Raw genomic sequence first — 72,089 nt, 5'->3', positions numbered from 1 at the left:
TTTCAACATTAATAAATGTTCATTGAGTAGCAAATAAGCATATTATAATGATTTCTGAAGAATCATGTGACACTGAACACTTAGGAGCAATGATGCTGAAAACTCAGATTTACCATCTCGGGAATAAATTAGATTTGAATATACTTTAAATGCATTTGAATATATTCAAACAGAAAACGGTTCTTATATGTAATATTTCACAGTATTGCTTTTACTGCATTTCTATCATGACATTTTTTCGTCTTTTCTTTTACATTTGTAAAATTTATATTTTTACATTTATTTTTAATTATGTAATTTTGCTGTTTAGTAATAGTTTTAACAACAGCTCTTGACACCAAGCTTTCAGATAAATAATACAAAAATAAATAGAGGGAAAGATCTATACATTCTCCTACTGTAACAGTGCTACAAGACCCCCTAAAAAAGCAGCAATGGCAGGAGTGTTTGAAACTTGTCATTTTTACAGTTCTCTGTGACGCTGCTAAATAACATACTGTGGCTTTATTGAGATCGCTCTGACAGGGGAATATTGTTAGGAGGCATTGCACACTCTGTCTTGTTTAAGCTCCATTTGTTTCTCTCTTTCTCAGCTGTATCTCGGGGGAAGCTAATGAACATCCAGAGGATATGAAACCTAGTGTAATACTGCTGGGATTTTGTCCTTTGTACAAAATCAAAGCCACTACTGTTTGAGTGAGAGAAAACACATATGGCTTTCTTAAAGTTCATGTAAGAACCCCTCTCTGCTCAGCTGTGAATGAGTTGTTGTTCACAAACACTCATTTTCTCTCTCTGCTCTTATTTCTCGTTATCACTTTCTCTTCTGGAATTCCCCCCCCTTTTTTTAGGGCTGTCTTCTCTCAGGCTATATTAGTAGCATATCTGTTCAGACAGCTGAACAAACCAATATAAGGCCAACAGATCATATCATGGTGGGGGAGGCTAAAATTTAAATTTGATCCAGCTATGATCTGTCAATGATGCTCCTGTGCCTAAGGATGAAAAGTGTATGCAATTTAACACCCCTTATATTTCTAGATTCATTTCCACGCACAAATAATTTCAGGCATTGTTCATTTTCAATGAGAGTTGACATTTATGTCGACAGAAGCATCAAAGACAGCTGGCGACCTTTATGAAAATGAGCAGCAACTACCAATGATGCGCCGGTTGAATAACCATTGACGCTGTGAAGAGGTTTATTTTGTTATAGAGTGAAACAGAGTACACCCTCATTTTCAGGAGCCTTGGATCCAAAAGACTTATTTTCATTTTCATTTTTTTTCAATAGGGATTAAAAAAATCGCATTTGTTATAAGCCATGAACCAAACCAATCACAACTTTTATTTAAAGCAAAAAAGTATTTGAAAATTGAACAAAAAGACAAAGGTAAGATTGTGCACTGAAAAAAACTGGTTTGGGTCTTGAATAATTACAAAGAAACGTCAAGTAACACGATAAATTAAATATTACATTTTGAAGTAGAAAGACAGAAATGGGATTTACTTGTAAAACATATTCTTTATGTACAACTTTACAAATATTTTTTCACAGTGTTCGTAATGGCTTTAGTAAGAAAAAGAACTACAATCCCATGAAGCATTGTGAATGACATAAATTAAAAACTAAATCTATTGATTTGAAGATTTTTGTATTATATTTTTGTTTGTTTTTTGTATGTTTTTATATTCGCAGTGATTCATTTATTGCAGGCGCTAAAGTGTTCTTTTGGCACAACGTACTTGCAATTTGATGAGCTTTTTATGGGTAATGTAGCGTTTTATCATAAAACAATAAGTTGTTATTAGTGGTTTATAAATTATCTTTCAAAATGCATTGCCCAGTGGAGAAAATAAATAGGATTTTTATTTCTCAACCATTGGACTGTATAAATACTGGCTTACATTTTTTCTAAACTACTAACCAATACATACTGCCTGAATATCTTAAAGCTTCCACTAAGAAAACTGCAACAATATTACAATAATATTAATAATATATTTTTGACACAGCATGGCACCAGTTGTGTTTAAAAGACGTTACCTGAAGTCAGTTACCCTAATGAACAGTTTGCAATACAGCTTGTTCAAATATAGTGTTCCAGAGATCTGCGTAATCCCGTGGAAGAATAGGAAGATTCAACAGAACAGCGACTCACCAACCTCCAGAGATTTAATCAGTGTCAGTGTGAAAGGGGCTTGACTATTGTTTAAGTGGTTGGTGATGGAAAAACTGGTCATCATCTAAACTAAATCATTGATTTAGTTTTGTTTTTGCATCCTCAGCACTAGAAAAACCTGCTGACATGCAATTGGCCCTGTGCTTTATAGCTTTGTGTTTGCAATTAATTTGATTAATTAACCAGCATATCATGTAATTTATTAGTTTATAAGTCATTTATTTATTTTCGTGTTTAGAAGTGATGGAAACTTTTTTTTTATTAATCCAGTTAAAATTGCAGTTGCTGCCTGTATCAGGAAGGCACATCTGGTTACATTTTACTTTATCATTTTACTGGAACAGAGAACGGGCTGCAGATTGATGGACAGAAAAGTGTAAGCACCTGTCTGAGCTGATGACAGATCTGCATGTCGATAGCTGAGATTTAATTAAAGATTTGTAAAGAAGACAGGGGCTAATGTCCCCATAAAATATGGTCTACAGTAGATTAGAATCCCCTATGATTAAATCTTCAGGTGACCACCAACTGTATTGTGCTAAAGAAAAGTCTAAATTGTCAAAGTGCCTTCTTCAAATGTGCTATTTTGTCTAATTTTGGATCTGCACAATACAGGTAAAAGTACTAAACTGATTTTCATCTGTAAAACAGATGCAGTTTTTGATTTAACCAGAACACATGCAATATATAGAATTCTGTCACTGGGATGACAGTCAGTGCACATCTCGTTTTCTGACGGTTGTGCAAGTGAACATGAGAATCATCAACCATTAGATACAATGAGCTGATTGTGATTCTTGCATGAATATATTTGCTGTCTTTGGATGGCCCTCAGGCCATCCAAGACATACATTGCTTTGTTTCTTCATTGGAACAGATTTAGAGAAGTTTATCATTACGTCACTTGCTCAACAATTGATCCTCTGCAGTGAATGTGTGCCATCAGAATGAGAATGAGATTAAACTGATGTCGTGAAAATCTGATGTGTATAAGAAACAAATCCATCATAAAGGTGTTTTAACGTTAAACTGTTGCTTTTGACCAAAATACGAGTCTGTTGTGCATGACAGCACTTCCTTGGTTAAAATCCAAATACATTAAAATCCACCAACATATATGTTTAGGACTATTATTTGTAAATGGAACTTGATCTCTGCCTATTTCTCTCCTGAATCAGATGAGATGATTTTATTTTTATTTTTTTACTGGGGAAAGCACTGGATTAATTTTCACAAACATGCAGCTTTTCACTTCACAAGATGTTGATTGATGGATTTGTGGATTATGGTGATGTTTTTATCAGCTGTTTCGACTCTCATTCTGACAGCACCCATTCACTGCAGAGCATCCACTGGTGAATAAGTGATGTAATAATTAAAGGTCTACTACACCACAAAATGAAAATTTTGTCATTAATCACTTACTCCCATGTCCTTCCAAACCTGTTAAAGCTTCATTCGTCTTCGGAACACAATTTAAGATATTTTGGATGAAAACCAAAAAAGGCTTTTGACTGTCCCATTGACTGCCAAGTAAATTGCACTGTCAAGGCCCAGAAAAGTATGAAAGGCATCGTCAAAATAGTCCATCTGCCATCAATGCTTCAATCTGAACTTTATGATGCGATGAGAATACTTTTTGTATGCGAAGAAAATAAAATGTATGCAGTGTGCGTTTAGCTGAAATTCTCCAAAATGGCGCTACGGTGACGCAGATGAGACGAATTGTTGAATAAAGTCGTTATTTTTATTTTCTTTGCATACAGAAAGTATTCTCGTCGCTTCATAAAGTTCAGATTGAACCACTGATTATTATGGAGTATTTTGAAAATGCCTTTCATTCTTTTCTGGGCCTTGACAGTGGTGTTTACTTGGCAGTCAATAGGACAGTCACAAGCCTCTCGGTTTTCATCTAAAATATCTTAAATTGTGTTCCGAAGACGAATGAAGCTTTTATGGGTTTGGAACGACATGGGGGTAAGTGATTAATAACAAAAAAAATCCTTTTGGGGTGGAGTAACCCCTTAATTTCTCCAAAGATGTTCATATTACTTAGATTTTTTGAAGCCCATTATATCATTAGATGACATGGGACATTTGATATTGGAGTTGTAAATCCTTTCTGCTCTTCTTTTCCATTTTTCAGGTTCCATTAATCTAATTATTCAAGATGCATCATTAGAACCACTTAGCAACAGGTTTTTAGTGCTTGCATTTAAGTTTAGCACAAATCTTGAGTGAATATTAAACCCACATATCTCTTGGTGTTCATAGCTGAGGAGGTAAACAGACCACTCTAAAAGCTTTTCAAACAATCTGTGATTTCATTAAGTGTGTGGAAATAGTTAATCAAAAATAAATTGATTGCTAATGTTCAACAAGTTTGCCATGACATTCATTCTGGAGTGAGCCCTTAAATGTCTAATATTGAGAACTGTCTGTAAAATTGCTGTCTACAAGATGAGACAAGAAAAGCTGTGACAGATGCAAAAAAATCAATATAAAATTTGTGACTAAAATAAATGTTAAATAAAATTGTAAAATTATAGAATGGTTTGATTCTGTATTAAGCAAAGCAATGTAGAATCAAACATTATTATAGTATACTTATGCTTTTAATTAAATTGATCAAAAGTGACAATAAAGATATCCATAAAAACAACAACAACAAGAAAAAAAAAACATTTATTTAATATCAGTGCTATACTTTTTAACTTTCTGTTCATCAAAGAATCCTGAAGAAAAGTACCACCAGTTACCACCAAAAGAAGCAGCATAACTGTTCAACATTTATAATAATAAGAAATGTTTCTTGACCATCAAATCAGCATATTAGAATGATTTCTGAAGGATCATGTGACTCCTGATAGAGACTGAAGTAATGGCTGCTGAAAATTCAGCTTTGACATCACAGGAATAAATTATATTTTAAGATGCATTAAAAAAACAAAAATACAAAACAAACAAACAAAAAAACTGTTGTTTTAAATTGTAATAAAATTTCACAATATTACAGTTTTTACTGTATTTTGATCATATAACACAGCTTTGATATGCATATATTTCAAAAATATTAAAATAATCTTACCAACCCCAATTGTTTGATTGAATGAGTATATTAAATGATATCCTTTAAATTAAGTTTCATTACTATTTATATTTAGACCAGTCAAATGGGACTGTGAAACCTTGTTGATTTATGGCTTTACGCACTATAGTCTAAAAGACAGTCTGTCATGTGAAAGTGATGCAATAATGTCAGGGACTTTATATGATTGTCTCACAAAGCACACACGATCCAAGGTCACAGTCTCCAGCTATAACAACATCTCTCTTGGGGAACTTGTTCCATCCAGATTTAATGATTTCTACACTCCAATACCATAGCTCATATACCTCTTGTTTTTCACAATATCCCTAAATACCTAAACAACCCGATCCCATGTCACAGAGCTGTGCTAGAAAACTGCTTCTGACAAACCATCTCCTCCTCATAAAAAATACATCTAGTGTCACCTGCACATCCTGCTGCCAATCTGGTAATTCAGTGCTTATTTGATTTGGCTAGAGTTCTGGCCTGCAGGTCAGTGGAGCGTGGTTCATCCAATCACACACTGCGCAGTGTGAGGGAGTGTGTGTAAGTACGTGGGTGTGCATGTGGCGGTGGAAGGCTTGAGTTGACATATTAAGTTAACTAGATGGAGAAAATAAAAACACAAGACCTTCACGGATGGTCTGGGATCTGAGGGATGGTCTCTGTGACAGATGGCCAGGCAATATCTATTGGAATATCGAGCACAGGTCCCTGCCTAACAAAAGCTACTTCAGACCATTCTGGATGCATTGAAAAAAAAAAAAAAATTTTGACTGTGAGGCATGACCTCAATGTCTCAATGGTCTGTAATACTATACTGCTTTCTATATATATGCAGTAAACTCTGCTATATTTATATTATATTATATCATATTATATTATATTATGCATATTACAACGTTGTATATTATATTATATTATATTATATTATACATATTACACCTTTGTATATTATATTATATTATATTGTATTATATTATATTATATTATAATATATTATTGTTTTATTAATATTTTATTTCAGATTTACTTTTTAATCAGGTTTTGGTTAAATATGTCTTAACCTTTAATATTTATAAAATGTAATGTATTCCTATAATGGCAAAGCTGAATTCTCAGCAGTCATTACTAATTCTTACAGTCAATTCTCAGCTGTCATTTCATCTCATTACCAAACATGATAATGTAACATGATATTTTTTACAGAATTATTTGATTAATAGAAACTTTAAATGAACAGCATTTATTTGAAATATACACCTTTTGTAAAATGGCCTCTTTTGACCAGTTAAATGCATCCTTGCTGAATAAAAGCATTCATTGTTTTCGTTTTTTTAATGAAAAACTTAACCTTCCATAGTGCTGTAATACCATTAAAATAAATAAATAAAAATAAAAGTTGTTTATTGAAATAAACATTAACTGAAATAAAATATTTAAAAACATATTTTATTTCAGCAAATTTTCTTTTGAATTTAGTTATGTGCCACCCTCCCCCCAAAAAACAAAACATAAAAAAAACTAATATACTATTATATTATATTATATTATAAAACTAATATATTATCAAAATATTTATAAAAATATAACAGTATCTTAATGACCCTAAGATAACACTGACTTGAACAAAATAAGGGGGGAAGAAAATCACAATTATAAATTAATAAACATAAATCTGTTATCAAGGTACTTGACACACTACCTGCTACCTATTTTATGAGTGATACTGCATGCACTCTGGGTGAGTTACAAATTTAGAATCAATCAGAACTCAAATCTATCAGAACTTTTTTATCAGAAAATACAAATTTACAACAGCATCCTTCCTGTCTTTGCATTTTATATACTATAGGAACAGCAGCACCGTGACTCACCTCATGAAATCATGAAATGGCCTTGATTGACCTTGTTCATCTACTTCATCTGCTTGTGCAAATTTCACACTAAATGGTGCAAACTCCATAAAGTTGTAAAGTACCAAAATATTATATCAAAAGCCTGCACATGTCCTTCAAGGTCACCTGGGACCCAACAGTGTCGACTGACATGCCCAGATTATATGTTAGATATACACTGTCCTGGTTGTAGAAGGTGATTAGTCTTCCATGCTACTATAAAGGTCAAAACAGAGTGTCAACAAGCTGTCCAGCTTTATTGATCAGTCTCAAACTGATGAATGTGACTGGTTGCTGTTGGTTGCTCAAGGAAGTGTGTGTCATTTATAAACCGACTTCATTTGTGCAGTTCATGTGACAATACAACAGTATTTCATAATTCCAGCCCAATAGCTTCTCTCTGTTATAACAGTCTGTAAAGCCTGTTCACTGATCATGGATCAATACAGAGCCTCAGTAAGCTGCACTAATCACAGTGCCGTGGTAGGTATCAATCAAAACCTCTTACAGAGCTACTGATTTTCGTTATAGGGCTTGGGTTTGAAGACGTGGATGAGTGGATAGCTGGTTTACAGGCTGGTTTTAGAGGGGTTTTGACAACATCTTTAGCTGGTCAGGCTGGGAGACCAGCTGACCGACCAGCTAAAACCGGCTAAGACCAGCCAACCATCTAAAGCTGGTTTTAGCTTTTTTCTCAGCAAGGAAATCAGCCTAAACCAGTGGTTCCCAACCAAGTTCCTGGAGGCCCCCCAACACTGCATGTTTTCCTTGTCTCCTTAAATCAAACACACCTGATTCAGATCATCAGCTCGTAAGCAGAGACTCCAAGACCTGAAATGGGTGTGTCAGACAAAGGAGAGATGCAAAGTGTACAGTGTTGGTGGGGGGGGGGGGGGGGGGTGGGGGGGCTCCAGGAACGTGGTTAGGAACCATTGGAACCAAGTCTCCCAACCTGACCAGCTAAGAACAGCCTGACCAGATAAAGAAGAGGTCAAAAGCCCTCTAAAACTACTGTAGCCTGCAAACCAGCTATGACCAGGCTGGACGACCAGCTATAATTAACCAGCCAGCTTAAGCTGGTTTCAAATGTTTTCTCCAGCAGCGAAGGTGTGTGAGGTTGTGTTCTGTACAGCAGGTTGGAAACATGAAGTTCGGTTTAGCCAGTAGTAGGATAAAATAAATTCCAGCGTCAACTAAGTCTCCCAATAACCAAATTGTTGAGAATAATCCATGCTGTGCTAAACTAGCTGTTGTTCTATAGATGTAACATTACCAACAGAATATAATTTACTGTTATATATATCAATTGGTATTCTGTTGCACTTTTCTATGAAAGAAATCAGAATTTCTTTCCTAAAACATTGTTTTTGATAGCAAATTAAGGTACAACAGAGCATTTTCTTTTATTATATTTTATGACACTTTTTAGTTGAGGAAGTGTCTGATATGGCAAAACTATACATGATATGACTACGATTCACAAAATCCTTTTGTTCACTAAAAGTATCGCCTCCATAATTTGTTTGGAAGTCAGTTAGTGCTTCTTGAAGAAAAGTATCAGTAAGTCCCTGCAGGTTGTAGCTGTAATTCAAATATTGACTTGCTAGAAATCTCCTGATCCTCAGATCCTCTGTGGAAAAGGGATTTTCCTGTAATCCACCATCAATGATTTGGCTCAGAAATCTCCTCTCTGCTTTCAAGTGCCAATGAGTTCTGGAGCATATCAGCCGCAATTGGTCAAGCTTCAGCTGGTGGGGTTCACGTTGAATGTGGGAGTCCTCATTACACACAAAATGCTAACATTCTCCAGAAGCCCACTAATTGTCCATTCATTCGTGTAGATGCTTTGAGGTGAACCAACACAACCTGAACCTATAGAGGTATTAGCTGTACTGATCCAAGGGCAGAAATGGGATTACACACCACTTTCAAAACAGGTTCTGTCAGTTTTTCCCAAGGCAATGATGTGGAGAGTAAGAGACGGATCTGGAAGACATCAGATATGGCTTCTTGTTTAGATATCCCTCTCCCTCTAGACTTGGAAATGTCATGCTGAAGACTCCCACTGAGATCTCATCTGTAATTACAGCTGCCCTCTGCTATAAACTCCTCAAGACATCTCTATCACGCTTCTTGGTCTCTGCAGAGTACACTACCAACATACAGGAGCTAGAAAGTACTAATAATTTACTAAACAGGTAAAAGTCAAACTATCATAGTGGAGCTGTTAATGTAACATTCATTTAACTACAAAAAAAAAAAAAAAGAAAAAAAATCGATGCATTTAATCATACTATAGCTCAGACCCCTACCTTTATTCTATTAATTTGATTAATTAATAACCGTGTATCAATTAATTTGATTACATTTTTATAAACTGTCACCCTAATATCCTCACTGTCATTAAATGTATCATTATTGCTAATAGCATGTGGGAAAATCCATTTAAATCTCTAAGGTTACTGTATTATGGGTCTGTTAGGATCCTGTCTGATATTAATTTAGACATTGAAGGATGAAGGTCGCGATGGCCTTAGCTCTTCCTCTGATCACTGAGGTTGGGCTGAAGGGCAGGACACTTTAATCTAACTCTCAGCAGATGTGCAGCAACAGCAGCCCCTTCTCACTTCCCAATGCAGTCCTGGGGAAAAAAAAGTGAATATTTATTAATAGTTATTAATTTGAATTTGTGGCACGCGTGTCAGGTAGGTTAATGTAGCCAATAGTAAAAGACCTGGGGTCCAAATGTCTGGTAAGACTAATGAAAAAGTTAATTTTTCTGCTTTGTTTAATTTCAAATAATAATTAACAGCATAACAATGAACACAACCCGATGAGATTCTTCAGCATGATTTGACATGATCTAAAGAGCATTTTGAGTTTCATTGGAAGAATATCTGACCATCTGTACAAAGAGCCACATGATCAATGTCCAAAACCCCACTTTAATTTGATTAGTTCTTTGTGTAGAATATTAAATATTTTGGTCTTATTTGTTAACATCACACACACACACACACACACACACACACACACACACACACACAAAACTAACACAACTTATGATCTTAAACATGTATTGGTAAATGCTGACATTAACATTAACTAAGATTAATAAATGCTGTAGAAGTTTTGTTTATTGTTAGTTCATGTTAACTAATATAGTTAACTAGTGCCAGTAAATTAAACCTTAATGTCAAGTGTTACCAATTATTACATATTTATTTTATGCCCCGCCTTTATAATTATTATTATTATTACTGAAAATATATTTGAACATTTTCTGTTGTTTTTAGGAAGAAAGAGTTTATCTCATTACATCAGAAAACAATATGATGTTTTATTAACAAAGTTCGGCAGGAGTGCGTCAGATACTTAGCCTAATTAACACAGGAGGTTCGCACTCCAGTTATTCAACGCACGGATATACATACAGCTGACATACCTCTATTCATTTGACGGTTAATCAGCATTTGGTTTGCACCTTGGCTTTTACCATTACATCACAGACTCAGCTATTCCCGTCCAAACAACAAGACCTATACTGATGATTTTTCGGATCCTCTGGCCAATATGCCAGACCCATGATTGGTCTTCCTCCGCCAGACACAGCTGCCGAGCTCCAGGTAAACAAAGCGGATTTGCATTCTATTCTTCACCGCGCAAACCAGCCAACCTCACTCCTAAATCCAAGGCAGCCAATAGATCGAGAAAAGCTCCGAACTCGCCTCGCTCGCAGACCACTGATGTTGCCAAATCATTTTCAGGTAAAAACGCTAATGGCAGGTAATTCATTGCTAAAAGTTGTTAAAGGGTGTCACGATATCACTGGATGTTAACGTTTTATCTTACCATAACGCAAAGCGCTAGAACACACCCTGGAATTACTCAAACTTTCTGCATTTGTCACCAGCATTTTTACCCGTATTTAATCTACACATTGCATTTCGATAAATGGATAGATAAAATGGATAAGATTAATTTGTTTTATGGATAAGATCAAGAGAGGAAGAGGAAGTTTCGCTGTTGGTCACAGTGGACCAACAGATTAACAATCATAGGTACAAAAAATAAAATAATAATAATAATAAAAAAATGTAAGGCGCATCATAAATAAACAATTATTTAACAAGTGCAACTTAATACATACGTGAAGCGCGTACTGCTAGGCACCTCTACCTCTCAAGTGTCTAACGTTACCAGCCGATTGTGCGCTTGGCTGGCTAGCTGGTTCAATACTTTTTCTTGCCTTTGTGTGGTTAAAAGAAAAACGCATGCCTTTTATCACTTACCACTATTTCAAGGTTGCCAAAAAAAAAAAAAGGCTGGTACGTTCGTTGCTTGAAAAACAAGTTGCTAGGGTAGCCCGAGAAGTGGCTAATCTAGCAGCAAAATGGCTAAATCGGCAACACTGCAGGCTACCTGGACATTCCAAAACATCCCGTTAAAAGTCACAAACCATTTTCCCGTGGCCTACAGCTACAGCAGCAGAAGCAAGCATGAGGCTGCCTCCGCTTGCAACACAGGCCCACACATCCCAGTCTTTTTTCTCCCGCTACTAATAACCCTCTTTTTTCTTTTTCAGTGGCCTCCAGCTCCCGTAGCAGACACTAGCGCGAGGCTACCTCCGCTAGCAGAGCAGGCTTCTCAAATTATTCAGGATTCCCTTCCTGTGGCCTACAGCTACGGCAGGCGAAGCAAGGGTGAGGCTGCTTCCGCTCGCAACAGACCCACACGTCTTTCTTTTACTCCCTTTTCTCTTTTGCTTCCATCTCTTTTGCTTTTGAGGCTGCCTCTGATGGAAATTTGGACCCCTGATCCTCTCCCTCTCAGCTCTCTACTTCATTTAAAGTCACAATATCCTCTTTTACAGCAACATCACCTCCCGTCCCAACAAACGCTGCTGCCTCGGAGCCACCGCTAGTGGCTTACAACATCCGAGCACGGATCCCGGCAGGTACGGTCATAGACCCCTCATCCAAGGCCATCACTAACGAGCAATTGGGTAACAGATGCATTGCAGGCCACAATAGGCAATAATAACCGTTTCGAATGAAATATCAAAAGTAAATATCTTATGGTTTCATTGAACAAACTTAATAAAATGTATCAAACAATATAACATGCATACGCATTACATCAAAGCCTAAAGAAGACTCAAATAGCCCGATAATCGTCTACTTGTCACTGTGCGATCAAATCCCCATTCGGCTAAACAACACTTAATCTTTAATATTTGGCATATTTCTCATTTCTCATATTTCTTTATGATAGAAAGGCTGCAACAATCGTAAATCATTGAACGTGCACATAACAAGTTGCCATTTTTCTGAGTTTTTCATTACATTCAGCCATTTCACCGTTACAATCTGTTCAGCTTTTCCCCTATAGGCGGCGCAATTAATACGAGGGTTCATGATCAGCCCTTTCAATGACCGCCTTCTCAGCATTAGCCCATTGGAGTGGCTCCACTTCCAAAGCCATGCCTATCCATCCAGATCCATGGCATTTATTTGGGCTACGCTAGCACAGGAAATCCTATTTTGTCGTATGCTTAACTTTCAAACGCAAGCAGCACCAAGATTTTCGACGCGTTATCAGAAGCATCTTATTGAATTTGTCTACATTTGTGCAAGTAATCCTCATAGCGTCTTCACTTTTAACAGACTCAAATTATCCTGAGTATTGAACTTCCCGTCAGATGCTCCAAGAGTGCTCCCGGTGGAGCAAATATGTTTCTCTCAACTACCGGTGAGGCTCACCCAATGCGACGTTGTGATTTGTTGAATTCCTGTCGAATGCCGGCGAGAGCCTCCCGGCCGAGCAAACCTTGGCCTTTCCCAACTGACTACCAGCTAAGCTTATCCATTCGATGCTGTGAGTATTGAACTCCCTTCTAACGCAACAACAGCCTCCGGTCAAGCAAATCTTGGCCTTTTCAGTCTATCTACTGGCGAGGCTTAACCATCCGATGCAGTATTGAACTTCCGTCAGATGCAGCGAGAGCCTCCTGGTCAAGCAAATTTTGCCTTAACCCATCCGACTACCAGCGACACTTATCCAGCCGATGCTGCGAGTATTGATCTCTCATCGAACACGGCAAGAGCCTTCCGAATATGAGTATTGATCTCCCATCGGATGCCGCGAGAACCTCCCGACCAGACAATCTTACCTTTTCCATCCTAAGGCCGGCAAGGCTTACCCATCCAATGCTGTGAGCATCGATCTCCAGTCGGATGTCGGCGAGAGCCTCCCGACCACTCATCTTTACCCTTCTGTCTTACCTGTCTGATGCCGTGAGTCTTGATCTCCCATCGGATGCCGGCGAGAGGCTCCCGGCCAGACAACCTTACCTTTTCAAGTCCCACGCTTGGCGAGGCTTACCCGTCCGACACAGCGAATCTTGATCTCCTGTAGGACGTCGGAGAGAGGCTCCCAGCCGGACTAAACTACCCTATCCATTTTACGATCGGCGAGACATACCCGTCTGACACAGCGAGTCTTGATCTCCCGTCAGACGTCGGCGAGAGTCTCCCGGCCACCCAACCTTACCTTCCGTCCGACGGTCAGCGAGGCCCAGTCGTTTGACACCATGGGTCTCTTCCCCCCTGCCGAATGCTGTCCTCTCAGCCATACCTCACATCTTTTTACCCCCGCCTGGCGAGGCTTACCCGTTCGATGTCCTGAGTCTTGATCTGCCCTCGGATGCTGCGAGAGCCCTCCCAGTCCGGTTTTCTTCTTCTCCCTACCCGCCCGGCGAGACTTACCTGTCTGATGCAATGAATTTTGATCTCACGTCAGATGTCGGCGAGAGTTCTCCCGGCTTGGCTCCTATACTTGCCGTCCGCAAGCGAGGCTCATCCATCTGATGCCGTGAGTCTTGAGCTCCCTTCGGATGTTGCGAGAGTCCTCCTCGTCCCAAACTCTTTTTACCTGTCAAGCCGATAGGACCTACTCGTCTGACGTCCGGAGTCTTGATCTCCAGTTGGAGGCTTCATGGGCCCTCTCGGTCAGCTACCTGCCCTCTGTCCTCTGATTAGCAGGGGCTAACAGCCAGCAGGGCCCGTATGCCGACTCCGTGAGCTGCTCCACTCAAGGCAACTCGGGCCCCCCTTGTCAGGGCCACAATTACGCTGCTCCTCCTCCATCGGCCTGTAGGGCTCACTCGTTCCAACGCAGTGAGCACACTGTTGAGCACACTGTTGAGCATTGGTTCGAGCCCTCCGGACCGGGCGCCCAACCACGCAGTCCACCAGTGGTCGGTCGGGCCTACCCATCCTATGCCAAGCCGCTCCCACAGAGCAAGAAAGCTTCGGCCTACCATACAAGAGACTTCTCAAAATCAGCTCCCGCCAGATCTCAGTGCATATTTGGGACAGCACTACGCAACTACGCATTACTATACTTGCCAAATATGCATTACCTTACTCGTGCTAAATATATGTAAGTGTGAACTCGTGAAATATTAATAAACCCTGCTTCTTACGAAGCCACCCCTTAGTTGCCCTTGCTGTGTGTTTGGGGTCATTGTCATGCTGGAATACCCAGCCACGACCCATCTTCAATGCTCTTACTGAGGGAAGGAGGTTGTTGCCCAAAATCTCGCGATACATGGCCCCATCCATCCTCCCCTCGATACGGTGCAGTCATCCAGTTCCCTTTGCAGAAAAGCACCCTCAAAGCATGATGTTTCCACCCCCATGCTTCACGGTTGGGATGGTGCTCTTGAGATTGTACTCATCCTTCTTCTTCCTCCAAACACGGTGAGTTGTTTTTTATTCCAAAAAGTTCTATTTTGGTCTCATCTGACCACATGATCTTCTCCCATGCCTCCTCTGGATCATCCAGATGGTCTTTGGCAAACTTCAGACGGGCCTGGACATGTGCTGGCTTGAGCAGGGGGACCTTGCGCTCTGCAGGTTTTGAATCCATGACGGTGTAGTGTATTACTAATGGTAACCATTGAGACTGTGGTCCCAGCTCTCTTCAGGTCATTGACCAGGTCCTCCCGTGTAGTTCTAGGCTGATCCCTCACCTTTCTCAGGATCATTGATAGTCCACGAGGCAAGATCTTGCATGGAGCCCCAGTCCGAGGGAGATTGACAGTCGCCTTGAATTTCTTAAATTTTCTAATAATTGCGCCAACATTTGTTGCCTTCTCACTAAGCTGTTTGCCTATTGTCCTGTAGCCCATCCCAGCATTGTGCAGGTCTACAATTTTGTCCCTAGTGTCCTTAGACAGCTCTTTGGTCTTGCCCATAGTGAAGAGGTTGGAATCTGATTGATTGAGTGTGTGAACAGGTGTCGTTCAAACAGGTGCAATTAATACAGGTAATGAGTGGAGGATAGGAGGGCTTCTTAAAGACAAACTAACAGGTCTGGGAGAGCCAGAATTCTTGCTGGTTGGTAGGTGATCAAATACTTATTTCATGCAATAAAATGGATGTTAATTATTTAAAAATCATAAAATGTGATTTTCTGGATTTGTTTTTTAATATTCTGTCTCTCACAGTTGAGGTGTACCTACGATGAAAATTACAGGTCTCTCCATTCTTTGTAAGTGGGAAAACTTGAAAAATCGGCAGTGTATCAAATACTTATTTGCCCCACTGTACATATATTTATGAAGATCAGGATAACATAGTGGCAAAAGTGCACATATCTCAGAGAGGGCTGGATCTCAGTCACTTTTTGAGAGCGCTTGCTGTCATTTCACCCATAATCCTGTAAGCATGCATGCAATAAACAGAAGATCTCAGGGGGCACATTCAGGCCTGCATCTTGCATTTCCTGTCTGCTTGGTAAATTCAGCTATATCTATAGATATTTCAGAAATTATTTCCCTCTCCACAGCCTTCTTCTCTCTCAACAACTTCCTCCTGAATGTGGTCCTGCATAAGCACACAATGTCACAATCCACCAATGCCTCGAGCATCCAGGGTAATTAAAATCAGTAATCCTGCTGTGTTTACCATCTAAACCTGGGATATAAAGCTAAACAAAATTTACTGCTTGTCAGGGATCAGAGTTCAAAAGCCATCTCACCAAATGCATAATTATTAACAGCATGGATAACACACACACACACACACACACACACACACACATTCCATACTCGGAATTTGTGCTCTGCATTTAATCCATCCAAGTGCACACACACTGTGAACACACACCCGGAGCAGTGGGCAGCCATATTGCTGCAGCACCTGGGGAGCAGTTGGGGGTTCGGTTCTTGCTCAAGGGTCTCACCTCAGTCATGGTACTGAAGGTGGTTATTCACTCCAAAATCAAAATGGCTTGACTGTTTAGGTTTTTGGGGGATTAAAAAATGGCTTTTTTATCATTTTAAAATTTGTATCATTGTAGGGTGGTTGTGTCCACACACTGCCAAGACACATTTATATGTAAATGACGATATTTGGCATCCGATGTCTCCTTTAAAATGAAAATATTATAATCTTAATTCAAGTGATGAAGGATTTAGAGATTTAGTCTTGAGTACTACTGTAAGGTTAACCCTGTCTGCTTTACATGTTTGAAAGTAATTAACAGTTGAAAACATTAGGAAATTAGAAAAGTAATCAAAATAATCCAAAAGTAATCAGTTACATTACTTTAATAAAGTAATTGAAAAGATACACTACTTATTACATTTTAAGTAGGGTAACTTGTAATCTGTAATCTATTATATTTCCAAAGTAACCTTCCCAACACTGCAGATAACATAATATTAAATGAAAGTCTCTGCTGCATGTTCATGAGTGTATCACGGTGCATGGAAGCATTCTCGTAGCTTCATGAAACTAGATTTGAACCACTGATATCACATGGACTATTTTTAACGATGTCTTGCTGGGCCTTGAACATGTCAGTTGCCTTGCTGTCTATGCGGCCAGAAAGCGCTCAGATTTCATCAAAAATATCTTCATTCTTATGGGTTTGGAACGACATAAGGGTGAGTAATTAATGACAGATTTTTCCTTTTTAGGTGAACTAACCTTTTAAGTGTCCTGAAAAGTATACTCTTTCGAAGTATGATATTTCCAATGTAAAATCTGGCTCCAAAAAACAAATATATGTATATTTATAAAAATACCTTTTCAAGCTGAGGGAAAATTGTCTATTATAAATATAAAAGTACAGTACATATAAGAATTGTTTCATAATCATACCTGTAGACCTTTTCAAAAGGACAGGTTATTGTCTGGACAGAGACAGAGAGAAAAAACATCAGTCAAGCATCTCATCAGACAGTGGAAAGGATACACTTTTGCTATGATGCTTCAGAGCATTGATTGAAAGGCACTCTGCTGCTGTCCCATTCTTTATATTAATGATGCTTTTCGCCTTGTTGGTGATGCAGTTGCACAGATTATATAAATTGATGAGAAATCAGCCAAAAGGAAGCAAATCAGAACAGTAAGCAAAAAGTGTGCAATGCATAAAACAAAAGCATTGATCATATTTCCATAAGCACTGAAGAATGAAGTTGACAAACAGTGCCATTGTTGTAGTTTTGTTAGGTCTGAATGCAAATGGAAATTATAATTATCTTTATTCAGACATCTTTAATTACACAGAACTAATTAAAGTGAATTTGTGAAGTTCATCAACAGTGTCACCCCCTTTCTCTCTCTCTCACACACAAACTAATTCACACAGACTTCAACGGGTTTTATAACACAATGCGTAGTCTTAACCTGTGTTGAACAAATTAAACTTCAGTTACTGTATGAAAGTGTGAACACGCTGACTATATTTCATATGGATTTAATTATTAAACATGCTCCCCTGCGTAAAACAGGAATCAAAGTTGCTTTGTGCTAAATAAAAAGGACAGTGAGTGGGCTGCAGTAACAAAGATGACCGCCATTTTTCTCCAGTTATTCAGCTATAATTATGAATAAAGAGCTGATAATAAGGCATCCGAGTACTCTGCATTGTTGAGAAGAAAGTCAAAGACTTTATAAACCACTCATTTTAGTTCCTTTTTAAAAGCGAGCTAGCATTCTTTTAGACGTGTGTTTGTTTCTAGTGCTAACATGCTAACAAGCCAAAAACAGAATAATGGCTAGTGGCTTTTGATGAATAATTACACAAATCAAATGCATACTAGACATTTACATCTGGTTATGAGTGACAGTTGATTGGACTGGAGTTTTCAGGTACACATTTTAAGGACTTCTTAAACTGATGTTTTGACTTCACTGATTGATTGCTAACCGTTTCATACGCTGCCATATTTCTTAAGGTAAATACTGTTCTTTTCAACAACTAATCAAGCCGTTTTTAACATTTACACATTCAAAAGTCTTTACTTCCACGTTTATAGTTTTAGGTTTTAAATGACCTTGAAATGTGGAAAGCAAAAAACAGTTTTTTTCTGACATGCTGCTAGAGAGGGTGTTGCAGCATCACCTGAGCTTTAAGACATATTCTGTTGACATTTTGACAGGACACAGTGGCAGGGTGGCATTTTTACGGGTATGTTCTGGTAGCATGCTGTCACTCTTAATAAAGGCATACCAGGCTTCTCACCTCAAAGAGTGCACTTGTCACAGCCCTGAGACTCTTTAAAGAAACAGGGAGAGAATGAAGAGCAATTTAAACCACTATGCTTTCTTGCAGCGCGATGTTGGCATGCCTAAACGGGCACTCTGCCAAGCGTTAACTTGTTTACAGTCATTCAAGGCGTGATTTGGAAAGCTGTTTCTGCTGTGTTGCACTTGAGAAAATAGAAACACATTCACACAAGAGACAGACACATTTATCCATTAATTCATGTGCTAAATATTTCATACTTGAAGTTATCTGTTATTTCTTAAATAAAAATATAATAAAATAATCAGTGTTGGATAAGTTACTCAAAAAAATGTAATCCACTACAAATGACTAATTACTACTTTAAAATTGCAATTTGATTACATTACTGATAACTGCATTATAAAAAGTAATCAGATTACTAATTATTCTGTTTTCAAGTTACTCTCAAGTTTTCTTACTATTAAAACTATTATTAAACCTAAAAAATGTAACTCATACTTCTTTCAGTAATTTAATACTGATTAAAAAATTACATAAGTATGAAAACAGAAACTTGAATAATCACTTGCATTTTTCCTGATAACAGTGAAAAGAACTTAAAATGTTCTGTCATTTTTGATCGTATAGATAAGAGTAATACATCATTTGAAACGGTAAAGGGTCTACTTTTTGTTTACACCTGCAATATCAACAAAACATTGTGCTTTTGTAAAATAAAAAACAAACAAACAAGGTGTGCTTTCTGCCATCTCGGCCTCCATGAGCTTATAAAAAGCACCACAAAAATGAACGCAACCTCTGTTAATACTTGACACACAGACATAAGAATTATATCTATAGAAAACTTGAAGTGCCTGTGTTTAAATAAAGTCATATCAGAAACAAATATTCTCTGATAAAGTAATCCATACGAAACCAGCTTGAGGTCCAGTCTTTCCTGTCTGAGCTCATTATCTGTAATGTGTTCACACCCACCCCTAGCGCATGGTATTCATACAGTAATCATCACGTGAGCCATGCAAAACTGTAAACGCCCACATCACCTCAGGAAACAAAACAGCAAGATTGAGAGCACTGATACCATTCCTTCTTACGGAATCATTCCAGATCCTTCAGATTCCCAGCTCCATGTTGGTACATCTCCTCTTCAGCTCACCCCACTCGTTTTCTAGAGGGTTCAGGTCAGGGAACTGGGATGTCATGGCAGAAGCTTGTGCTCAGTAAACCATTTTTTGTGTTGATTTTAATGTTTGTTTTGTCTTGAAGGAAGATCCAGTCATAGACCATTATAAGATATCTAGCAGAGGTAGTCAGGTTTTTATTTATTTATTTATCTGTTTTGATAAAATCCCATGATGGCATTGTAAGGTAATATATAATTTAAAAGGAAACAGTTTAATTTAACTCAAAATGAATAATTTATGATTTTACAGGGAATTTGAACAGACTCACTGTTTCACGGCTGATTACTGAGTCGGCAGCGATTTCACTGAACAAGCCGTATAACATTAACTCTGCACTGGATATTAAAATCCAAAATATAGTGAAAACACTATTAAATAGCATAGCAACAAGATCGGCAGTTTAAGACATTAACTTGTAAGCACAAAACACAAGATACTTCTCTTTTCAATATAAATAAGGCTTTATTTGATAAATCTAAGACATGTAAACTAATCTAACACATGAGCACGCATTCACACATTCACACGTTGCAGAAAGAGAGAATGTGAGGAAAGGATGAGTTTAAGAGAATTAATATGTGAAATCCTATAGACCTGAACAACCATCAATCACTTATTTAACCCTCATATTGAGTTTCTCAGTGAGGCTAAAATTTATATTAAATGCACCAGCTCAGCAAAAATCTGGAAGTTACTTGCTTGCGTTGCCTTTGTGTAAAGGGATTCCCTTTTGTTGTTGTCATTGCAGAAAGGGGGTTTCCCAAGGTTGCTGATTGGCAACAAGTTCAGTGGTCATCTGTAGTGATGTCTTGGGAAGCCAATCGTTGGGCGTTGGCTGGAGATGGTTTCAGTTGCTAGTTGAATTTGAAGCGGGTGCGGTCGAACTGGACTTTGCGGAAAACTTAACTTTTGAACACGAAACTCAACGGAAAGAAAAGAAACTAAAGTAAAAGAATAAAATGAGGTAACGAGACTAGGTGGTTTTTCTTCTCATCGTAGTAGCAGCTGGCGTGCAGGCCGAAGCACGCTGGAATGGCGCTCAAAGAACACAGAAACTAATGACAAAAAGCATGGCTAAAAGTTAGAAGAGCAGAGAGGGAGTGAAGAAGGTGTCCTGAGTTTTTAAACTCTGCTTTTTGACACCTCCTAATGGTTGTCTTGACCAATTAGATACTATCCTGGCTCGGGGTGTTGCTTTGTTTCTCCACCCGATCAATTAATCAACATGTCATGGTCAGTCACATTGTCCGAATTTTCCAAAGTATTGCAAAATATAGGAATGTGATTTCTATAACCAGAATATGATACATTTGACAAAGAATTGATTGGAAGAAACGTTTAAAGCATGATCTTTCAAACTCATACATACCAAACACTAATATAAATCCTTAAAGTCGTTCAATAGTTATTAAAAAGACATACATAATATGTGATTAAAACATGATAGTCTAATGTGTGGGCTACATACATAATATGGAGTTATGCATAGAAATGATTAGCTGCTCATAAGTCTTTTAAGATGATTTTAGGTGCATATGGAAAACTCTCTGTGAAGTTCTGTCTAGGACATAGGGACATGTTCTGTGAACAAAGGAATTTCAGTCTGGTCTATGTGTCTTCTATGTGGGGGAAAAGTCAATCTAAGGAAGCTCGTGATTTCTATCGTGGAACACATGCGATGGCCATCTCTTTGACCATCAGTCTTGATTACTTGCCCCCAAATTTGACAGTCTCCTTCCTGAGTTGGACTTATCAATAAGTATTATTTTGTCTTAATGTTACAAGCTGTTCTGTGAAAGAGGCTGGTTGGTTAGGCTTTCTTCGGACTGGCTGAAGCTAGGAATCTGATTCATGACATCCTGTTGGCCTTTTTGGAATTTCTGCTCCTCATGTTTTGATGTTCTGATCGAATCTTAAATTTGTCTGATTCGGTCTCTGATATCCTACAGCATCTATCTGCTATAAATCTATTTTTATTACCTAACCACAGATCCTGGTCCTGTTTGAAGTCCCAGTAGTGTCTGGCAGCTGAATATGCTGGAGTTTGTGTGTGTTATGTGCTTGCTTGCTTGCTTATATATGTATGTATTTGAGGCCTTCTGCTCCCAAGACTCAACTAATTTCTGCAATTTTCCAACTGTGATCCTCACACATACACACATACTCTTCCAGGGACATTTATGACATTTTCTGTTGATTGGAACATCTTCATTATTGCCCTGATGGTGGAAATGGGAATTTTCAATGCTTTAGCTCTTTTCTTACAGCCACTTTCTATTTTATGAAGCTCAGCAATCTTTTGCTGCACATCAGAACTATATGTGACCCTGGACCATAAAACCAGTCTTACGTCGCACGGGTATATGTAGCAATAGCCAAAAATACACTGTATGGGTCAAAATGATTGATTTTTCATTTATGCCAAAATTAAGTAAAGATCATGTTCCATGAAGGTATTTTGTAAATTTATACTGTAAATAGTTCAAGTTCAAGTTCAAGTTGAGCTTTATTGTCATTCCGCTACATGTGGGGACATGCAGTGGAACGAAATGTCGTGTCTCGCAGGACCACCTACTGGTCCTACTGTAAATATCAAAACTTAATTTTGATTAGTAATATGCAATGCTAAGCACTAAATTTGGACAACTTTAAAGGCAATTTTCTCAATATTTAGATTTTTTTTTGTTTTGTACCCTCAGATTCCAGATTGTCAAATAGGTGTATCTCGGACAAATATAACAAACCATGCATCAATGGAAAGCTTATTTATTCAGCTAACAGATGATATATAAATCTCAATTTCCAAAAATTGACCCTTATGACTGGTTTTGAGGTCCAGGGTCACTTATTATTTGGATTTACTCCTTATGTGAAGATGACGTGCGAAAAGAAGAATAAAAGAAGGAAAGCACCAGGCCCAGACAGGGTGTCACCAGCCTGCCTAAAAATCTGTGCTGACCAGCTGGCTCCCATCTTCACACAGATCTTCAACAGATCACTGGAGCTGTACGAATTCCCCTCAGGCTTCAAACGCTCCACTATCATCCCCGTTACAAAGAAACCCAAAATTACTGGACTTAATGACTACAGACCTGTGGCTCTAACGTCGGTGACTCTGAAATCATTTGAAAGACTGTTTTTTTCTTATCTGAAGGACATCACTGGACCCTTACTGGACCCCCTGCAGTTTGCCTACAGAGCAAATAGGTCTGTGGATGATGCAGTCAACATAGGACTGCACTTCATCCTGCAGCATCTGGACAGACAAGGGACTTATGTTAGGATCCTGTTCGTAGACTTCAGCTCCGCTTTTAACACCATCATCCCGGACACCCTTCAGAATAAACTAACTCAGCTCTCCGTCCCCACCTCCATCTGTCAGTGGATCACCAGCTTCCTGACAGACAGGCAGCAGTTAGTGAGACTGGGAAAATTCACATCCAACACCCGCACCATCAGCACTGGAGCTCCTCAGGGCTGCGTTCTCTCCTCACTGCTCTTCTCCCTCTACACCAACGACTGCACATCTAAAGACCCCTCTGTCAAGCTCCTTAAGTTTGCAGATGACACCACACTGATCGGGCTCATCCAGGACGGTGACAAGTCTGCTTACAGACAGGAGGTTAAGGAGCTGGCTGTCTGGTGCAGTCTTAACAACCTGGAGCTCAACACGCTCAAAACTGTGGAGATGATTGTGGACTTCAGGAGAAACCCACCTGCTCTCCCCCCACTCACCATCATGAACAGCACTGTGACTGCAGTAGAGTCATTCAGATTCCTGGGCACCACAATTTCTCAGGACCTGAAGTGGGGCAATCACATTGAGACCATTGTGAAAAAGGCCCAGCAGAGGTCGTACTTCCTTCGCCAGCTGAGGAAGTTCAACCTGCCACAGGACTTTCTGAATCAGTTCTACTCTGCCATCATTGAATCCATCCTCTGCACTTCAATAACTGTCTGGTTCAGCTCAGCTACCAAATCTGACCTCAGAAGACTACGGAGGGTAGTCCGGACTGCTGAGCGAATCATTGGTACAGCCCTCTCCTCTCTCCAAGAACTGTACTCATCCAGAGTGAGCAAAAGGGCTGGCAAAATCACTATGGACCCCTCACATCCTGCTCACTCCCTCTTTGAACTGTTACCGTCTGGTCGACGCTACAGAGCTCTGAGAACCAGAATGACCAGACACAGAAACAGTTTCTTCCCTCAGGCAATCCATCTCATGAACACTTGACACTAAACGTGGAACACACAACTCTATTATACATTATTTATTCACCACACATACTTATTTTTTTCATTTCAAATTTGCACATATCAGACCCGTACACACATAATTGTCTATATTATATTGTGTTTTTGCTGTTTTGTACATTGTCTATTTGTATATTATTCTTTTATTATCTGTGTCCTGTCCTGTTGCTGTCTTTCTGTTGCACTGTGGAGCTTCTGTCACTATAACAAATTCCTTGTATGTGCAAAAATACCTGGACAATAAAGCTCATTCTGATTCTGATGATGGATGATTAAGGTAATTTGGGCTTTGCGTTCCTTATATTTATAATCCTGTGGAACAGGAAGTCATGGATGGACAATTTCATGTTTCCAGTCACCCAAAATTTTAATATGAATGGGAATATACTTCAGATATATTTTATTCTTAAGCATAATTGTTTTACTTCAATGAAAGGTTAGATTCTTGTTGAATGAAAGATCACAAGGATAAATAATGCAGATTCCCCCCCCCCCCAGCCCTCTTTGCTCATGTCAGCCAAGAATGATAATCAAATAAATGCAGGGCATAACCTATATGTATATATGTGTATATATGTGTGTATATATATATATATATATATATATATATATATATATATACACTCAGATACCTGAATGAATGAAATTTATGGAATTACCATGGTGAATGTCCAAAACAACAAGCAACATAGTGTGACCATTGTATTTTTTTGTTAGTGTGTGGGATGTTTTAATTAATATCTGCTTGTTTCACATTATAATTCTCTCACAGACACATAAGGCAGATTACACAGTGGTCTCGATAAGCTTGTAAATGCCTGCGTTGGTTGGGATGTGAGGGTGGATGACACTCTGGAAGCTCATTAGTCCACCTGCATTATGCATGAGCACTGCTCAGCCTGGCCTATCACTCGCATATGAACATCTCCATAACACACACATGCAGAGGTGACATAGAACAGAGTATTCTAAGGAGTATTAAACTAAGTAAGAAGAGAAAGAGATCAGAGACAAAGAGTTTGGGAGGAAAGAACAGAATCAGAATCAGCTTTATTCGCCAAGTATGCGCAAACACACAAGGAATTTGTTGTGTTTTTTAAGAAGCTCTGGTACATACATATCTGACATGAGAACAGAAACATTTAAGTAAGACTTAACAATAATAATAATAATGTGTAAGAATCTGGAACAGAAGATGTACAGATTTGCGCCTCATTTACTCTATATATACAGCTGTTTAGAAAAATATGCATATTTATTTACAAAGTACTAGGGAGAGAGTCAATAATTAGAGATGGGGAATGAATTACAGGACACATGTAATAATTCCTGTGTTAGTTGTTTAGGCTGGAGATGGCATGGGGGAAAAAAATGTTTTTATGCCAAGATATTCTAGTGCACAGAGATCTGTAGCGTCTGCGTGAGGGGAGAAGCGCAAACAGGTCGTGTCCAGTGTGAGAAGGGTCTGTGATGATGTTACCTGCCCGTTTCTTCACTCTGGAGTAGTACAAGTCTTGAAGGCTGGGCAGGTGGACACCAATGATTCTTTCTGCTAACCTATCAGTCCGCTGTAGTCTTCTTATATCTGATTTGTTGGCTGACCCAAGCCATACAGTTATAGATGAGCACAGGATCGACTCAATAACAGCAAAGTAAATCTGTGTCATGTGCACCTGTGACAGGTTGAACTTTTTCAGTTGATTAAGAAAGTACAATCTCTGCTGAGCCTTTTTCACGATGGAGTCGATGTGAGTATCTCACTTCAGGTCCTGGGAGATGGTGGTGCACAGGAACCTGAATGACTCCACTGCAGTCACAGTGCTGTTCATGATGGTGAGTAGGGGGAGAGCAGGGGGGTTTCTCCTGAAGTCTACTATCATCTCTACAGTTTTAAACGTGTTGAGCTCCAGTTTGTTGTGACTGCACCAGACAGCTAGCTGATCAACCTCCTGTCTGTAAGCAGACTCGTCACCGTCCTGAATGAGGCCGATGACTGTAGTGTCATCTGCAAACTTCAGAAGTTTGACAGAGGGGTCTTTAGATGTGCAGTCGTTCGTGTAGAGGGAGAAGAGCAGTGGGGAGAGATCGCAGCCCTGAGGAGCTCCAATGCTGATATTACGGGTGCTGGATGTGTATTTTCCCAGCCTAACTAGCTGCTTCCTGTCTGTCAGGAAGCTGGTGATCCACTGACAGACGGAGGTGGGGACGGAGAGCTGTGTCAGTTTATTCTGAAGGGTGTCCGGGATGATGGTGTTGAAAGGCGGAGCTGAAGTCCACAAACAGGATCCTTGCATAAGTCCTTGGTTTGTCCAGATGTTGGAGGATGAAGTGCAGTCCCATGTTGACTGCATCATCCACAGACCTGTTTGCTCAGTAAGCAAACTGCAGGGGGTCCAGTAAGGGACCAGTAAAGTCCTTCAGGTGGGCCGTGTTACTGGTCCCTTTACTGATCCCTTGCACGAGCCTCTCAAATGACTTCATCACCACAGATGTTAAAGCAACAGGTCTGTAGTCATTAAGTCCTGTGATTTTTGGTTTCTTGGGTACAGGGATGATGGTGGAGCGTTTGAAGCAGGAGGGGACTTCATACAGCATCTGTTGAAGATCAATGTGAAGATGGACGATAGCTTGACAGCACAGGCTTTGAGGCAGGCTGGAGAGACACCGTCTGGGCCTTTGGCTTTCCTTATCTTCTGTTTCCTGAAGAATTTGCTTACATCTCCTTCACAGATCTTGATTACAGGCTGAGAAACAGTAGGGGGGAGGGAGGGGGAAGGTGTTGATGGCTGTGTTGTGAGACGGACAGAGTGGGTGTGGGCTGTCAGACCAGTGTAGTGCTTGAGTCAAAACACAACAGGCATACATACCTAATTTGAACACATTCTTGAAGTTAGAATCAAAGCTTCCACTCCCCGCTCTCCTGCCATAAATCCTCTGGTCCCAGGAGACCCTTAAAACCCAGAATATATTTGGGAAGAACATCTGGATGTCATTAAAGAAGAGCACCTTCAGCGTTCGCGATCGATTTATCATAAATAAATTCAAACAGGACAAAGACTTCGGCGTCTGAACCAGAGTGGCGCCACATACTCCCTAATCTCCCTCCATTAAGTTTGCAGTAATTCATGAAAAGTATCTGGAAGAAGAAGTTTTCACAGCCGATTCAGGACTAAGACAAATCTCCAGATCTCCACGAAAGTGACCTTCCTATGAACTTGCGTTATTAGCACATTCCAGGATCGCGCCGTTTTTGCTTCCTAATAGACACAGAGCAAAATGCTTTGCTCAAGGATTTTAAAGAGGACAATTATTATTATTGTTTCTGCTATTAAAGCAATATATTCCAGACAATATCTACAATATATTAATAATATATATTAAGGTTGTTCTCAGGTCGTTTAAAAGACTTGTTGTGTTATTGAACATGATATTGTTGTAATCTTTTGAGGCATAATATTCCTGATCACTAGTTGTTCATTTTCACATGATTGATGTGGTTATTGAGAATTAAGGATTGTTTCATCTATGGCTTTAACCGCGTAATGAATACAAAGGATATATGTATTTTTGTGCATATCAAAAACATAGGTGTTTGGTTTCAGATAAAAGCTGATTTCATGAGTAATAATATGGTGTGAATGAAAATGATCTTTTCTCTGCAAGGTATGATCATAATATGAATAGAAATCTGCTGTTAATAAGTTTTCATGTGATAAATGTCTGAACAGATAATGTATGCACGGAGAGAGGCTGTGCAGGGTGGAGCTCCGCCCTACAGAAACACTTGCGATTGGATCAAACGCCCCAGAGGAAGAATCCGATTGGGTCAGGCACCCGTGGGCAGATCCCAAATCAGCCCGTTAAAAACAGATGCAAAAACTGAAAAGGGGTTGTTGTTGGAAACTGAAAAGAGAAGCTTAAGCTAAACTTGCTCGTCTCTCGTTTGCTCACGCACTGCAAAGCGCTTCTTGCCACTAACATCACGGCCGAGCATTGCAACTGAGACCAAGACTCAGTTAAACTTTGAGAGAAACTAACATCTTAAGCTAAGGAATGGAAACGACTTCCTGAGAGCGTCATCAAGTCAGCACGAAGCCAACCAACCACTGAAGAGTACCCTCGTGACGAAGACCTCCCAAGCCGCCAATCCGCGCACGGTCCGTCTCGAACTGGAAAAAGAGCTGAATTCAACTGAAAGCAGAAAAGTTGAAGTAGAGACTCCTTGAACCTCCTTTCCTCGACCGAAAGCAAAAGACAGTAATACAAAATCTCCTGAATTGGTTGTATTTATATTTTAAGAGTAAAGATAGAGTTCCTCCGTGTATGATTTCCCTCAGGTTGAAACAAGCATTAGAACCTAAGACTCTCTTCAGATCAGAACAATCCATTGCAACGAATGTGTGTGTTTACGTCTTTTGTTTTGTGTTGCTTAGCTTAGCATTGTGTTAGAGTAGTGAAATAAACTTTGATTCTATTAAGAAATCTCATGTCTGTTGCTATGTGTTTTGTCAAATCTTAATTACTTTCCAAAAGATCGCGTTACCTACGCTCATGAGCTTGATAACTAAAGTTAACTATTTGGGTTGTTTTATCGTTGGCCGCGAATAAAATAAACACAATTGTTAAAAGATAACGTGCTGATTTTAATACTTGCTAGACAAGTCGTTAATAAGGTACCGTTAACAAGGTATACGTTGGACATTCTGATTAATCTCAATTAATCATATAAATATTGAATCTTAAGAGTGATTCCCTAAAAGCTAAAAATTAGAATAATGATTCTGATTAATTACTTACACCAGGCTTTTGTATTTCAAATCTGCAATAAAACTTGTTCAAGTCTTCAGCCAGTTGTTGATTGGCCTTGGTGCTGGGGGGAGGGGTCTTGTAACTGGTGATGGCTTTCAGGCCTTTCCACACTGATGTAGATTCATTGCTTGAAAGACAGGTAGAAGAGAACAGAGAATAGGGTGAATGGATATAGAGAGAGAAACAGAGAGAGAGAGAAAATGCATGCAACCTTTTTGAGCTTTCTATTTAGGTCTCAAAGTCAGAAAGCTCACTGAATCTTGTTAGGGAGCAGTCTTCAGTTCTTGTTCCAGGACATCAAAGCCTCAAAGGAGGGAACCCATCAGCCATTTGCTGTCCCTCTCAGAAAGGTGCTCAGAAAGAGAAATAAGTATTTTTATGAAGTAGTAAAATATGTGTGTTGCCATCCATTAAATATATAGAACTACTGTATGAACATCACTTTTTACTGAGGTAAACATGGTAAAAAAAAAAAAAAAAGATTGTGAAATAGATTGTGGAAAAACAGAATTTTGAACTCTTAATTTGGAATTTGAATCAAATTGAATATAGTTTACAGGATGTTCAATTTAAAATACAAATGGAAAATACAGTGAAATAAGTAATAATAATATTAGAATTTAAAATAACTTTTTTATTTTTATTTATTTATTTGTTTTTTTTTTTATGAAAATGCAATTTATTCCAATACTCCAGTATTCAACTTCCATTCCTTCAGAAATCATTCTATTATGATGATTTGGCGGGAAACATTTCTTACTATTGTTAATGTTGAAAACAAATGGGCTGCTTAATATTTTTGGGAAAGAAACCCCACACTTTTGAATGGTAGTGTTTATAATCTAGACTGGAATTTAAAATATAGGGAAACATGCAGAGAGAGTTAATTGACCAGCCTCTATATAGACTAGGGTTTAAAATGAATTAGAGTATTTGTGTCACAAATTTTCTATCACTCCTCTAAATGATTTAATGAAAGAGTAGCAATCTCAATTGATTGGCTGCATCATCACAGGCGGTGGCAGTCCTCTCATGAGCTCTACTATAATGCCCCCCAGCTCTCACTTTGAATGTATTCCCCTTCAAAAAAGAAAGAGGAAGAGCAGGGAGAGTGGAAAGAGAGCCTCTTAATGTGAATTGAAAAAAGCGACAGCTGTGGGTGTGATATCAAACAGCTTTTTTATAGCGTCTCAAATAAAGGCCATGTGCCTTTATTGACTAAAGTATATTGTAGGAAAAACTGCATGAAGAGTCAGAGCAGGCAGGGGATAAAAAATGACATGCTTATTAAAATCACACAAGGTGCTGTTTTTTTAACAGGATACTGTTGTGACATGATGTGTTTGCATATGTGTCATGGTTGCCTGAATTGTGAGGACCAAATATCCTAAGCTAATGATATCTTTAAACCCTATAAAATGTCATTTACGTTAAGAAATTATGTTATTTTAGCTTTTTATTCCCATTGAGGCTGTTGGCTGCCCCCTATGTGGGTGACTTTAGGCTTTACCATGCTTGTGTTCCCCAGTTAAAATGGCTTTTAATTATATTAAATAATTTTAATAATTCATAATTATATTAAAATAGATTTAATACATTTACTTTGAGGGTTAAGTTTAGGTTTAAAGGATTGACTACATCATTAGCCCAGTATAAAAACACTGAATGTCCACTGAATCTCCACCATGACAAAAAACAAATATTTGTGTGTGTGATATTGACACAGTGGCCTTCCCTAAAGCCATGTCTTGCTCTATTTATGCACAGACTAGACCACAGACACCTGTGCTACTGAAACATGTGGACACACACATGTGGGATGCTCTTCTGTGGACACCAAAAGTGCCAGCAATATTAAATACACTGAATTTTACATTAAATTCCCTTATTTCCCTTGAAAGAACTGTTTTCGCTGTATTTCTCTTCATTTTAAGGAGTAAACTGTCTTTTTTCATCCACATCCACTCTCTGTCCATCAGCCTCCCTCTCTCTCTCTTTCAGCTCGCTCTGTCTTTTACAGATATGTTGACACCTCTTTCTTTTAACGTGTCTTCTTCCATTTTTGCCATTGCACTGAACACACTCGCTTATCACCTCAGGCTGAGCGCTGGAACCTCTTCTTTTTTTTTCTTTTTCTTTTGCCAACAGACATCATGAGGATTAACACTTGGACTTACTTTACTACTCTTGTTTTCTAAAACACACACACACACACATACACACTTAACACTGTTTCTGGATTGTTGTCTGTCTGCTTGTCAATATCTGGATAATTAGAGGCTTTCTATGGCCTCCGAGGAACAAAACCTTTGAGAAGTCGAAAACCTTTTCAAGATAATTTAAAAGTTTTTTTTTTAATCAATGCACATTGTGTAGTCAGATTTTGACAATTGTTGTTTAATAACCCTATAAAAATGAATATACTAAAATGTATTTGAAATACATTAATTTCATGCTAAGTATACTACAAATATATTTACATAGGCTATTTATATACAAAAAAAACCACACAACTGTACTTTTAGTATACAACATTTGTATACTTAGTTTTTTTCAACTGCTTACACACATTTTAAAAAATTTGCCTCTCTTTTTTTTTTTTTTTACTCTACATACATATCCAAGAATTGCACACACAAAATGCAAAATGCCTCACATCTCTTGCAAAATGAAGCACTGTATATGAAATAAAAGTATCTCACAAGCAAACATTTGGAAAGGAAGGAAACATAACTTGAAGTGTGGCCAAGTATGGTGACCCATACTCAGAATTTGTGCTCTGCATTTAACCCATCCAAGTTTACACACACAGCAGTGAACACACACCCGGAGCATTGGCCTGCCATTTACGCTGTGGCGCCAGGGGGCAGTGCCTTGCTCCAGGTCTCACCTCAGTCGTGGTTTGAGGGTGGAGAGAGCGCTGGACATTCACTCCCCCCACCAAAAATCCCTGCCGGACCTGAGACTCGAACCCGCGACCTTTGGGTTACAAGTCCGACTCACTATCCATTAGGCCACGACTGCCCCTTATATTGACAATAGTCAAGTCAAGTCAAGTCACCTTTATTTATATAGCGCTTTTTACAATGCAAATTGTGTCAAAGCAACTGCACAATATCAAAAAAGGAAAATAATGTGTCAATAAGTTTAAATAGTGTCTTTGCAATCAGGTCGATGATATCGCTGGAAATGAAGCGTCCCCAACTAAGCAAGCCAGAGGCGACAGCGGCAAGGAACCAAAACTCCATCGGTGACAGAATGGAGAAAAAACCTTGGGAGAAACCAGGCTCAATCGGAGGGCCAATTCTCCTCTGGCCAAACAAACCAGCAGCGAATCGGTTCCTTGTGGAGATCTCGAAGACGGGGAGGGGGGAGAAGTCGTCACCCGAGGCCTGGCTCGCGTCCTCCACTGCTGCAGCACCCAGGGTCCGTGGTGTCCCGGCGCCGGAGTGAAGGACATCTGGGAGTCAGATTGTAAGGGCTCAGCTATAGATAGTGGTCCTGACGATAGTGGTTTGCAAACATCTTTACCATAATAATAATTCATGTTAGATTTTTGTGTGTTACATAGAGAACTGTGTGTTGTTTTGCAAAAAATTTTTTTATGAAACTGAAAACTGAATCAAAGGCTGAGAATTAGTGTATAGTTTTTCAAATTTGGTGTGTGGTTCTGGTGTTTGAGTGTCAGGTTTCAGAAATTATGTGACAAATGGAGCATAGCGTCAGTTCTGGCAGGCCATGCTAGTCAAGCTCGCATCAGCTGACACTCAGCTGATCCACGTCTACTTATAGGATCACGACACCAATCATAATTCCCTTCATAAGGTCCCTTCAGTAATTATTCAGCGGCCATCGCTTCGCTCAGGAACTAATCACCCATCTCCATCCCCAGCTCCTCCTCTCGTCCAGTCAGGACTTGGCAGTGAATATATCGAGTCAGACCACTGAATCATGTTGTTAAAATAATCACGTAGAACATTAATAATATCTGCTACATTTATCATCAATGTTGGTTCTGTTCTGTTACCCTGGGGCGGGGGGGTATTCAGCTCTCCCTGCTCCTATCCATGCTAGGCTGCGTGGATGGGCAGGGAGTGTTTGCCCAGAACAGAACCACTCCCCCAACCTAAAATGTATGCTAATCGTAAGTTATATTGACGATAGTGGTCCTGACAGAAGTAAAGATTTTGTGTGTAAGCAGTTGAAAAAAAAAGCAGTAATGCCTGCTAAATTGGAACAACTAATTGTGTACTTAATGCAGAAGTAGTGCTGAAGTCCAATGAAATATATATTGAAGTATATCTGATGTTCCACCACATCTCAAATGATGCACTGTTATTATATTATTTATAAAATGACTATTTTTATATACTAATTTCTCAACTAGCATTTTATGTATCCTTAATACACACAATTAAATAATATTGTCTCACTTTTAGATAATTTACAAAATTACAGCTTAATAAAAAAACAAACAAACAAAAAACATTCTATTAAAACTAATTTTTGTCAATTGAAATAAAACTTCATGAGGTAACAAGATTACAAAAATGTAAAAAAAAAAAACGTTGAACTGAAATAAAATTTGAAGTACTATTGTTTTTACATTTCAATTTGAATGAAAAACAATAACAAATAACAAAAGCACAAAATTATTAAAATTAAAATCAAAACGAAAGCTAATTATTCATAAATACAGTAATAGCATTCAAATAATACTAAAACAGCAAACAAAATCTTGCACAAGTAATATTAACTTGTTGGTTTTGTTTTCATCACACAACACGTCTAATTTTTAATCTCAAGCTCGCCACTGGCATCGATATCTTGGTAAACAACTAAACTGTAAGGTCTATTTTGGGTTTTGTTTCATGTTCTTGTTTTCATGTCTTTTATTTTGTAATTTGATTTATGCTGTTAAGGCCCTGATACACTTCAAACGAAATCGAAGAACGATCTGATATGACATCATTTAGAACAAAATCAGGCCGAAACGAAGTTCGATTTGAGTTGGTTTTGGCAGTTTGATACAGCCCACCAAAGCAAACTTTCTGGGGGAGTTGGTTTGGCTCCTAAACACCTTTGAGCTACCATTGGTCCGTGGCAATTACGCAATCGGTGGGTGGAACTCCGCCTTCTTTGATGCACGTTTTTTTCCCCCGGTTCGTTTCTCATTCAACATAGGTCAGGCAGGAGAACAACATCTCCAAGTAACTAGCAACATAAATACACTGTGTTGAATAACTGAACTGCCACAAATATATCCGCACCTGTACGATCGCTCGCGAAGAGACTTTAAAGATTCTGAGAAAGCATTTAATTCCTAGAAAGAAATTGTAAAGACGTTTGGTGTCGATGACCTGGAGTTATGCAAAAAGTGACGTAGACAAACATCAGATGCAAGTTTTCCAAAGCCATGAAAAGAATGAAATTAAAAAGATATAAAGATATAAGGTAGCAAGTACCAAATACATGTGTTTCAAATAAATGTTACACCATACTGCTGCTGCTGCTGTTGTTGCTCTTTCAATAAGCGAATTTAAAAGGTATGAAATAAATGAAATGCCAAAAGAACATCAAATAATAAACCTTTATTTTTATCAAATTATGACACCACATAAAATAGAAAAACGTGTAATAATTTATCCAGTTTAATAAGAGACCTAGATACACCATCATTGCATCGTTGTTGTGTTAAGGGCATACTCGCGAGTGTCGTAGCACGTTTCCATTTTAATCTACAGCCCGCCTCCAGCGGCGCGGGGGTGTTGGAGTGTTCGAAAACAGTATACCGTCGCTCAGCCTTTTCAAAGTTCTTTTTGCCCCCAAACGAAGAACGAAAACAAACTTAGTTTGAAGTATATCTGGGCCTTTAGTGTCATGCTTCCCTTGCCCTCATGTATTTCTGCCTTGTGAATGTGTCATGTTGTGATTGGTTGTTCTAGTCATGTGTCTTGTTCCTCATTGGTTATTGTCCTGTCATGTGGTTCTCAGTTCTGTTTGCTCATTGGTTGGTTCTTGTCATGTGACCCTTAGTGTTTGCTATAAGTAGCCCTCATGTTGCCATGGTCTCTCGTTGTGTATTGATGTTGTAACCTGCTCTCGGTGAGTCTAGTCTGTTCATGCCAAGTCAAGTCTGTTCAGGTCAGATCTGTTCAGGTCAAGTCTCTGTTTGGATTTTGGATTTTGGATTACTTTTGTAAATAAAGCTGCACTTGGGTTCTCACTATGCTCACCTCCAATGGACTGTTCATTACATAAACTAACTGGAATGCATGGTTAAAACAAATAAAGTACATACAAGAGAGTGAACCAATAGTTTCCAAGTCATTTGTAATGTAACGTTCATAAAAAAAGAAAATAGATTAATCAGTCATAAATGTGTCCAGCATAAAGTAACTAGCTAGGGGTGGGTAACCCTGAACCATTTATCTCTTTGTCGCTAAATAACACATCTGAGAAACATTCTTGCAATTTCAGAGCACTTATTTATAATGCGCTACCTTGTGAACCAAGCACTCCTATGGGTATTTATGCATGATATGGAGTGATGAAGGAGTGATGGAGGTAATCTGTGAGCTGTGATCAGCTCATCAAAAGGGGTTTGTATGCACCGCTTAAGCTTTCCCAACAAAACAATATACAGTAACAAAGACACCGATTCCAATAGGGAATAAGCTCCACCAAGAAGTTAAGTGTTTTTTATGTCCCTAAACCTGTACGTGACCTCACTATGCTTGGCTGAAAGAGAAAAGTTACATTTCCAGGCAACTGCACATTTCTGAGTGGTTGCCGAGGAAACACCTGAAAGTTTCCAATCAGTTCTGGCGATCATTTTTTAAGCGCTTCAGAGCTGGTTTGAACCACCTGTGATAATGGCAAAGAACAGCTGCTGTTAAAAAACTCTTTAAGGAGCAGGGGGCTCTTATATCATCAGATTCTCGTGAAATCTGAATAGTCTTCTGTTATTATCAGAACTTGGACGTTTAAAGTAACATAAAACTGTATTGTTTGAAACCGTATGAAAGTGTAACAAGACTCACTGAGAGAAAAAGTGCCCCTTTCACAAAAAATTAGTATCAAGATCACAAGACGCGTGCAGATGAAATATGAAGTGATAAAGGACTAATCACTCTGGCATTTAGCCATGAAAGCTAATGGGTAGATCAAAGCTTTAGAAAAGTCACTACGTGTGATTGGAACCATGTCTCCTGATTTCTTGCTCATTTATCTTCCTGATTTCAAAAGAATAATGAAATTTCACGACTGATTGCTCTTTTCTCACGTTCCCCTTCACAATATGTGCCCATCATAATCCTGGCTCTCGATGTGGCCAGGCACAGGAGAATAACAGAGGGTATTTTTACCAACTCGCCATCATAATCCCAGCATGAAAACATTCCAAAATGGAGCATGGACTGTAATCTTATCTTCAGACCAGAATGCAAGAGAGTTGCGCTGAGGATGGAGAGCCATAAACAGTTGCTATATTCAGAATAAAACATCCGCCTACTTGTGCCTTATACTGCCTATTTAAAATATATATATACATCTTGTGAAACACTACACTTATCCAAAACACCCCATGATGTTTTGCACAAATTATGGGAGTAAACTTCATTTACACTGTAAACAATCAGCAAAAGGTTCGCTCTGTGAAGCATTTTCAAAAACTGGGTACAATGAGGTGACATTATTTTACTCACCCTTCAACCATCGATCATTAAAAAGAAATTTAACATATCAACATATCATGAAAAACTCCTAAAGATGCTCTTTCTATGCACAGCAATATTACAGACGTGTTAAATATCATAATAGTAAGATGTCTATATTTTGTAACAATTACATTTTACATAATCTGTGTTAAAACAAACCAGGAAAGAGAAAAGAGGTTTGGGGAGAAAAAAATGAACGATTCTTAGTGCATTCCAGAGAATTATTCATGGTTTATATTGTAAATTAAATCAGGAGAGCAGCACAAATGCACAGTATATGTTGTCTTTTTTTTCATTTGCTTACAGCGGAATACAAAGGAAACATGAAAAGAATCATGTTTTGGGCTAAAAAGAGCTATTTCACAGATATCATTGTTATATCACATCACATTAATATACGAAGCATAATGCTATTCTCCTGACTTCTGAAGATGGAAAATGAATGAAATTGTACAGTCCATTCAGTCAAAATGACAGATAAGGATTATTTGTATAGTGCAATATTATGATCTGAAATTATTTGTTGCAGTCTTTTTAAACGGAACGTCCCCAAACCAGATAATTTAAAATGCAGTGGGCTCATTAAGAAAAAGGTGGATACGGCCATAACCATTTCAAAAAGTTGTATGCCACAGTATTTTGTAAAACAACCTGTGATAGGGATAGGTACTTTATATATATTTTTTTAATTTCTTAAAAAAAAAAAAACATCTAGTCTGTACATGAATCACAACATTTTGATTCAGATTAAAACCCTAAACATAAAGTGTTTGAGAGGGTAAACAGCAAAGTTTGTAAAGTCTGAAACTGTAAGTTTTTACTTGGTACAAATTAAATATTAAAGATCAGATCAAAGACAAACGCAAGTGAGTTTCTGTGAGACATCTGGTGTTTGTGACTACACAGATTACTAAGAGAAAAACACGAAATTATTTATTTTGTTCTAGAAATGACAGCTGTCTGTAATATCTGAAATATCACTGAGCTGTCATGTGTGATTTCAGTAGAACCATTTTGGCACAAAAAAAAAAAAAATATATATATATATAGGCTAATCATATAGCTATTTTTTCCCCAAGCAATGTCACTGCAATGGAAATACTACGCAATTCATTATCTGGTGGCAGCAGGAGAGCTAAATTGGTCCAGTAGCATGTCAATATTAATAACCAATGACGGGAGAGATGATTCTTATCCACCTGCTATATTTGTGAGTGCTCGGTAAACCTTGCAGGAATGAGAAATCATTCTGATGCAATGCACTGTAAAGACTGCCTTCCACCTGCAACCTGGAACAGTAGAAGATCTATCTGCTGGACACCAAGGGAGCTGGATTTGACAGCTCTCAAAAACAATCACTATAACACATCATTCTTTTGCCCTTAACAGAACTAAACCACTCTAACTAGGTAACAAAGAGAAAATACACCAGTTTCACTGTTACTGATTTATGTGTCCCATTGGATTTCTCATCACAGACCAACACTTGCGTTTGTCTGCCACATTGCAAGAGATAAAAAAAAAAAATGCATCCATTCACTTCTGTAAGAAAAGCTAGGTTTCTCTAATAACAATTGCAAAATGTACACGTGTTCACATGAACCCAGAAAGGAGTTCAGACTTTAACATCAACCAAACACACTGGGGCCAGTACCAAAAACTGTAGTGTAAAAGTGTCCACTCTTAACTGTTTAGTGCATGTTTTTCTGCATGTTCAGTATTAATGGAGAACTTTGCGATTTTAATTGCTTTCTTGACTGATTGTGTTTCAGAGGTTCGACCCAATGCTCTTTTCATACACCACACCTGCTGCTCTATTTTGAGCTGTGCACAAATGCACAGACTCACAGCTCTGTCTCTGCAGCCAGGAATATATTCTGAATGCCAAGCAATTACCTTTAGTGTATGTTGCCCTGTGAGAAACGAACCTTGTCCCCTAGCTTCTCATGCTTAATTGTTAATCGTTCCTTATTCACTCTTGTTCCTGAGAATTCAGTGAAGGAATGAAATAAATACTACAGCAGTTTGTCTAACAAAAACAAGTCTTTGATTGCATCTGAATTGCTGTATTTTCATAGAATGCACTGAATTCCATAACTTTTTTTTTGAAAGTCGATAAAGTACACTGTTGGTGTGTAGAGGACATATTATATATGTACATATTGACCTTTGACCTCGGTGACTCAGTTTGCTGTATTATCATTTTCGCCATCAGAGCTACGAGTGTAAAAGTTTGTATAATGCTTTATAGTTTTTTTTAGCCATACTTCCCCTGAAATTTGAGACTTTCATAATTTCTTACTTTCTTTCAGAAAAGATGAAAAGAGAAAATTGGAAGCCATCTGATTTCCATGCAGTTACAATAAATTGGAACTGAAGCTAACAAGTTTCAAAAAGGAGACAAAAGCAAAACAAAAGTAATATGAATAATGGATCAATTTCATTAACTGGTTGATCTGGTTAACAAGTTACTTGTTCATGAATTAGACCGATCAGGTTCTTGAATTCAACTTACTGTTTCTCACACAAAGTCTTCTGAAGTCATAAGAGAATCTTGCGTAATATTGACCACTTTTATGATACTTCATAATTGAAAATTGACTGTTGAAATCACATCGAAAAATAAATAAATAAATAAAATAAAACATGCAATTACCCCCCAAATTTGTATCATTTACTGTCATCATTTAAACTCTTTTTAAACTTATTTTATCCAAACGTGCTTACTCACTTCTGTGGAACACAAAAGTCTTTCAAATTCTTTGAAATTTCTCCTTTCGTGTTTCACAGAAGAAAGTACATACCTGGAACAACAGGGGTGTAAATGATGATAGAATTGAATTTTTATGGATGATTTATTTATTTGAAAAAGTACAACATGATGAAGTAAACCCTGCAAGGTGTATTTCCTAATTTGTTATTATCCTAATGGCATTGCTCAAAGCTCAGAGTATAAATGAAGAACCATTTTGAATTTTTGCAACCCTTGACCACAACAATGAACTTTAAATGTCGCCACTCATGAATCTTTGTTAACAACTAAACCCATTTCCATGGCAACATATCAATTTGAATTAAAACCATAGAAGAGAAAAGGAAAAAAGAAGTAAGCCTTAATAATAACACCACAGTCTTTGTATTAATTTATGCTGTCTGGAATGAGCTTGTGTTCTTGATAAAAACTTGGAGCTTTTCTTTCTTTCTTTTTTAAAGTTATAATACTCATATCTGTTGTTAATCTGTTAAGATACTATTTCATTTGTATGTTTCCTCCCCCACCCCTAGACACAATGACACACACACACACACATGCACACACAGACAATGCAAATACAGGAGCTAATCAGAATGGATTGTAATGTTGGCTATCAGTATATATGTTTGTTTGCCCAAGTGATTCTATATTTGGCACATGTAAATATTGTCACTTTCTTTACTTAGCATACTTTTATTTTACTTCTATGTTTAGTCCATGGGATTCTGTATTTGGCACATGTAAACATTCTTTACTTTTTTTAAGATCAGTGCAAAAGACACAAAATATTCTGTTGATTTTGGTCACACAAATATCTGTTATACGCCAGTCAAAACTGTTAAGTGTCTACTTTTATTTGTGTACACTCTAAATAACAACAAAACTTTGTGCTTTTGGAAAATAAAGAAAACAAACAGGGTACATCTCCATCTGCTTTCAGAAACGTGTCACTAAAATGAACTGTATGTTATAAGTAGCTGAAATAAGCACAAATGTCAGGGCATGTCAAAACATCTCAAGGGCCCCAAAATCACCTCAGACCCCAGAGGGTACCCCCCCCCCCAAAAAAAACAAAAAAAACATTGGCGCTCTGAAACATGAGCAATTCGATTCGAACGTGTGTTAAAAGATAAATAAAGGCTGTTTAAAACGTGAAGGGCCATTCAAAGCTCTCTTGTGGGGTAAAGTGAGGTGGAGACCCCATTGAAGTGCTCAAAGAGAAAGCCGAGATGTAAGTGTTCTCTACATCTTCTCATCTTTCTCCACCCTCTACGGGCATACTGATTGATGCCGGGTTGTTTTTCTACCAAGCTGCGCTGAAGCTCAAAGGGTTCAGTGTTAAATCTGGAATCCTGTCACTTGGCCCCAAAACAAAAGCCTCAAATGGCCAGACACATTCGTTTTCAAAGTATAATAAATTAAACTTGAGTTCAAAGCTTCCTCTCAGTCAAGGCTGACTTAAGTAACTCAGTTCAGACGGTCTGTTTTGAAGTGTCTAATTAGGCCTCCATTTACTAGACACAGAATAAATACAATGTTTACATTTCTACAGTACATTTCAGAGACTATTTTAACCAAAGCAATTTACAAATGAGAATACTACAAACAGAAGGGAGTAATTCAAGAGAGAAAACAATATAATTAGTGACTACTAGTCTACTAGTTAAGAGGGTCACTTTTAAAATATAATGTGCAACAGGCTACTGTACGTGCTGTAAAATGTCATTTTTAATTCCACATCCACATTTTAATTCACATTCCAAGAAATTACTGTAGGTCACCATTGGCAGATATTTTGTTTCTTGTTTAAAAACACAATAAAATGGAAGTATAGTGACAGCGATGAAAAGATGTAGGGTGTGGACTTGGTTTTATCCATCAGTTGTTAATTGGATGGATGCAGCTAATTGTAATAAAGGGTTGGTGGAGTTTAAATAGACTAAATGATTGGAGAATTCCAGCATATGTTACCAGAGGGGGGTATTTCACAATTACATGTGAAATTGCATACAGTATGTACTTAAGTATAAGTGAAGAGTGAGAGTTTCTCATGTAAATGTGTTATATGGATTATTATTTTTTTTTAATAAAATGTCTTAATATTAACATTAAGATATACGATTTCCTAAATATTTGTCATAAAATATGATCATACCTGGTAACATGTCCATGTTAGCTCAGGTAATAGCATTTTAGCTCAGCATGAAGCTAATGTTCATTGACTTAAATGTTTCTGCTGCTATACGTAAAAATACACATCGCACAAAAGTCGTGCATAAAACAAACTTTTATGATTGTAAGTGGATTCTTTTTATTGAACTTTGCAGAAAACACGCTATTTTTAGACTTCTTTACAATGATACATATAATGCTAAACACTTGTATAATCCCTTACACTTGACAAACATTGACAAACCATACAGTATATTCTTGTATTTAAAAGATTCACGTATTTCTAACAGTTTATAGTCAACCTGTAACAACAATTAAATTATAATATTAAATATTAACATGAAACAAACAACAATGAAATTCTACAAAATCCTTTCAGTAATATAGTTACCAACAATTTAATTAGCTTTTATTGAATGCACTACTCAAATATGTATTTACATGTACTTGAGCGCAACACGAGACTACTTTTAGGCCAGCAGGTGAACCTTTGCAATCAATACAAGTAAGGTATTGCAGTAAGAAGTAGGTAGATTTCCTGAAGCATAAAGCAGAGAGGAAACCGCATGAACAGATGTTTCCAAAGAACCTTTGTGAGTGCTGAGATGTCCCAATACTCTGACTTACCTAACCAGTGAGTAAGACCCCATTTGTATGTGTTCATCTGGCTGTTTTGAGTGTGGTAATGCCTGAAGCTGAGGGTGAATGAGTTATGACTGCCAGTTGAACGCCTCCACAGTCAGTTAGCTTCAGGTCTAGCCTTGGGCAGGAACATGGACATCCTGTCCTATCTGTCCTCAGACGCTTACACTGGAAAAGAAAATATGGGAACCAGACTGATATTTGAGAGAGAGGAAGAGAGAGAATAATAATAATGACTTCTGACTACAACGTAAAGCTAGGTTAATTTTTTTGTGTGTTTTGTTCTTGTTTTTGCTTTTTTTATGAGATTTTTTTCTTCTTTTGAACAAAAAAAAGAAGAAGAAATCTCAAACTTCACATGCATATTTGGTGAATGAATGAATGAAATATCAAATGTATGAATGAATGAATTAATGAATCACTGTATTCCAAGTCTCAAGGCAGTTTGGAAGTCAATAATATCAAATTCGAAATTAAAATGTTCTAAAAATAATTAAAATTTCAGTCTATTAATTATTCAAAACTGTTGTATGAATTCAGAAAACTAAATCAGTATGAACCATATACATTTAATTTTTGTGTTTTACTTTTTGGAGCTTGACAGAATGTCAATGCCACTGTATGGTATAAAATGTGCTTTAAAAATAATAATTTGTTAAGAAATAATAGCATTTAAGTTTAAAATGAAAAGAGTTTGAATAAATAATTACAAATTTTTAAGTGAACTATCCCTTTAAACCATAAAATAATGAAATGGCTGAAACAGCGTTACATTTTCCACATGACAGAAGCATCAAATTAGTGGAGAAGAAGCTGCGGCTAATGGCTATGGTTGTTATCTTTGAGTGATTGCCCCAGTTAAAAAAGTAAGCCGGATTGTGAAAGTTAGAAAGATAGTCCTTTAAGCCACAGCGCAAGAGCTCATTTCTGCACAGGAAGGAGACCCAGTTTGTATCAAGTCACCTAACAAGCTCTCTACTTAGTGTTCTGTCATCAGGGAAGTTATGTTGACCGTCTTAACAGCACAAATGTGCCGGATTACACACCGAAGCGAAACTAATGACCCTGTCACTGCCATACCTGATTAAAAAACAAAAGTATAAAGAAAAGTAAACTCTTGCCCCTCCAGTCTAAGAAATGTGGCTGTTTGTGGCTGTGACAGCAAAGCAAGTTTTTTCTTCCTTTTCGCCAAAAGCTTTTGTAATCTACCCTTATATCAAAAACAGGTGCCATATGGAGAAACATATGAACAGAGGTCTGAACTGCAAGTGTCTAAAGAGTAGCAGCAGTCATTTCCGTCCATATAAAGCTGTAACTGCCATATGCTGAGACATCTGGTTGAACTGATTTAAAGTGGTATGGTGGAGCTTTTTGAAGTTCAAATGCCAGTATTTCTATTCAACATTCTCCAAAATTACAGTCATATGTTTAATAAATCTGGAAATACTTATTATTCAGTTGGTTTGTTTCTTGTTTTGTTGGTTTGTCTCTTCCATTCAAGTTCAAATGAAATAAAGCCATTGGCTTTTATTAAGCCATCTTATTAAGCCATTTTCCCCACACTGAAACTACTTTAAAACTAGTTTTTGCAATATAGTGTGATATTAAAAACAACAATGCTACACTGCTATTTGCTGTAAAAAGTATCTTGCTACTGGAAAGCCAAGTTACATTTTTCAGTAGTGTGGCAATAAGTCAGCTGTGTTAAAAATAATGAACTTGGCAGCATCTCTATTTTTAGTAAGTAACTCTCTGGCACTGAGATTCATTATGCATGTGAGCTAGCCTTAAAGATTCTTTCTCAAAATCAATTTTATCCATCCATACAGATTTATTGTACAACTCGACAAAGCTCCATTAACGTTACTGCTGTCGTCAGTCAATTTCATCAGAATACCATTTTCTATTTAACTAACTATACCAAGAAAAGTCAATTACAAAACCAGTCTCACACTTGAATAAGCTTTCTGTAAAATTCCCTTTGCAGTTCGTCAGATACATCAGATTTGAGTAAATGCATTCATTACTTCAGCTGTTTGGGGCCAGTTAACTGAAATTAATTATTTTTGTTTTGAAGTGAAATGTTGTCTGTGAATCTGAATGACTTTCAGTTTATCATCTGCAGTGAACAGGGAAAAGGTGGCTTGAAACTACGAAGCAAAGCAACACACCCATAATGACAAATACATTTTTATTTTTTTCCCCACAGAAAAAGGGCAAAGAATCTGATCATTTTGACAATTGGCTGTTACGTTATGTGTAAATTCTGCATAATGACATGCATCAACGAAACCCAGTTATTCCTGTTCATAACTTTGTATTAGAGTGCTTAAATGTATAATTGCACAGTAACTAGGACACCTTAAAATAAAAGATTAACTAACGTTTCTATAGAGTGCACTAGATCAAATCAATTAAAATGTGAATCTGTTTAAAAGAAATTGAATGTAATAGTATCACCAGAGGGATATGTTTGAGTAAGCTTTGATTGATAGGTCAATTTAACACTCCTTAAATAAGTGCTGAACTGAAATCACCCGGAACTGGCCTTGTGGTTACATCATTTAAATCACATTAGATCAGGGGATAGAATCAGTGCGCGTGATAACCTTTGTTATATGGCATGTGGTCTCAGACTTCAGATCGTTTTATAATAGCAATGTTGCTTAAGTGATCTACGTGACCTTCCCTATGAGTACAAAATGATACCGAGTCAGATTATTCAAGCAGAAAACCGACCTTGAGGCCAACAGATGCTCAAATCTTTCATGATGTGTGTCTGACTGAGTGTGTGTGTGTGTGTACAACATACAGTACTGTAGCCAAGGAGAACATGCAGAAAATAAAACAAAAAAGAAGAAAAGAGCAAAAGATGTCCTTCCATATTAAAAATTGCTTTCCTTTTTGATGACTTTCACAGAAATTGTAAAATTCTGTTTAAATTTGTTTATTTCTAATCTCTTCTTAATGAATGTACACTGTAAAAAATCAAAAGTTGAGAAAACTTAAAAGTTTAAGGCAAACAGCAGATTTTTTTAGTTTTCTCAACTTTTTGTTGTATAACTGAAAACAGCAATCTACTGAAATCTGCTGAAGTTATTCTGATTAAACACTAACAGTTTATTTAGTCTTAGCTATAAGGTTTATATTTCACTTGTTGAAAAAGATAAGAATGTACTCTGTCAGGTGTTTTTCTGTTTATAGAAAATATATAGAACAAAACAACATTGACAAAGCTGATGAGATCTTGATACCTCTAAACAGTTCTACATAATTTTCATCAGAGCCCTTTATTAGAACCTATTTCAATAGGTTTTTTAATGTATAATTCAGCACATTCTCTATGATTTAGGGAAATGTTCATCTTCTGAAACGTAAATAAAAAGAATTTGTCTCTAAAGATACATACTTCAAACCATTACCAGATAGCTATTCGCTCATGCACACTTATTATCTGATCAAAGTCTAGCCATCATTAGACAGCAATGGTTACCATGGATAATAATTACAGGTTTCACCCATCTCTGGTTTTGGAGAGAAACTAGAGGGTTAGTGTTGATTAGACTATACCATCTCTCCCCTGCCCCCTCTTATTTATTTATTATGCTCTTACAGCATTTAAGATATTTATTTATACATTTATTCATTTATTGAGTGAGTGAGCCACATTTTTCACATACATTTTCCAGTCTGTAACATAAATAAAACATTCAATGTGCATAAGCAACAGTATAGATCTGTCAGGAGAGACTCAAACTTTAATTTGTAAGTCGGTTCAATCAGTTGTATTGTCAAATTTCACATCTAATTTTTATTTTATTTATATAAATATTTTTTCACAATACCCTTTTCTCCCATTAGTTGAATGACCAATAGCTGAAAATTAGCTGAACAGACTAAACCATGTTTATACCTTCAATGATTTATAATTATAGAATTAGAAATATAGAATATACTTTTTTAAAATATATATTTATTATACAGACTTATTCAAGATGTGAAGCTCTGTTGAATATTTCAGCCTAATGAGAAGACACGAGCTGCGAGGTGTTAAATGAACACACACAAGCTGTAACGACATGGTGTGAAAATGTAAGCATAATTCAAAGACATCAATAACAATTTAAAGACTATAAATTCTTATAGTACGTCTGTGTGTCAAACTCCTTTTCAAAGCACACTCATTATTTTTTCTTTCTAGGAGTGTGCATGTTGCTGCTGTGTAAGTGTGAAGGTGGTAAAATGTAAGGGGCTGAGAGCGCAAAACAAACCAAAGGTTTCAAACAGATTACTCCAGTGATGAGGATCAGTTCATATTTGTGTTGTCATTAGACTGCTGCATGAGTCACAGCACCATGACAACCGCTAAAATGCAATCTTAACTGAAGCATTCAAAACCTTCACACACAAACTCCCACATGCACAATAAAAAAACAAAACAAAACGCTGGCTTTATGTCTTCGTCGTTTTTACATGTGCAGCATCAATAAAGCAGCGGCACCGCACTTAATTAACCCAAATATATGAGCAGAATTCACCAAAGTGAATTTAAAGACATGACTCACATGAAGTTAATTAAAGATTCAAGATTTCTCAGGGACCCATGCATGGAGGAGATGTGGTAGGAAACAAAAGATGAATTAATTCTGATTAAGCTTAAATTATAGCTTAAGATTTAAAAGTGGCCACTTTATTAAAAACACCTATTTACCTATTAATGCAAATAGCTAATCAGACAATCACGTGAACATAAAGAGGAAATCTAAGTGATTTATCATTATGAAAGGATTGTTTACTAGGGTGTTTTGGGTATTTCACTGCTGACTTCATTAAATCCAAAATTTGAAGATGTCCAATTCATAAACAACTCGTTCTTTGGGGTCTAAACTTCCAAGTGAATCAGCTGATTGAGTTCACAAATTTGAATTAAACTAGTTTTTGAGTGACTCACTTGAATGAGTCACGGGAAGGAAACATTATCAGTGAATATTGACGCAACTAAGTTGCATCTACTCCAGTTACAATGTTTTATTTACGTAGCTAAAATGTAGCTGACACATATATCATTATTAAAACGGTAATTTTGCTCACTAAACCTGGTCTTGTTATTTTAAGAACCACAAAACTGGAAGTGTAACCACCTGTAAGGATTATAGCCCTTATTTTAATTTAGCTTTTAGGGAATCTATTCTTAAGATTCGATATGGATATTATATTAATCAAAACGTATAATTAGTAAGGTTTTAACGACTCGGCCAGCAAATAGTTGTATTCAGTATATCTTTAACAATTTTGTTTATCTTATTCGTGGCCAACGATAAAACAAACCAAATAGTACTTTATCAATATTCATGAGCATAGGTAACGCGATCTTTGGCAAATAGTTTAAGACTTGAAAATCACATAGCATCAGACACAAGATTTCTTAATAAATCAAAGTTTATTTGCTACTCTACAACACTACTAAGCTAAAATAACACAAAACAGAATACGTACACACACAAACATTGCAGGCAATGAACTTGAAGAAAGCTTAAACTAGCACTCTTTTGCTAGTTACTGAAACCTCACCCTGAGGGAGTTTCTAGCGGAGAACTCGACTATCTTTATTCTTAAGATTACTTCAACCAGTTTCCAGCAGAATTATGGAGAATTGTTTGATTACTTGCTTTAAGTTGAGTCTGACGGCTGATCGGTGTTTCCACGCGGTCTCCACGGGGTCGGCGGTAACCTCCGGCTGATTAGCTGCTGATGTGTCGTCGTCACGCGAGGTCACTGGGGATGCGCTCTTGCAATTGGTTGGTTTTCTGTGACGTGATGACGCTCTTAGGAAGTTTGTTTCAGTTCTTAGGGCTTCAGGTGTTAAAGTTTCTTTGGTCAGAACTTTGAAGGCATGTGTGGATCTTTGCCAGATGGTATATGGCAGAGAGCGCTTAACAGCACGATCAGATCAGGAGCCGAAGTTTCAAACAGGTCAGCGCGAGAGCAAGCAGCAAGCAACAAGCAAAGCTGGACGTCTGTCTTTAACTGGCTGATTTCAGTCTGATTTCAAATTTTCAGTTTTGAACTGAATTCAATCATTTTGCTGTTTGATCCAATCACAAGTGTTTCTGTAGGGCAGAGCCCCACCCCGCAAGGCTCAGTTTTCCGTGTGTAAATGAAGAATATATCCTAGCAGATCCCTATAAGTGTTTTAATCATACATTATGATGAGAAAAGTCAACTTTCATCCACACCAAATTATTGCTGACGCAACTAGCTTTCATTCAAAATCAAACAACAGGTATTTAGTATACACAAAGTACATACCTTAATTGTATATACTACATGGGTTAATGCATCGATTAACATGCTACCCTCTAAATAATCACAACAAGCATATGAAATACATAAAATAAACACACAACCATATATAAATGTTGCTTTCAGTAGCAGCAACAATTCTTTCGGAACACCCATAAAGGTCCGATCTTCTTTGTTCTGCCAATAAGAAGAAAAGGCGCGTTTCTCTGCTGGGGAGAAACGGGAGGTCATGGGAATGTCACTCTGAATGGAGATCTGGTGATTTTCTTAGCTCGGACGTCTGTTGTAAAACCATCATCTTTGTTGATACAATCATTGAATTACATGTTAAGCAGTCAGGAGGTCGTGTCCAGATCCAGAGGTCTTTGTCCTGTTTCTGGTTGAATTATGTTTAAGTGATAAGAAAGCCACAATAAAGTCCTGTTCTGGAATACGTCCAGATGTTCCCTCAAATTTATCCTGGGTTTTAGAGGTCTCCTGAGATAAGGAGATGAGACAAATGCAGATGCTGGGAGTGGAAGTCTTATCTCCTGCTAAGGAATGTGCTGTCTTGAAATTATTTTGTGTGTGTGCTGCTCTACAAGGCATTACACACCCAAAATGTGAAAATGATACAGTGTAATCATCTCAAAGTGCATGAGACAATAATTTTGGAAAACATTTTAACATTTAATCCTCTCAAGTGAAAAATAAGGACTTGGTTTGTTCACATTGGTAATCTAAATGAATGAAAACAGGTTATGAAACTGCACAATTCCAGAATGGCAGCCAGGGCCATACATATTTAGCTAACCATTTAATGGAGCTGCAGCCTCCTGTGTTGAACCTCTTCACAGCTTTGTGTTTCCCCATAGAAACACAAGCTTGTGTTTATATAACTTGTGTTCATGTAACTAGGCTGCTAAAATGAGCACTTTTGAGGAGGAACTAGTCACTGGATTTGCTATGGTTTAAAACCTTTGAAAGATACTCTGCTTATTACTCTGCAGAGTTATGTTTGTGCAAAAAGGTTGATACTTATTACTTTTAAATGAGGGGAAACTGTGACCTCAGTATCTGTACTTAATTACACAGACCATTGGTTAAAATTCTGATGCATATGGCACACAAAAGTGGAAACACTTCAGGAGTTTCGAAGTCGTCATCGGATTGGTTGAATTATACAGGATTTCCGGGAGACGTGTGTGTCGCGTTCTTTAATTTTCTGCCTGGAAACAAATATGCCGTGGCGCCAAACTCCCTTATGAAAGAAGAAAGCTGTCGTGCTTACAACTGTGAAACACTGGATTTTCAAAAGTATGTGAAATATACAAAGTTTGTTGCATAGAATGTTTAAAATGCGTCAGAGTTTTACACACCGGTCTGTTATTGTGGCGACATTTCCATGCCCCGAAACTTGACGCTGAATGAAACAAGCTGTGATTGGTTGTTTGACATGTCAGTCAAACAGCATCATGGTCGGGCATTAGCCAATGAAGGCTTCCATGCATTCCAGACCTTCAGCCGTCAGTCTGAAGGTCTGGCTACGCGAGACTAGCATCACCTTAGTTCCATCAACATAAAGCAAACAGGATTTTTATTGGCTTTTGGATTATTGCAGAAATAGGCTCTGTGACCAAGAAAAATGTAGGATTCTTACCTGTTCTGTTCATGATTATATTTAAAGGGATCGTTCACTCAAAAATATAAATTCTGTCATTAATTAATCATCCTTATGTCATTCCAAACCAGTAAGACCTTTGTTTATCTTCGGAACACAAATGAAGATATTTTTGGTGAAATCTGAATGATTTCTGACCCTGCACAGCAATGCAACTGACATGTTCGAGGCCCAGTACATCATTAAAATAGTCCATGTGATATGGTTCAACCTTAATGTCATGAGGCTATGAAAATACTTTTTGTGTGCAAAGAAAACAAAAATAATGACTTTACTCAATTTCTTCTCTTCCATGTCAGTCTTCGACATGTGTTCATGAGAGTACCACGACGCATGCATGTGATGTTGCTGCTGATGCAGGAGCCGACATTCTGACATAGAACTCAGATGCACTGTGGCTTGTTTAAAAGCAGAGGAAGATGCACAATGTACATAAAACAGTCTTCATCAACATGTCTGAAGATTTTGACCGAGAGGATGACTTGCAATTTTTTTTGCCCAGCTTCGAACCAGAATATGCAGACGATGAAGTCAGCAGCATCACACGCATGCGTCATGGTATTCTTGTGAAAGTGCATCGAAGACTGACACGGAAGAGAAGAAAGTAATTACTTTTGTTTTCTTCGCACACAAAAAGTATTCTTGTAGCTTCAAAAAAATAAGGTTGAACCACTAATGTCACATGGACTATTTTAATGATGTCCTTACTACCTTTCTGTGTCAGTTGCATAGCTGTCTATTGAGGGTCAGAAAGCTCTCGGATTTCATCAAAAAATCTTAATTTGTGTTCCAAAGATGAACAAAGGTCTTACAGGTTTGGAATGACATGAAGGTGAGTAATTACTGATAGAATTTACATTTGGCAGCGGCTATTTGTGGGGAAGTCGTGGCCTAATGGTTAGAGAGTCAGACTCGTAATCCAAAGGTTGCGGGTTTGAGTCTCAGGCTGGCAGGGATTGTAGGTGGGGGGAGTGAATGTCCAGCGCTCTCTCCACCCTCAATACCACGACTGAGGTGCCCTTGAGCAAGGCACTGAACCCCCAACTGCTCCCCGGGCGCCGCAGCATAGATGGCTGCCCACTGCTCCGGCTGTGTGTTCACGGTGTGTGTGTGTGTGTTCACTGCTGTGTGTGTGCACTTTGGATGGGATAAATGCAGAGCCATACTTGGCAGTATGTCACGTCACTTTCACTTTCTGTCACTATTTGCACTGTGTAAATAGCAACAGATGCTATTTACACTAAGTGCAAATAGCTATAGTTTCTATTTACACTATTTATATATTCTATTTATGTTAAAATAGCAATATTTTCTGCTATTTATACTAATTGCAAATAGTGGCAATTATCTGCACCTCAGTATTGTAGTACATTATAAAACAGTACACAGTAATATCATATTGAGTGTAAATTATCATTTTATTTTAAATGATTAAATGGATGCCATCTTATTGGGACAATAAAGCCCTCCCTACACCTACCCTTACCCTACCCGATACTTTTTATTTTCAACTTTTTGATTATTTCCTTAATTTTTATTGTAAATAAATGCCTTTCCAATGCGATATAAGAATTAAAAAGGTTTGAAAAGGAAGAAAAAAAGTTTGGCAAATGGCGGGCTCGAGCTCAGGTCTATCACTGATACAAAATGAGCGTCTTTTTTTAATGTTGACTAAACCAATCACGCGTTGGTGGGTGGAGTTAGTGTAAATAGCCTTTGCCAACAAGGTGGGCTATTTACACTTAGTGTAAATAGACACTCCGTTTACATTTTTGGGTGAACTATCCCTTTTAAATACAATTCCCACAAGTAAAAATATTATAACATTATAAATATTATAACAGTCAGAATAGTTTGCAAGAGGGTGATTATAAACACAAACAAGATGTGAAAGTGAAGTAGTGTTCACCTGCTTGTTGTGATGATGTTTCAAGTCAACAACCTCTTCCTTATAAAAGTTAACCATGGTTTTATGACAAATAAAACCAAAAAACCATTGTTACCCTAGTGAAAAAAATATACGTAATTGCATTTAAAATATATTTATTTCATGATAAGTATACCAAAAATAGATTGACATGTCTATACTAACTCAAAATACATTCTAAATGTAGTTATTTAATGCTTTCATCAAGCACAAAATTCATTTGTAAAATACTATACTTTTTACAAATGCATTTGGGGAAGGATAATTACACTGGCTAGGCTCTTAATTCCATCTACAACATATCTGAAACTTAATAAAATGGAAATTAATTATTCAAAAATCATACAATGTGATTTTCTGGATTTTTAAAAAAATATTCTGTCTCTCACAGTTGAGGTGTACCTACGATGAAAATTATAGATCTCTCCAATCTTTGTAAGTGGGCAAACTTGAAAAATCGGCAGTGTATCAAATACTTATTTGCCCCACTGTAAACAGTCTTAAGTAGCACGGGTATATTCGCAAGAGCCAAAAATACATTGTATGGGTCACAATTATATTTTTTTCTTTTATGCTAAAACTCATTAGGATATTAAGTAAAGATCATGTTTCATGAAGATATTTAGTAAATTTATATAAACTATATATATATATATAAACTTAATTTGTGATTAGTAATATGCATTGCTAAGGACTACATTTGGACAACTTTAAAGGGGATTTTCTCAATGTTTTGATTTTTTTTGCACCCTCAGATTCCAGATTTTCAAATAGTTGTATCTCAGCCAAATGTTAGTCCTACAAACCATACATAAATGGAAAGCTTATTTATTCAGCTTTCAGATGATTTATAAATCTCAATTTCAAACAATTGACCCTTATAACTAGTTTTGTAGTCCATGGTCACATATAGAAAGTAGTTACAAAAATGAAGATATGAAAAAAACATAGTAATGGATTTGAACTTGATCCGAAGGTTTATTACCGTCATAAATCCAGTCCATGGAATTCCATCTGCTTGTCACCAGAGGTCGCTCTTCCATTGCTTTGACTCTCACACTACACAGACTGTTGCATGTCACTCCGGACTACAGTTCCCATCATCCATTGCACCGATTACACACTCACATCTGCTACCAATCAGACACGCTTTATAAGCCCTGGACTTCCTCATTCAGATGCCGAGTATTGTTCTGTTTATCACTCACCTAGTGATAGCTGCTTTACAGAGCCATTCCGTGGTTCCTGTGTTTAAGTTCAGTCTCGAGTATAGTTCTGCATTTATCTCTCTCCTGGAGATAGCTGCTTTACTGAGCCATTCAGTTTAGTCTCGTTTTTTCCTTAAGTTTATAGCCTGCCTTGGATTTTTCCCTTGCTTTGTCGTTTGGATGCTGTTTTCCCCTGTCTGGACTATTACTTCGTATTTGGATTATCTCTCTTGTGTTTTGCCCTTGCCATACCTGTTTGCTGGTGTTTGGACCATGCCTGTGTTTTTGACCACGTCTCTGTTTAATAAAGCTTGCAAATGGATCTGCACGTCTCACGTCTCGTTCGCCCTGTTACAATTACTTTAGAATGTTCTCAATACCCTCCAATGCAACTGTACCAACACACTTTTTTCCATTAATGGTTCTTTAATGTCCCGTACGGATAATGACAACGTAGCATTTGGAAATGTGAACTGCAGCCCTTTGGGCTGTCAAAATATTAATACAGCTAATAATATTAAACAAATTATTAAAATGATCCTGACCAGCCCTCAAAACTACACAAAAAGTTAAAATGTCAAATAAATTCATAGATGTTAACTACATGAAAAGTAATAAAATGTATTCAAATCATTTAAATTCATAAGTCACATATAAATATGCAGTGTACTGAGACGTCAAACCGCCAAAACATTTCATTGCATTTTACATTAACATTTGTGCAGAGTTGAAGCATGCAGAGACATGGGCAGAGATGTTACGGATGGTTTTATTCCTTCCGCATGCACTGAAACATAAGCAGTACGTTCACATTCTTCCACCAACTAACGGAACTGTCTGTGTTTTAGTGCATGTATAAAACTAATGTTATGCCAGTTTATACAATTGTTTCCTGTAGCATTAATGATAGATAGATCATGTAAGGTGAAAGGGAAGCGAAACATTCTGCAGATGGTATTTAATGTTGTGTCCCCTGACTTTACCAGCTTCAAGTTTAACACGTTTGTGTTCTATACAGGCCGTTTCATGTTTATGCCCATGCACTGCTTACTGCGCCTTTATTAAGACTTTTCGGTGATTCACAGTTTTTAAGTCCATATAATTTGTGCTGTCATTGATGTCATTGTTTACTTAGTATTTGTAACAGTATAGAAAGGCTACAAAGTAAGCGCAGTTTATCACAGTGCATGTCTGCTTCAGTGGCGCATCTGGTAAAGCATGCCACGTGTGTGGCAGTGAACCGGTTCGAATCCAGTCCGCAGTGTTTCCTTTAGCCATTATTCAAATCAAATGTCTGTGGCCAATGATCCAATGATCCAATGATGTTCTCTGGATAATTGAATTGGCTGGTATGCTAGGGGTGTTAGTAAAAGGCAATTTCTTAAGCTGTGCCATTATTTATAAAGGTTAATTTGTTGCATTACAAGCACACAATAATTGTGCCATTAGCACACTTCAAGTTTGTTTGGAATGCCATTGAAATGCATTTTAAAGTCACTAAAAGTAAAACATAGTATGACCTCAGTTTGTTATTAGTTATAATATTAATGTATGTTCAACACTCTTACAGTGTAACTGAATTGCGATTGTAATGTCACCAAAATACATTTGAAGTTCATGCTGAATGAATTCTGCATTTCAAAAATTAAATAAAAGAGTGGATATTTAAAGTGTACTTAAGTATACTTGCAATAGTTCCACTTTAGCACAAAGTATATTTAATATAACTCGAGTTGAACTTCAGCACTGCTTTTGCACAACTAAAATACATTTAGTACAAAATTAGTTCTTCCAATTTAGCAGACTTTAAGTATACCAATTTATAGTGTGCCACAAATATATTTAGTTATACTAAAGTACATACGAATAAATTGTACATAAGTATACTATTTTTTCCCTATAAAGTTAACCACAAATTTATGATGGTTTTGCAACATTAGTTTACATGGTTCACATAGTTTAACCATAATATTTGTAGTAAAATTGTGGTTATTCAAATGGTAATATGCCCCTAATAAACTGATAAGCACGTTAATCAATTTTTCCGTAACATTTACTTTGTTTGTGGTAAAGCACTTTACTGGATCAGTGCATTCCTGGTTTGTATTTTATCCTGGACAATATAAAGTCCTATCAAGTCAGCTGCAAAGGTCTGACTTGTATCCAGTGGTGCCCCAGGGGAATGTGGTCTTGGCCACTACTCTGTCCATAACAAATCACTTTGTTCTTCTGTAATCATGTCATCAGATTGCATTGCTTTCTGTCAGCAACAGCCAGTTCCGCACCATATAATTCTCTGAGAACATATCAGCCCTTCTCTCTGAGACTTCAACATTGATATCTACTCATCACTTCTAGCTAAGCCTTAACAAGACTGTGCTGCCCTTCACTGCTGTCACAACCTCCATCTCGGTTAAAGGTCAGACAGGCACTGATTCCTAATGCTGAAAGATTCTGGTTCAACTTGACCACGCTAACTCACACTAGCTGCTCTGCCTGCATCTCCCACACAATCCAGATTGAGACTAACGCGAATACCAAGTAATGAAAGATAATTAATACTGATTGATTTATCCCATGCATTCATCCTATAGTTAGATGTTTATTGATTCCTGAAGTGAAATGCAGGACACAAAAGTCCCAGCATTCTAAATGAGAAATACAAGAAATTTTGAGGCAATCAGGAACACATCAAGAGCTATTACACACTATTGATGATAGTGTCAAAAAGAATGTTGAATGTGCTTTTAGCTTTCAAGGCGCAAAGGAATTGGTTCAATTTGATCATTTTAATCTACCAGCTATAAAATTCCACAGCAGTACTAAGTCAAAACAAATGAATCTGCGTGCCAAATGTGCAAATTATCAGCTTTCTACACTTTACATTGCCACATGAAAAGTCTAATGTGAGTGAACGTTGGATAGCTGGAGAATTACATATCCATTATTAATCCTTAAGAGCAATGCTGCAGGTTTAGTAAGATACATTTAAACAAATGTTTGACTCTAATGTAATGTGAAAACATGAATACATTCAGTATTCGCATATGATAGCCACTCTAATTTGTTTAAAATCTTCTTACTCTCTATTATGTCTATAAAAGTGTTCAATCAATTATTTTCCGATTAAAATGAAAATGTACATGTCAGGGTTATGTGTTTGTTTATGCCCTTATTTGGTCATTCCTGTTCCTGTCCTCGTTGTCTCCTTATAAGTTCCTCCTGTGTCTATTAATTACCTCGTTGAGTTCACTCATTAAAGCCTCATGTTTCCCTGTCTCCACCATCCAGTGTTAGATGTCAATTCTCCATGTGCTATGTGTGTGTTTCCCTGTTTTGGATCATTAAAGACTGTTCTTTGTTTATTCTCCTTTGTCTCCACGCTCCTTCGCTCCTACACAGTAGCTCATCCCGTGACAGAACACTGGACCTTAAAAAATAGTAAGCGGCAACATTTTTCCCTGTTTTGTTTCAATTTTTTTAAGGTTTTTTTGTTTCTCCACGCCGTTATGGGAACCACCTCAAAATTCGCTGCCATAGCCTGCCAAGATCTTCCTTTTGTGGAATATGCCAGAGAATTTTGTGGGCTCGCCATTTTGACTATGTTGGACGATTCCACACTGAATTCCTTGTTCTGGATCGAGGCCAATTACCATCACCCCGTGGACCTTCCAGACACCACTGGACTAAGCTGAAGGGTAGGTATCCTCCGGTGTCTGGACATGTCTTTCAGAGATCCTGGATATGGCGCTTCCGCCGGAGTTCTCGGCTCCGGTCCTCTCAAAAATCCCATATGTGGGACCGTACCGCTCAACAGGTTAATAATCATAATGTTAGATAATATAAAATCATCCACCCGCTATTCTAGAAATGTTTTTTTTTTATTACGAAATGTAATGATGAAACAATGCTTGCATTTTTTAAGTCATAGGAAGCCAGCTTTTGGCAGCAGGGTCATTAGAACCATTATAGAAAATAACCAAAAACGTACTTACTTAATATATATTATTAAATACATAATTAATGTATATTATTAATTATTTTTTAAAGTATCTTATATATAAAACAAATAGCATACTTTTTAAAAAACCACTGACTGAAAGACTGTTCTTTTTTTTTCATTCATAGATTTACATGTCAATGAGAGCTGAAGGAGTGAGAAACAAGATTATGAGAAAAAGAAGAAATGCAGAGACACAAAGGAAGAAGCTGGATCAGTTGGAGGGTTAAAAACAAGCCCCAGGGGTGGGCACACTTAAGGGCACATCAAAGAAAAGTCATGGCAGTGAGGTGTTAAAAGGGGGTTTGCAGCTAGACTCGCAGTAATGCTTCCTAAATACACCATTCAGAGTTCCTCATCAAAGACCAGAGAGCAAATCTCTAAAAGCGGACATGATAACATCATTTACCTGTAGAATCATCTTCATACTTGAGCAGTATCGATATCATAAGGTACTGTGGGATATGAGATACAGGCTTGTATCACAGCAGGATTTTGATATGCCTCCAACAACATGGAGTCAGACATTGACTATTTCACTAAAGCATCTTGTTGAGCCTCTAATCTCAACAGAAAATGTTTGTTTAGTAACAAACAAATCAGTTATTTTAAAACCGGATGGAAAATTAGGTTGTACAATACAACTATGCTATTTGTAGGCTTGAATATCATATAACAATTAAAAACAACATCTTTATTCTATCAGTCTTATTACAAGTAGCTTTTAAATTGAGAAATCACTGATGGAGGATTGTCTGCACAGCTGTGGCGGTAATACAGGTGTTTACTCATTTCCAATAACTTAGTTCAAAAGAGCCCTGTTTATAATTCGATTTTTTTTCTCAATATAATAATATTGGGTCTTATTTTAAAATTCTCGAGCTGGACATTCACCCCATTTCACTTTCCATAAATATAAAAAATAACTATCTAACTCCTTGAAGAAACTGTAATGTGGTCAAAAAACCTGGAACAACTTCACAGTCTTGTATAGAAAATGTCTTAATCAGTTTCCTACGGTGGCTGGGAGGGGAAGTCTTCAGTTCAATTAGCTTTGTCATGTTAAATCGTGGGAACGTGATAATATGTTGTGGCCACGAGATATTAACTCGTGGGAATGTGATATTATGTATTTTAGATCTTTTTGTCAAGGTAACGACATCCTTATGTCGTGGCCTTGAGATGTTATGTTGAGTAATTATTATTATTTTATTATTAGGTTATATTAACTTGTTAGGGCTATATTTTTATATTTATTTCATAGCAATATAATATTTTATTATTTCCCCTTTCAATTCGTGTATCGCTTTACCTTATTAATGTTCTGTATAATTATGCTATTTGTTACCATATATTTTGCTAATACTGTAAACGCCTGACAATTATGCCAATACTTTATGATTGTAGGCTATTTATTCCAGTGCGTGATGATACATGATCATGTTGTGTTTTCATTTACAAATGAAACTACGTGAATGATTCATTCCTCAACGAAACACTAGGCAGTAGGCGTTGTATTGTATTCATCTTAAAAATCCAGCATAAACTGAAATGTCAATTGTTTCAATCCAGCATGGCAGTTTTTGTGTTTTAAAACTCCTACCTTCACCTATGGCTGTAGGATATCAGGCCGAATCAGACCATTTAAGAATCGAAGAATCGATCAGATTCAAAGAGTAAATTCCACAGAGAGGCTCCAAGGCTGTAACAGGACATCATAAATCAGATTCCTAGCTCCAACTAGTCTGAGGCAAGCAAACCAACCAACTCTTTCACAAAACAGCTTGCAACATTAAGACAAAATAATACTTATTGATAAGTCCAACCAGGAAGGCGATCGTCAAATTTGGGGGCAAGTAATCAAGACTGATGGTTGAAGAGATGGCCATCACATGTGTTCCACGATAGAAATCATGAGCTTCCTTAGATTGACTTTTCCCCCACATAGAAGACGCAGACCAGACTGAAATTCCTTTGTTCACAGAACATGTCCTTTAGGTCCTACACAGAACTTTACAGAGACTGCCTTTTCCATATGCACCAAAAATCATCTTAAAAGGACTTATGAGCAACCAATGATTTCTATGCATAATTCCAATATTATGTATGTAACCCACACATTAGACATGTTTTAATCACATATTATGTATGTCTTTTTAATAATTATTCATGTTTGGTATGTGTGAGTTTGAAAGATCATGCTTTAAATGTTTCTTCCAATCAATTCTTTGTCAAATGTATCATAGTCTTGTTATAGAAATCATGTCCAAAATTATATTCTACAAGAGCATGTAAAATTCGGACAATGTGACTGAACTGACCATGACATGTTGATTTATTGATTGGGTGGAGAAACAAAGCAACAGCCCGAGCCAGGATAGTATCTAATTGGTCAAGACAACCATTGGGAGGTGTCAAAAAGCAGAGTTTAAAAACTCAGGACACCTTCTTCCCCTCCTCTCTGCTCTTCTAACTTTTAGCCATGATTTTTGTCATTACTTTCTGCGTTCTTTGAGTGCATTCCAGCGTGCTTCGGCCTGCACGCCAGCTTCTACCACGATGAGAAGAAAAACCACCTAGTCTCATTACATCATTTTATTCTTTTACTTTAGTTTATTTTCTTTCCGTTGAGTTTGCCGCAAAGTCCAGTTCGACTGCACCCGCTTCAAACTTCAACTAGCAACTGACTCTGAAACCAATTCGTCAGCCTTCGCCCAACGATTGGCTTCCCAAGACATCACTACAAACGACCACTGAACTGTCAGCCAATCAGCAACCTCGGGAAACCCCCTTTCTACAATGACAAAGACAAAAGGGAATCCCTTTACACAAAGGCAACGCAAGCAAGTACAAACTCCAGATTTTTGCTGAGCTGGAGCTGTTAATATAAATTTTAGCCTCATTGAGAAACTCAATGCAAGGGTTAGTAATTGATGGTTGTTCAGGTCTATGCAATAGCACATATTGCTGTAAACTTGGGATTTCACATTTTCATTCTCTTAAACTCATCCTTTCCTCACTTTCTCTTTCTTTCTGCAACTTGTGTGAATGCGTGTGTTCATGTGCTAGATTAGTTTACATGTCTTAGATTTATAAATAAAGTCATATTTAATTGAAAAGAGAAATATCTTGTGTTTTGTGCTTACAAGTTAATGTCTTAAACTGCTGATCTTGTTACTATGCTATTTAATAGTGTCATCACTATATTTTGGATTTTAATATGCAGTGCAAATTTGATGTTACACGGTTCGTTCAGTGAATCGCTGCCGACTCATAAATGATTCCCTTTGAGCTAAATTGACCTGTTTCCCTTTATATTACATATTACCTTACATGGCACATTACTGGCCAAAGTCTCAACCTTTAACAGTGGGTGTAAACAGCATTGAACCTGAGCAATATTGACAGCTTTATGTAATATACATTTGTTAGACATAATAAATGTCATTCTCATGCTTTTGGTCACAGTGGGAGTCTCACATGAGTGCATTTTAATGATACACCTTCCACTACACAAACACAATACACAGGATAAACTCGCAGCGGTGGATGATGGGGATGAGGTTTTTGTTCCATGTGCAATTAAAATTTTGATGAGGTTTTTGTTCTCAGAGGAAATAGCTCCTTATCAGTGAGATCTAACTCTGACTCTCATGGCTCATTTAGTTTCTCATTAACGTTCAAGTGAGGAAACTTCATGTTCAAGAGTGTAATTACTAAATAATTTGTGCAACAATGCACATCTGGCACCTTTTTTTTAAACCCAGTGAAAAATAAAATAAATAAAAACAGCAAGTTGTTGTTGTATGTGTTTTTATGTGCTTTTATAGTTAGTAGGTTTTTATAGTTATAGTATTTTTTTTTTTTAGGTTTAGACAAAAAATCAGTAGTCCATGATTAACTGGCTTTAGAATGAATGTCCTAGACTCAATGCTGTTTAATCCTGAGGAATTTTTTCACCTTCAACAAGTGGAATTCTAGTGTGAGAAACAAGATTTGAATTGCAATAGAAAATATTCAAAATAAAACCACGTTTCATTGTTTGGTTTGTTCTAACTGCATTTTGGTCACTCTGTGTTTTGAAAGAATAGGTTTAAGTAGACTGCATATAGACAGCACAGTGCTGGATCACATAGGAAAGGGTTTTAATTCTTTAGATGCTTTGTTGAACCAGATAACAACCCCTCCATGGCATAATCATCCAATTACTAACAAGTAAACAAGCCAATATTTCTGTTGCAATTATTCGCTGAATGAATTCAGAGCAAACGCTTAGGGAAGAGTAAAATAGACTTCCCACTGCATTTATAAGCTTGTCTTATACCACATGATGTGTGGTAGAATTGCAAAGAGAAAAAGCATCTAAAAAACATCTACAAATGGAAGAGATTGGTACTGGGTAAAAAGTGAATAAGAAAAAAAAAAAAACTTATTGCAAAGCTTCTAAACAAAAGGTGCAATCACATACAATCAGAGTTTTTGAGCAAGTGAATACACAGAGAACATATCAATAATTTAGTGGTTTAATTGATATGCACAGACTTTATGCATTATGTTCTCGACAACTTTTTATAGCCTATTTGTATACTGCCCTACAAAGGCAAACGACCTTAACTCGCTAGAGTGTGAAACAGAGGAAAAATTGACTTTAAAGTTTTTTTTATTTTTTATTTGTGCAGCCAAATTAATTATAGGTAGGACACTGGAAATTTAGTACCATTCAAATTTTTAAAATAAATTAATTCTTTATCAAGCAATGCATTAAACTAATCAAAAAGACATGTATAATGTAATAATTTCTCTTTCAAAAAAATTATATTATTTTGCTGTTCTCTTCTTTCTCTTCATTAAAGAATCCTAGGGGAAAAAACACTTATTTTAAATTGTAATAATATTTCACAATATTACTGTTACATTTTACTGTGGCCTTGGAGATACATTTTTACAAAAATCTCACCACTGAACACTTGAATTTGAATGATAGAGTACATTTTATAAAATAATAATGCATGTATCATCATGCATTCAAAACAGCCATAAGTTGCCCATTATATTTCTTAGGCTAAAATTTTGTAATTTTCTCTTACCTGAAGATTTATGAAAGTGATATATGGACAATCCAGATGAAAAGTATGAATTTTGGCAGCTCTCAATTTTGTTTATTTTCTGTCTGTATTTTATTGCACGTTCCTTACATATGAAATGAGAAAGAGTTGCGTAGACTGAGACTTGTTGGTTACAAGGGTTACTTTGATTGGCAAACAAGGTTAATTTCTGGGTCATAACTAGTGCTGAATGTCTGCACTCTTCACAATAAAAAAAATATCAAAACCAACTATCCAACATATATACAGTATATATATATATATATATATATATATATATATATATATATATATATATATATATATATATTTATTTTTATTTTTTATTTTTTTCAATACCTCAACCTCAACAACAACAACAACAAACTCCTTATGGAAGTTTAAAAATAGGATATAAAGTCACATTGAGACTTTAGGTGATAATGTATTTAACATGGCTGTAAACACTGGATGTTTGGAGTGATACAGAAAATGACTTAAGTAAGCAAGTGATGTTCCTATACATCATGTCACAGTTACAGATAAACACAGAAAGTCAACACACGTGAATTTCAAAGATAAAATTGTGGGTAAATTTAACTTCAGGATCAGACCTAGTGCGATGTTTACTGTCAGATACAAATACAACATACACTTGTTCAAGTCCGATCATCATATATTTAAGCATTCAGAGTTCCTGCATGCTACGAGTCTGTCAGGAGCTTCCAAAGGCTGCTGGCTTCCTGCTCGGTTCAACCTATCATCAAACCGTCACCTTGCTCCCAACTACTCATAAGCATCTCACAAATTTCCCCATCCATAAATCTCTCCATCATCACACACAAATAATGGAAGAAACACCACACTGCGCATCAGAACATCTGATTTGACAGTTCAAATGAAGCCTAAGAGCCTAACTAGTTCTAAAACTATTTCCTAACCCTAACCACTTTACGATCATATTTCATTGTAATGTCAGATTGAAATAATTTTCTGTATTTTCAAAGTATGAAATGATATGTGTGTAGAAATATAATATATTGAACATTCTATTATACTGAGGATTTATTTTTTTAATTGAATTTGTGTCTAAGGTTGTGTTATATGTTATGTCTGATGCATGTGTTGAAAGAAAATAAGTGAAACAATGTGGAGTTCTTTGTTGCGAGAGACGAAGTCGGCTACACATTTCCACTTCAAAAAGATCCTACTGACTCTCTGTGCTTATGATAACCCATGAAAAGCTAACGATGACTCATAAAAACATTGTAGATGAATGCTTAAAACTACAAAATCTCTTGGAAACCAACCTTTTATCAACACTAATTGTCAAAACAGCTAGAATAATGACACCATCATTTAACTCTGGGGAGACAGATAATTGGTTACATATGGATCAATCTTACCATGGTTATGATTTATAAAAATGTTAAGCATAATAACAAGTAAAGTTCACTTCTCAGATGAATGACAGAAACCACTAATCATACAAACTAAAAGCTTTAGTTCAAACCGTGTATCATGTATATCAAATCTGCATATCATATCAAATCTACATAACTGTTAATTTAAATATTTCATTCTTGATCTAATCTAAACAGAGCATCCTTCACTTGGCCCTGGAGAAATTGTGGCTATAACATAAAGGACCTTTAAACTTTAAATCTGATTCATTTGCATCATCAGTAAAAATGTGCAAAAAGGCTGCATTTATTTGATCAAAAACACAGTAAAAACATTAATATTGAGAAATCTTTTTTACAATTTAAAATAACTTTTCTATTCAAATATATTTTAAATTGTAATTGATTCATGTGATGCAAAGCTGCATTTTCAGCAGTTTTCAGTGTCACATGATCCTTCAGAAATCATTCGAATATGCTGATTTGCTGCTCAGGAATGTTGGATAACAGTTATGCTGCTTCTCCTTTTAGTGGAAACCGTGATACTTTTTTCAGGATACTTTGATGAATAAAAAATAGAAAACAACAACAACACACACACACACACACACACAAAAACAGCACTTATTTGAAGCATAAATATTTTGTAACATTATAAATGTCTTTACTGATACTTTTGGTCAATTTAATGCATCCATGCAAAATAAATAATAAATAAATATATTTATTATTAAAAATCTCACTGACCCCAAAGTTTTGAATGATAGTAGTTTAATTACTGTATCCTTTTTAAAAATATATATTTTCACTATACTATTGGAAATCTGAGAGAGGAGTTGTGGGCTGTTATAACCCAGAATCTTAGCAAATTGTTTTTGCTGCACTCTGTACATTGTGTCAAATTATTTCAATATTAAATCTAATATTTCAGCCATTTACTCTCTTCCGTGAGGCCCACAGGTTGTCTGGGATCTCCTCTCTCAGCATGCACAGGTAATTAGCTTATTGACACCCGGGAATATCAGAAGTCAATTTCCTTTGATTGTCCTAAAGAGAGCCAATCAGTCACACAAGTCCCCTTTGAAACTATCTTGTTACTCTAGCTCATGAAGCTCATCATCAGGAGACGCAGATCAGGGCTCCGGTGCAGAGAGCCAAAGAGGTCTTTTCCTTTAATCATGGAGCAGAGATGAGAGACACAAAGGGTATCATTAAAATAGGATGAAATCGAAATGACAGCAGGGCCTTCATACAGTATATCTGCTATTCCACCTCACTAATTAACACGTCACGTCAGTTACGAATCAACAATAGATAATACTAAGCCTTGGATTTACATTCCCCGCTCACATTAACAATAAGCTTGTGTCCAATTATTACCTCGTCCTCAACTGACCTTAGCTCATGGTAACCATTAAAGCTGCTTTATGTTGTTATCGTGACTTTAATTCGCAGAACCTGATTCTGTTCTTCCAACAATAGGAAATCAAGGACAGCAAGCAACCAACCAACTGCACAGATAAACTCATTCAAATGCAAACATTTGAAAATAAAACCTCACAGGAATTCATTTGAATATGAGAAAAGAGAAAAACGACTCAATATTTAGTGACTGCAGTTTATATACATTTAATATTTGTCAGCCGTAACCTTTTCAAAAGCAGCAACCTGTACTGGCATTAAGTAATATAAGGAATATGGTATAGATCAATAAATATATAATTTACCTTTATCAAAAGGCCTTTATGCATAGGTATATATATATATATGACTGTCTTACATTTGCATAGAAACTCAATGAACTTTATCTGCTCCACAATAATATTCATTCAAAACCAGACAATTGTTTTAACTAATTTTGCTACAGCTGGTAATACTTAACACTTAACAACTCACTGGTTTTGACCAAAAACTATTCATAGGATTCTCAGAAAAGTCATCTCATTCAATTTAATTGCCAGCAATTTACAATAAGATCCTATCAGTTTCCATTAAGTATCATTAACTAACAAAATCAACAGCTGTTTCACAATTTATTAATCTAGGTTGGTGTTAATAGACAATTCTTCATTGTTCATTCATTTTAAATCATAATATGTACACCTAGATTAATAACTGCTGGTAACGTTTTTTTTTCACACAGTATAAAATACATGTTAAAGTACTATTAATAGTTATTTCATGTTAATTACTGTATCAACTAATGCTAGAATACACTTTCAGGGGAAAAAAAGATACAAAACTGTTACTGAGGTGGTACCCTTTTAACAGGTGCTAATATTTACTTTTAAATATTACATATTACTTTATGTGCTAATATGTACCTTTAAAAGTACTACCTTTAAGATACTAATATGTACCATTTGCCAATCCCTCTGAAAAATAACTCTGTTTTAAGATGGAAATGCATGATGTTTTAACTAAATTCTCTGTCACTCTTACAGGATGTCAGTCAAAGCTCACAAGATGTGAATCACCCATTAGACAGTCTTTTGCTTAACAATATGCCAATCACTCACCTCATATGACTGGATAAGGGCATAGCGAGCCAATCACTGGATCTGATGCTGAATAATAAGCCAATCATTCACCCTTATGATAACTGGCTGTGATTTAATTGAACAGTCTGCCAATCCAGCCATGCTCTAGTCTAATCTATAACATGCAGCTTTGTGTAATGGGTGAGAAAATGACTTATTAGCTTCTTTTAATAAGGACCAAACTGAACTATGTTTGCATGACTGCTGAGGATATGTATTCTGCCCAATAGTAACATAATGAGAGAACAAAACAGCACTGTGGGGTCTTCTTGCCATACTGATTTTCAGAACAATATAATCCTGTTTTTCAAATATGTATTCATATAGTCAAAAAGTTTCCCAAAAAAGTGAGAGATACAAACCTTCTGATCTTTACCTTAAAAAAAGCAAGCTTCTGTTTTTATGCATAGAACACTGGTCATCTCACGGTTTAAAAATTATGGATGATTGCTTCATCTATATGGATAAATGACTTATTACATGTCCATTAATGTTCAAAATTTGTAATAAAGTTTTTCACGTCACAAGATGTTAACTGATGGATTGGAGTTCTATTGTGATGATTTTTATCAGCCGTTTGGACTCTCATTCTGACGGCACCCATTCACTGCAGAGGATCCATTGTTGAGCAAGTGATGCAATGCTACATTTCTCCAAATCTGTTCCGATGAAAAACAAACTCAGCTACATCTTGAATGGCCTGAGTATATGTTTATTTTGGGGTGAACTGTTCCTTTAATTAAATCTTGATAGGTGCTTAGTTTGAAATATATTTATTAGTTATTTGAAATAGTTCACCATAGGACATGTCAACCCCCCACACATAAGCACTCAAAAACAATGTGTGACTCTTTCAGATAACCTAGAGAGGAGGCAGATGAGGAGAGCGCGCGGCAGAATGTGACGTCACCAATCGCACTTCTTTCCTTCTTGTTGGGGAAGCGCGAGCTGCGCTGCCTGGCGCAGACAGTGGACAGCGCGCGCACCGACAAAGAATATCCCACACGGTAAGACCGCGCACCTTTCACCGTTAGCTGTTGCTTCTTTACTTTTAAAAGTAATATTTGCAGTTTGAAAATGAATCGGCTGCAGTTTTAGGCGTGCAGTGTTTTTAAACTGTTATATTTTAAGTTGTGTTAATGATTCGCATATGTGCCAAGTTTCCAAGTCAGCGTGCATTCGGTTGAATAGTCTGTTTTCTGCAGGGTTACCCATGTTTTGTATAATCCTCAGATCTCGTGATGTGCAAAGAGACAGATGAAAGACATCGACCACCTCAGACTCGTGGAGAGATCTGCAAAAGCAAGAGCGCAGCTTTATAAAGTAAAGCACTTATTCCCGGAGGCTCAGCTGTCACAGAATGGAGAACATCACGAGCCCCTTCATCCCAAACCCAACATGCAACTACGGCATGGACTTATACTATTACAACTCTCCAAACCGGAGCGATCTGAACTGCACGCCGCCGGTTGACAGCTTCTTTTACGCAGATCTGTACGTGGTTCTCCCGGTCATTTACTCCGTGATATGCGCCGTAGGTCTGACGGGAAACACGGCGGTCATATATGTGATCCTCAAAGCACCCAAAATGAAGACGGTGACCAATATGTTCATCCTGAACTTGGCGATCGCCGACGACCTCTTCACTTTAGTGCTGCCCATCAACATAGCGGAGCATCTGTTACACTACTGGCCGTTCGGCGAGGTGCTGTGCAAAATCATTTTAAGCATCGACCACTACAACATCTTCTCGAGCATCTACTTTCTGACGGTCATGAGTGTGGACCGGTACCTGGTAGTGCTGTCGACCGTGCGCTCCAAGCGCATGCCCTACCGCACATACCGAGCAGCCAAGATAGTGAGTCTGTGCGTGTGGCTGCTGGTGATTCTCATCGTGGTGCCGTTCACCGTGTTCGCGGGAGTATACATCAGTCCCGACGACACCGAGAGGAAAAGCTGCGTGCTGAGTTTCCCCAGTCCTGAAAGTTTGTGGTTCAAAGCGAGCCGGATGTATACCCTCATCCTGGGCTTTGCCATTCCAGTGTCTACGATTTGCATTCTTTACACCATGATGCTGTACAAATTAAGAAACATGCGCTTGAACACCAACGCCAAAGCGCTGGACAAAGCCAAGAAGAAGGTGACTATCATGGTGTTTATCGTACTGGCCGTGTGCCTGTTCTGCTGGACGCCCTTTCACCTCAGCACCATCGTGGCGCTGACCACAGACCTGCGGACCACACCGCTTCTCATTGGCATCTCGTACTTCATTACCAGCCTGAGCTACGCTAACTCCTGTCTGAACCCCTTCCTCTACGCCTTCCTGGACGACAGCTTCAGAAAAGCCTTCAAGAAGATGTTAGAATGTAGACCTGCTTGAATGTAAAGCGCTTTGAAGGGAAGAATTCAGTCACAATGCGCCATTCAGAATTGAATTCCAGTTGAATTGAATATGAATTGAGGTAGCAAACAGAATGCATCTACGCCGTTTAGCAATTGGGATTTGAATTTAATTTGAAAATAAATAATTGTATTAAAAGGTATATGACTGCTGTTCCAATTCAAAACTAGGCTTAGCCTACTGCAAAGTAATGACGAATTGTATTGCTTGACAAAGCATTGTCTGGCAGTTTAAAAAGAAAATATTTTAATATACGTTAACATATATTTTATAAAAATATAAAAGGTAATTTAAATTATTCAACTATAAATTTAAACTATTGTCATTCCAATTCAATATCCTGTAGTTTGCAATTGCATTTACATTCACACTCATAAACTCTCAAAGCATCCCAGTTTTAGAATGACAAATTTTCCCCAACCATGATTGAAATACAGTCATAATCATAACTGGTTACTGGCAGTATCTCAAAATGTAGTGAGCAGCTCATGTACACATTTTATTAATAAAATCAATGTAATTCCAATTCAAAGTCAGTATTCTTTAGTTATTTGCCTATTAAATTAAAACGCACAATCAGTTTTATATTTTATGCCTAACCCTGATTAAAATACAGTTATGATGACTGTGTCCACTACTTCAGACTCCCACATCCCTGTGTGTATTTCCAATAATAAAGGAAAATGTGTCCCTGACACTAAATTCTAAGACTTTGTCTCCCTCTTGTGCTCCCTGTAATGAAATAATGAAGCTGAAATATTTTTAAATGTGCTTCAACACATGTCTGACAGCAGTGCCCTGGAATTACAAAATGTGATTAGGATTGATTAGGAATTACAAAATGCAATATCATTGCTGACGTAGGATGGCATCATGTGTTTCTCAAACAGCAGGGATGTATGTGTATATATTTGAATAGACCTGCTTTTGTCACATGAAACGTCATCACTTCCTGTCCAGCAGTATTTCATCTTAATAGCAAATTTAAGACAGTTGTTTAAATGTGTATTCCCTTTTCTTTAAATGAACAACTATAAATATTTATTTTGTGTGTGTGTGTGTGTGTGTGTGTATCCAGAGATGTAAGTCATGCAGATCAACACAGTGAAGCATACCATTACATGGCTTTTTAATACGTTGTAAATAAAAATGGAATAAATCAGTTGTCTTTCATTTCAAGGTTTGAAATTAAGCATCATCTAACACTTTTCTACCTCAGAATGTTGCTGAATATATGTTTTTGGGTTTGTACCTTAACAGAACTGTCTTTTAAATTCACAAGGCCCCTCGCTGCACATTATACAAATGATAGGCGTATAAAGCCTTACAGTCATGTTTTTAATCTACATAATAATAATAATAATAATGTAGTGTAAACCGCCAGGACTCAACCCCATAATTTAACAGCCTATCCTATATAAAGTTATGTTGGTGTTACGATAATAAAATGGTGTCACAAAAAGAAAAAAATAATGTAAAGAATAAATAAATAAATAAATAAAAGAGTTTTCCGGGTGGGCCGCTGTACAATATGGGCCGGCTCTTTACTTAAAAAAAAATATACAATGGATTATTAGTAAATGTACATATCCTTCCATCGGTCCAGACGAATGGCCCGCGCGGTCCACTTCTTTCAAAAATTGCAATTAATATAGCTCCGGCTCAAAAGTGCTTGTCAATGTCAAAATGTTTGAACAGCCAATCAAAGTGTAGAAGGCGGGATTTACCGTTCACAGATGCTGAGCTGCGCTCGACTTGAATGCTGAGGTAAGATGTAAGCAGCTAAACATTGAGACAATTCAGCAACATTTGCCAACCGTTTAGTTAAAGGACAGACATTAATTTTCAGGAATGCAAACTACTACTGACCTTCTCAAATTTCTCCAATTTTAATTCGAATCGTCACAATGTAGGACAGCGGTCCCCATCACCGGGTCGCGACCCACTACTGGGTCGTGGAAGAATTCCTACCAGGTCGCGAGAAGGTTCGGGGGAAAATGTGAATAGATATGATGCTCTGTTATTTATTGTGTGTAAATTATTTTTCTAATTATTCTGTATTTTCGTTGTATGCGATGATATCTAGTAGCAATTTGACGATTTCATGTTAAATTAGTAAATAAAAGATTGCTCTGATCTGTCAAGGCTAGGGCTTAAATCGCAGTTGATCAAATCGGTCTGAAACACGTCTCTATGTTTGTGCGCGCTTCGGGTGTGTGCCAGTACAGCACAAGACGTTTCAGACAGCACAGCACATATCCCTGCGTTTAAGATACATATGCATGGGGAGTTGCAGTTACGTCGCAATACTGGAAATATTTCTGTTTTAAACCATGAAGGCGAGCCAATGGATATCACAACAGCAATGTGCAAACTTTGCAAAATAGTTATGCCAGTGAAAGTCTTAACTTCAGTCATACAGAAAGTGAAAGTAAAAAAAACAGATGGAGTTTTCTAAGGCTGCATTAACAGCGCATATTCTCAAGAGACAAGAGACTAATATACTTCAACATGTGCTGATAACAGTATAAATGAATTGACCTGTCTAAATGAATATATATATACTAAATTCCAGTATAAATGAATAGACCATCCACAACAATAACAGATCGTGTCATATGGACTGATAATATTGGTATTTAACTTTAGTGATATTAAACTGTCCCTCGTAAAAAAATATTTAAAATTATTTACTATTTGTCATATACACCAGAAAAAACTAATTATAATGTGAAGAATATGTCACTCATTTATGGTGTGGTGTATTGCGGACCGGGTTTGGTGGGCCGCTCTGTGCCAAAAAGTCCAGGGCCACTTTTTGGCCCCAGTCCACCCCTGACGGTGAGTAATGGCTTCTTTTCCTGCAATTGTTGTTTGCCCTGTTTGCCACATGTACAGCTTATCTCTCTCTGTCAGCGATGAGGGATTCACATGTGATAAATGCAGGGAAATAGTTAGGCTGACAGAGATGATTTTAGAATTAGAGACACGCATTCAAACTTTAGTTGAGGACAGTAAGAATGTGAGGACTGTAGATACTGCTTTGGATGCGACTAGCTCAGGGAGTCCTTTATATTGTTCGGTTACGGTAGAGCCCGTGTGCGGCAGGGGAACTGGGTGATTGTGAGGCGGCCTAGTCGTGAGTCAAAACACCGCTCTTCCGTTCCGATCAAAAAAAATCAAACAGGTTCTCCTCACTCAGTGACGCAGCCACTGAGAAACCTGATGAAAGTGCTCTAGTTATTGGCGATTCTATTGTACGGAACGTGAACATAGAGACAACAGCCACCATAGTCCAATGTTTACCGGGAGC

General features: G+C 37.3%; 1 protein-coding gene across 1 annotated transcript; it reads left to right on the top strand.

The window, feature by feature from the left end:
- Positions 1-28,042: 28,042 nt before the first annotated feature.
- LOC306860537 (neuropeptides B/W receptor type 2-like) lies at positions 28,043-69,917 on the top strand. Its single transcript, XM_079402266.1, has 3 exons — positions 28,043-28,411; positions 67,233-67,382; positions 67,609-69,917. The coding sequence occupies exon 3, from the start codon at positions 67,736-67,738 to the stop codon at positions 68,753-68,755; it is 1,020 nt and encodes a 339-aa protein (XP_079258392.1). The 5' UTR covers positions 28,043-28,411; positions 67,233-67,382; positions 67,609-67,735; the 3' UTR covers positions 68,756-69,917.
- The last annotated feature ends 2,172 nt before the right edge of the window (positions 69,918-72,089 follow it).

This window comes from Barbus barbus, assembly GCF_936440315.1.
Source record: "Barbus barbus genome assembly, chromosome: 41".
NCBI classification, from domain to species: Eukaryota; Metazoa; Chordata; class Actinopteri; order Cypriniformes; family Cyprinidae; genus Barbus; species Barbus barbus.
This window is presented reverse-complemented; position numbering and strand designations above follow the sequence as displayed.

Excerpts from the sequence above, each read along its gene's own strand:
- LOC306860537 (XM_079402266.1), top strand. The coding sequence starts at position 67,736 with ATGGAGAACATCACGAGCCCCTTCATCCCAAACCCAACATGCAACTAC.